General features: G+C 43.2%; 2 protein-coding genes across 4 annotated transcripts in view; one reads left to right on the top strand and one right to left on the bottom strand.

Annotated features, from left to right (window-relative positions):
- Positions 1–17,397, bottom strand: part of LOC110491857 (serine/threonine-protein kinase 38) — a 20,635-nt gene extending 3,238 nt beyond the window's left edge. The window contains exons 1-13 of one of the 2 annotated variants that reach the window (XM_036946750.1): positions 17,266–17,397; positions 12,361–12,497; positions 5,274–5,325; positions 5,070–5,192; positions 4,890–4,973; positions 3,185–3,308; positions 2,521–2,675; positions 2,232–2,343; positions 1,558–1,619; positions 1,171–1,288; positions 804–1,023; positions 510–604; positions 1–239 (exon numbers count right to left, since the gene is read on the bottom strand). The exon at positions 1–239 is cut by the window's left edge and continues 3,238 nt beyond it. In XM_036946750.1, coding sequence (XP_036802645.1) covers positions 100–239; positions 510–604; positions 804–1,023; positions 1,171–1,288; positions 1,558–1,619; positions 2,232–2,343; positions 2,521–2,675; positions 3,185–3,308; positions 4,890–4,973; positions 5,070–5,192; positions 5,274–5,325; positions 12,361–12,497; positions 17,266–17,340 — 1,497 coding nt within the window. In that variant the 5' untranslated portion in view covers positions 17,341–17,397 and the 3' untranslated portion in view covers positions 1–99. The remainder of the gene's footprint in view (positions 240–509; positions 605–803; positions 1,024–1,170; positions 1,289–1,557; positions 1,620–2,231; positions 2,344–2,520; positions 2,676–3,184; positions 3,309–4,889; positions 4,974–5,069; positions 5,193–5,273; positions 5,326–12,360; positions 12,498–17,265) is intronic. The other variant, XM_036946751.1, reaches the window with a different exon arrangement.
- A 14,026-nt stretch (positions 17,398–31,423) lies between these two features.
- Positions 31,424–56,753, top strand: LOC110491856 (choline/ethanolaminephosphotransferase 1). Of its 2 annotated transcripts, XM_021565669.2 has the most exons (9): positions 31,424–31,716; positions 32,241–32,774; positions 40,132–40,279; positions 48,502–48,643; positions 50,398–50,482; positions 50,852–50,983; positions 54,635–54,793; positions 55,080–55,205; positions 55,534–56,753. In XM_021565669.2, exons 2-9 carry the CDS (start codon positions 32,355–32,357, stop codon positions 55,675–55,677), a joined length of 1,356 nt encoding a protein of 451 aa, XP_021421344.1. In that variant the 5' UTR covers positions 31,424–31,716; positions 32,241–32,354; the 3' UTR covers positions 55,678–56,753. The 2 variants fall into 2 exon arrangements, with proteins under 2 accessions (XP_021421344.1, XP_036802644.1); XM_036946749.1 differs by lacking the exon at positions 54,635–54,793.
- The last annotated feature ends 2,909 nt before the right edge of the window (positions 56,754–59,662 follow it).

The following is a 59,662-nucleotide window of genomic DNA, read 5'->3' as shown; positions in this document are numbered from 1 at the left end:
GGAGTTTGGGAGAGGAGTGGACGTTGGGATCCATGGGGAATCCCATTTGAATGCCAGTCTGAGGGGCAGGTAGAGTGAGTGAGGAAACAAAGGAAGGATTCATCTCTTCCCCGTCTTCATGTAGGAGGGGATAGCCCCTCGGGCTGTGAGGCCTTCAAAGCGCTTGTAGGTGTAGTTGATGAAGACCCAGTCCTTGTTCTTGAGGTCTGCCTCAGAATGGTTGGACACCACAGGGGCAGCTGAGGCAGAAAAATACAGGGATTATTTCACACAGGGCAATAGAGGTAAACAAAGGAGCCCAAATGTGAGAATCCTGTTTCAAGGTGGCATTAGTTGACCAGGGCCATGTTTAATTGGCACCAAATAGAAGAAAACAGACTTAACCTGGGAGTGACTAACTGGTGTAATATGAAACATCTTTGTTTTTCATTGTGTGCCCTAATGAACACTACTACCCTGTTGAATTATGACTACTAGACCACTAATGTTGGTGACAATGAGAAACGTACCTGTTGGCTGGAGGATATCAGAGTCTGGGAACTCGTCAAAGTTGGATGTGTCGTCGATGCTTTTGATCTCAATGGGAATGGCAGCGGGTCGCTCTCTGTAATAAAAATGAAACCCTGTTTTTACAATGTCACTGTTCCCATTTCTGAATGCACCATTAACTGATACAATCAGCTACATCCTCAAAAAAATGCTAGCCAGGAGATTTGGGATATTGACAAATAACCAGCAATTAAGGGAAAATATTTTTGTTTTTAAACGTCAGAAAAGTGAACTATTCTTTTAAGCCCTCGTACCTGATGTGGTCGTAGTCCACCCCCTCGAAGAAGGCGTTGCCCTTAATGTCCTCCACTCCAGTGGCTCCGATCCTGTGCTCCTCCTCACAGCAGAACCTGAGGATGAGGTCCTTAGCTTTCTCCGAAATGGGCACTTCAGGGGGAAAAGTCAGTGTTTCTTGCCAGTTCATCACCTTCCTGTAGGTCTCCTGGGGGGTCTCTGAGCAGAACGGGGGATAGCCTGGAAAACAACTCACATGGGATCAACAAGCCAGACATGGACAAATACGTAGTAATGGCACCATTCTGTGACATTGATGCAAGATGATTGAAAGCCAATCAATGCTTCTTCAGAGGCCCCAAGCAGAAGTTGTTGACAGGATCTCACCTATCAGCATCTCATACATGATGACTCCAAGGCTCCACCAATCACAGAGCTTGTTGTATCCGTTCTGCATGAAGACTTCAGGGGCGATGTAGTCAGGGGTGCCCACAGTAGAGAAGGCCTGGGGGGGGGGGGGGGGGGGGGGGGCGCGAGAGAAAGATCATGCAATGTGACTACAAGACTACACCAATACAAATGTGGTCGTGTTTGAGATCGACTGCATTCCAGTCGGTGACTGCAGAGGGACAGATCTACAAATCACCCGGCACCCTAAATAACTTCATTGTATATGTGGATTAGTCTGCCCAAAATGGATGCTCTCGAACACGGCCCACGCCTACTTGTAGAATACACTGTATGTTGCTCTCCCATCTAGCTTCATTTTCTCACCAGCTGTCTCCGGTTCCTCTTCCACGTCTCTGCTTTCCTCTTTGAGTTCATGTTATTGAATGCTGTACAGAAAAATAAACAGTTTTAGAAAATTACACGAGAATGTAATACTTGTTAAACCCCATAACCGCGCAGGTTAAGCATCTGAAACCCTTTCAGACTCTCCGTTATGAAACAAATAGCCATTTAAGATCTGTTGATTGACATTTTAGTCGCACCAACGCAGAGAGATTCTACATTTAAAAAATAATCCCTAATTAGGGAATTTGAAGATTGGTACATGCAACAACTCAAAACATGAAGCAATCCTAAAAACAAACCATTTTAAGTTATTAATTTTATTTTTGTACAAGCACATTTCAAATCATTACCTAGTTAGTAGAGAAACATTAAAGGCACAATATCTGGGACATTTCCAACTGTTCAATGGTTTTTCTAATTAATAGTATATAAGCTTATGAGCTTTGTACATCAGTTTTACCTCCACCATAACCCAAACATGACTCCATTGTTTATCTTTTGGTTGTCATTTGGGTTTTTGTAAACAATGTGTAGCTCCAAAATATGCTTCCAAATCTCAAGGACTACAAGGTCTGAGAAACTCCAAATTGTGGCTTTATCATCAATACAGGGTGTTAGTATGTAAAGTAATGGATTGATTGGGGATGCCTGACTTTGCTTACTGAAGTCACTGGGGAGGCTATGATTCAGGTTCTTGTAGAACTCGGTACGATGCGCCCTTTTCAGACCTGTGCAAAGACCAAAGTCAGACAGCTTCACATGGCCCTGAAACAATCAAGCAAAAACACATTCAGTACAGGCTTATATTCATTAGTGCTGTGTATTGGAAAAGTTTAGCTCGTTTTATTCATTTTGGTGCCTTGTAAATTCAAACAGAATAACATATCCAAACCACCAGTCTGAGCTCATGTTTGCGTCTCTTGCGTACGTGCTCAAACTCACCCTGGAGTCCAGTAGCAGGTTGTCAGGTTTGATGTCTCTGTGAATGAAGCCCAACTGGTGGATGGAGTCGATGGCTAGCACTGTCTCAGCGATGTAGAACTGACTGGCCTCCTCTGTCAGAGTATCCTTCTTCATTAGCAGGGTCATCATGTCACCTGTAGGGGGCAGTGTCGGGTTACAACATGTACAGTCCCACTGGACTTTGAGGCATATTCAGCGGGACAGAAGTTGTTCGTTCGGTGGCTTTGCAGAGAGAACATTGAGAATAAACAATCATTATGCAGCACATTTATGTTTTTCTGCAATGTTCTGATGGCTGTATCAAGCATCTCAGAGTAGAAGTACTAATCTAGGATCAATTTAGCCTTTTAGACCCTAATGAACATGATACTATTTACAGGAGGGACCCAATCCTAGATCAGCACTTACTCTCTGTCTACATTCACTTGCAAGAGTAGCTGATCTAGCTTCCAACTGGACAATGACTGTCCCTGTAGTGTAGGAGAGTGTTTGGGGTTCAGCTTAGGGTGAGGGGGGTGTAATCAAATCAAATTTATTTATATAGCCCTTCGTACATCAGCTGATATCTCAAAGTGCTGTACAGAAACCCAGCCTAAAACTCCAAACAGCAAGCAATGCAGGTGTAGAAGCATGGGTGTAATACCGCCAGGCAGGAACTCCATGATGAGGTAGAGGTTCATCTTGTCCTGGAAGCTGTAGAACATCTTAACCACCCACAGACTGTCAGCCTCTACCAAGATGTCCCTCTCAGCACGGATGTGGCCCACCTAGAAATATACACATATGGCATGATACATGAACTCAGCAAAAAAAAAAAGTCCCCTTTTCAGGACCCTGTCATTCAAAGATAATTAGTAAAAATCTAAATAACTTTACAGATCTTCATTGTAAAGGGGTTAAACACTGTTTCCCTTGCTTGTTCAATGAACCATAAACAATTAATGAACATGCACCTGTAGAACGGCCATTAAGACACTAACAGCTTACAGACGGTAGGCAATTAAGGTCACAGTTATGAAAACTGAAGACACTAAAGAGGCCTTTCTACTGACTCTAAAAACCCCAAAAGAAATATGCCCAGGGTCCTTGCTCATCTGCGTGAATTGCAATGTCCGTACTGTGAGACACCTAAGACAGAGCTACAGGGAGACAGGACGGACAGCTGATCGTCCTCGCAGTGGCAGACCACGTCTAACAACACCTGCACAGGATCGTTACATCCGAACATCACACCTACCGGACAAATACAAGATGGCAACAACAACTGCCCGAGCTACAACAGGAACGCACAATCCCTCCATCAGTGCTCAGACTGCCCACAATAGGCTGAGAGAGGCTGGACTGAGGGCTTGTAGGCCTGTTGTAAGGCAGGTCCTCACCAGACATCACCGGCAACATCGTCGCCTATGGGCACAAACCCACCGTCACTGGACCAGACAGGACAGGCAAAAAAGGTGCTCTTAACTGACGAATCGAGGTTTTGTCTCACCAGGGGTAATGGTCGGATTCGCGTTTATTGTCGAAGGAATGAGCGTTACACCGAGGCCTGTAATCTGGAGTGGGATTGATTTGGAGGTGGTTGGTACGTCATGGTCAGGGACGGTGTGTCACAGCATCATCGGACTGAGCTGGTTGTCATTGCAGGCAATCTCAACGCTGTGCGTTACAGGGAAGACGTCCTCCTCCCTCATGTGGTACCCTTCCTGCAGGCTCATCCTGACATGACCCTCCAGCACGACAATGCCACCAGCCATACTGCTCGTTCTGTGTGTGATTTCCTGCAAGACAGGAATGTCAGTGTTCTGCCATGGCCAGCAAAGAGCCCGGATCTCAATCCCATTGAGCACGTCTGGGACCTGTTGGATCGGAGGGTGAGGGCTAGGGCCATTCCCCCCAGAAATGTCCGGGAACTTGTAGGTGCCTTGGTGGAAGAGTGGGGTAACATCTCACAGCAAGAACTGGCAAATCTGGTGCAGTCCATGAGGAGGAGATGCACTGCAGTACTTAATGCAGCTGGTGGCCAAACCAGATACTGACTGTTAATTTAGATTTTTTTATCCCCCTTTGTTCAGGGACACATTATTCCATTTCTGTTAGTCACGTCTGTGGAACTTGTTCCGTTTATGTCTCAGTTGTGTTCATAGAAATATTAACACATGTTAAGTTTGCTGAAAATAATCGCAGTTGACAGCGAGAGGACGTTTCTTCTTTTTGCTGAGTTTACATTTATAGATTGCATGGCAGGTACTACTTTTGTATCCAAGACACTGCTTTGGATTTGTGAGAATGAACATGACTGGCCATTATGTACTGGCAAACATACCCTCCTACCCTTCCCTCCTCCTCACCTGCTCCTTCTCCAGCATGTCGGCCTTGCGGAGGATCTTCATAGCGTACACGTGACCTGTGTCCTTCTTCTGCACCAGACGCACCTTGGGACCAAAATGTGTCAATAATTTATTGAATAATAAGTTGAAAGTCTGCAAGGCTATGTAAGAGAGGTGTTTAAGAAAAGGGGTGATGCCTACCTCTCCGAAAGCTCCTCGGCCAATCACCTTGAGGGACTCGAAGTCCTCCAGCCCCAGGCGGGTTCGTTTGAGACGCAGGAACTCAGTCTCTTTCCTGGCGTGCTGGGAGCGCCGGATACGCTTCTGCACAGGTAGAGGAGGCAATGGTTAGTGCGCACAACTGCACGTGTCAAAAAGGTAGCGTGTGTTAGTCTTCAATGTCACCTCTTCATCAGCCAAGCCCTCTTGATCCATCACCTTTTCCAACTTCTGCTGCCTGCAACAGAAATGGAGAAAAATATTAAATTATGGCTGTCCCCGATTAAAGATTTGTCGACCAAAATTAATCTCTATTTTCGACCAGTTGATTGTTCAACATTTTTTTAAACGTGTAATATTTCCAAAAATAGACACACCTGTTTTAATAAAATTAACTATATGCATTGAGCTTGTCTGATGCTTTAAGCGCACCGTTGGATGAAATAAGACGCAAATGACTCGAAAGAGCCAGAGCAGAAGAAATACAAAAAAACCTGATCACATTCCTCCTGCTTTAAGCTTACGGTTTGATGTCTCGAGGGCACCAGAGATCTAGATAAGTTTTTTTTCTTCTGGTTAACCTAACTTAACCTTTCTCCTCCAGCTGGCTTTCTCAGATTGACATTACTCTCCTGAAGTTGCTGTTAATAGGCTACACGAGGAGTCAAACTTTTTCATGTGGAATGACCATTTATCTTACAATTTCTACCAATCTGCATGCCCTTTTATAGTTTTCATATGCACATTTTTGTGAAACAGATTCATTTTGTTTATCATAACATCTTTGAATCTCAAAATCATTCTCATGTGGTTAATCGAAATTAAAATAAAACCTAAAAAGAAGAAAGAGGTAACTTCTATTGCCAACCATGTAAAAATTGCCTACATAAAGCAATTAAATAACATTGTAGCCTGCAGGTAGAAAATATTGCTCCGTTCATCTTTCCCTCGACCCTGACTAGTCTCCCAGTCCCTGCCGTTGAAAAACATCCCCACAGCATGATACCACCACCATGCTTCACAGTAGGGATGGTGCCAGGTTTCCGCCACACTTGACACTCTGGCTAAAGAGTTCAATCTTGGTTTCATCAGACCAGAGAATCTTGTTTCTCAAGGTCAGAGTCTCTGATCCACCTCTACGCAGACGACACCATTCTGTATACTTCTGGCCCTTCTTTGGACACTGTGTTAACAACCCTCCAGGCAAGCTTCAATGCCGTACAACTCTCCTTCCGTGGCCTCCAATTGCTCTTAAATACAAGTAAAACTAAATGCATGCTCTTCAACCGATCGCTGCCTGCACCTGCCCGCCTGTCCAACATCACTACTCTGGACGGCTCTGACTTAGAATACGTGGACAACTACAAATACCTAGGTGTCTGGTTAGACTGTAAACTCTTCTTCCAGACCCACATCAAACATCTCCAATCCAAAGTTAAATCTAGAATTGGCTTCCTATTTCGCAACAAAGCATGCTGCCAAACATACCCTTGTAAAACTGACCATCCTACCAATCCTCGACTACGGCGATGTCATTTACAAAATAGCCTCCAATACCTTACTCAACAAATTGGATGCAGTCTATCACAGTGCAATCAGTTTTGTCACAAAAGCCCCATATACTACCCACCATTGCGACATGTACGCTCTCGCTGGCTGGCCCTCGCTTCATATTCGTCGCCAAACCCACTGGCTCCATGTCATCTACAAGACCCTGCTAGGTAAAGTTATCTCAGCTCGCTGGTCACCATAGCATCACCCACCTGTAGCACGTGCTCCAGCAGGTACATCTCTCTGGTCACCCCCAAAACTAATTCTTTCTTTGGTAGCCTCTCCTTCCAGTTCTCTGCTGCCAATGACTGGAACGAACTACAAAAATCTCTGAAACTGGAAACACTTCTCCCTCACTAGCTTTAAGCACCAACTGTCAGAGCAGCTCACAGATTACTGCACCTGTACATAGCCCACCTATAATTTAGTCCAAACAACTACCTCTTTCCCTACTGTATTTATTTTATTTATTTATTTATTTAGCTCCTTTGCACCCCATTATTTTTACTTGCACATTCTTCCACTGCTAATCTACCATTCCAGTGTTTTACTTGCTATATTGTATTTACTTTGCCACCATGGCCTTTTTTTTTGCCTTTACCTCTCTTATCTCACCTCATTTGCTCACATCGTATATAGACTTGTTTATACTGTATTATTGACTGTATGTTTGTTTTACTCCATGTGTAACTCTGTGCTTTGCTTTATCTTGGCCAGGTCGCAATTGTAAATGAGAACTTGTTCTCAACTTGCCTACCTGGTTAAATAAAGGTGAAATAAAAATAAATTTACGTGCCTTTTGACAAACTTCAAGCGAGCTGTCATGTGCCTTTTAAAGAGGAGTGGCTTCTGTCTGGCCACTACCATAAACACTTGATTGGTGGAGTGCTGCAGAGATGGTTGTCCTTCTGGATGGTTCTCCCACCACAGAGGAACTCTGGAGCTGTCAGAGTGACCATTGTAATTCCTGGTCACCTCCCTGACCAAGGCCCTTCTCCCCCGATTGCTCAGTTTGGCAGGGCGTCCAGCTCCAGCAAGAGTCTTGGTGGTTCCAAACGTCTTCCATTTAAGAATGATGGAGGCCACTGTGTTCTTGGGGACCTTCAATGCTGCAGAAATGTTTTGGTACCCTTCCACAGATCTGTGCTTCGGAGCTCTACGGACAATTACTTCGACCTGATGGCTTCTGCAGGAAATGCAGAAGTATTTTCTGTTTCGCTATGATCAGGTTGCCAAAATAAATTATGGATACAACCTTGAAACCACTGATCATGACAATGGAGTGAAAGGGTTATATCCTGCCTGTTTGGCCCTGTCCAGGGGTATCGTCGGATGGGGCCACAGTATCTCCCGACCCCTTCTGTCTCAGCCTCTACTATTCATGCTGCAATAGTTTGTGTCGGGGGGCTAGGGTTAGTCTGTTATATCTGGAGTATTTCTCCTATCTTATCTGGTGTCCTGTGTGAATTTAAGTATGCGCTCTCTAATTCTCTCTTTTGGAGGACCTGTTCCCTAGGACCACGCCTCAGGACTACCTAGCCTGATGACTCCTTGCTGTCCCCAGTCCACCTGGTCGTGCTGCTGCTACAGTTTCAAATGTTCTGCCTGCGACTATGGTACCCTGATCTGTTCACAGGACAGGTGCTACCTGCCCCCAGACCTGCTGTTTTCAACTCTCTAGAGACAGCAGGAGCGGTAGAGATACTCAATGATCGGCTATGAAAAGCCAACTGACATTTACTCCTGAGGTGCCTGTTGCACCCACTACAACCACTGATTATTATTATTATTATTATTATTATTATTATTTGACCCTGCTGGTCATCTATGAATATTTGAACATCTTGGCCATGTTCTGTTATAATCTCCACCCGGCACAGCCAGAAGAGGCCACCCCTCATAGCCTGGTTCCTCTCTAGTTTCTTCCTAGGTTCTGGCCTTTCTAGTGAGTTTTTCCTAGCCACCGTGCTTCTACACATTCATTGCTTGTTGCTTGGGGTTTTAGGCTGGGTTTCTGTACAGCACTTTGACATCTGCTGATAAAAAAGTTCAATTGTAGAATTTATTTCCTTCTTAATGTGTTAGAGCCAATCAGTTGTGTTGTGACAAGGTAGGGTTGGTTAAAGACCAAGTGCATATTTTTATGGGCTCCCGCGTGGCGCTGCGGTCTAAGGCACTGCATCTCAGTGCTAGAGGTGTCACTACAGACGCTGGTTCGATTCCAGGCTGTACCACAACCGGCCATCGTAAATAAGAATTTGTTCTTAACTGACTTTAGTTAAAGGTAACATAAAAAATGGCAAGAACATCTCAAATAAGCAAAGAGAGATTAATCCAGAAAACTTCAATAACTTTCAGCGTTTCTTCAAATCCAGTCGCAAAAAGCATGAAGCGCTATGATGAAACTGGCGCTCATGAGGACCGCCACAGGAAAGGAAGACCCAGAGTTAGGTCTGCTGCAGGATAAGTTCGTTAGTTACCAGCCTCAGATATTGCAGCCCAAATAAATGCTTCAGAGTTCAAGTAACAGACATCTCAACAACTGTTCAGAGGAGACTGTGAATTAGGCCTTCATGGTCGAATTACTGCAAAGAAACCACTACTAAAGGACACCAATAAGAAGAGACTTGCTTGGGCCAAGAAACACGAGCAATGGACATTGGACCGGGGGAAATCTGTCCATTGGTCTGAGGAATCCAATTTTGAGATTTCTGGTTCCAACACCCGTGTCTTTGTGAGATGCAGAGTTGGTGAAAATATGATCTCCGCATGTGTGGCTCCCACCGTGAAGCATGGGGAAAGTGTGATGGTGCTTTGCTGGTGACACTGTCTGATTTAGAATTCCAGGCACACTTAACCAGCATGACTATCTATCACAGCATTCTGCAACGATACGCCATCCCATTTGGTTTGCTCTAAGAGGGACAATCATTTGATTTTCAACAGGACAATGACCAAACACACCTCAAGGCTGTGTAAGGGCTCTTTGACCAAGGAGAGTGATGAGTGCTACATCAGATGACCTGGCCCCCACAAATCACCCAATCTCAACTCAATTGAGATGGTTTGGGATGAGTTGGACTGCAGAGTGAAGGAAAAGCAGACAACAAGTGCTAAGCATATGCAGGAATTTCTTCAAGACTATTGGAAAAGCATTCCAACTGAAGCTGGTTGAGAGAATGCCAAGAGTGTGCAAAGTTGTCATCAAGGCAAAGGGTGGCTACTTTGAAGAATCTCATATATAAAATATATTTTGATTTGTTAAACACTTTTTTGGTTACTACATGATTTCATAGTTTATGTCTTCACTATTATTCAACAATGTAGAAAATAGGAAAAATAAAGAAAAACCCTGGAATGAGTATGTGTGTCCAAACTTGACTGGTACTGTATTTAATACATTTGCAAACATTTCTAAAAACCTGTTTTTACAGTGTGTGGATTGAGTTTGTTAAATATATTTTTTGAATCCATTTTAGAATAAGGCCATAACGTGTGGATGAAAGGTGGATAAAAGGTGTCCACATCACCAACAAACTATCATGGTCCAAACACACCAAGACAGTTGTGAAGAGTGCACGACAACACCTTTTCCCCCCTCAGGAGACTGAAAAGATTTAGCATGGGTCCTCAGATACTCAAAAGGGTCTACAGCTGCACCATCGAGAGCATCCTGACCGGTTGCATCACCGCCTGGTATGGCAACTACTTTGCATCTGACCGTAAGACGCCACAGAAGGTAGTGCGAATGGCCCAGTACATCACTGGGGCCAAGCATCCTGCAATCCAGGACCTATATACTTGGCGGTGTCAGAAGAAAGCACAAAAAACTGTCACAGACTCCAGTTACCCAAGTCATAGACTTCTCTCTGCTACCGCACCGCACTGCAAGCGGTACCAGAGTGCCAAATCTAAGCTCAAAAGGCTCCTTAACAGCTTCTACCCCCAAGCCATAAGACTGCTGACAATTAATCAAATGGCCACCCGGACAACTTACATAAACCCCCCATTTGTTTTAACACTGCTGCTACTGGCTGTTTTTATCTATGCAGTCACTTTACCCCAACCTACATGTACAAATTACCTCGACTAACCTGTACCCCTGCACATTTACTCGATACCGGTACCCCCTGTATATAGCCTCGTTATTGTTATTTTATTGTTACTTTTTGATTTCTCTTTACTTTAGTTAATGTGGTAAATATTTTCTTAACTCTTTCTTGAACTGCATTGTTGGAGTTGCATCTCTAGGGGCGCTATTTCATTTTTGGATAAAAAACGTTCCCGTTTTAAGCGCGATATTTTGTCACGAAAAGATGCTCGACTATGCATATTCTTGACAGTTTTGGAAAGAAAACACTCTGAAGTTTCAGAATCTGCAAAGATTTTGTCTGTAAGTGCCCCAGAACTCATTCTACAGGCGAAAACAAGATGATACGTCAAACAGGAAATGAGCAGAATTTCTGAAGCTCTGTTTTCTAATGTCTCCTTATATGGCTGTGAATGCGACAGGAATAAGCTTAGACCTTCTGCCGTTTCCCCAAGATGTCGGCAGCATTGTGACGTATTTGTAGGCATATCATTGGAAGATTGGCCATAAGAGACTACCATTTCCAGGGGTCCGCCCGGTGTCCTTTGTCTAAATTTGTGCGTAATCTTCAGGTGCGGGCATTTTCTCCTGGGATTCAGGAGAGAAAGCACACTTCCACGAACGATATATCATCGAAGAGATATGTGAAAAACACCTTGAGGATTGATTCTAAACAACGTTTGCCATGTTTTCAGTCGATATTATGGAGTTAATTTGGAAAAAAGTTCGCGTTTTGAGGACTGAATTTTCGGGGGTTTTTTGGTAGCCAAATGTGATGTACAAAACGGAGCTATTTCTAATACACAAAGAATCTTTTTGGAAGAACTGAGCATCTGCTATCTAACTGAGAGTCTCCTCATTGAAAACATCAGAAGTTCTTCAAAGGTAAATTATTTTATTTGAAGGCTTTTATGTTTTTGTTGAAATGTTGCGTGCTGGATGCTAACGCTAATGCTAACGCTAAATGCTACGCTAGCTAGCTACTTTTACACAAATGATTGTTTTCCTATGGTTGAGAAGCATATTTTGAAAATCTGAGATGACAGTGTTGTTTACAAAAGGCTAAGCTTGAGAGATGGCATATTTATTTCATTTCATTTGCGATTTTCATGAATAGTTAACGTTGCGTTATGGTAATGAGCTTGAGTCTGTATTCACGATCCCGGATCCGGGATGGGGAGATCAGAAAGGTTAAGGGCTTGTAAGTAAGAATGTAACGGTAAGGTTGTATTCAGCACATGTGACAAATAAAGTTTGATTTGAAACAGTGAGGGACAGTCTTTACTCCAATAAGAATGCTTGTTTTTGTTTTCAGTATCACTACGCTTTATTACATTGTGGAATAATGAATGAATTTGGACTATTGTGTGTTTGTCTATTACATGAAATCCAAATAAAAATCTATTTAAATTACAGGTTGTAATGCAACAAAATAGGAAAAAACACCAATGGGGATCAATACTTTTACAAGGCAATGTTAGGCACAAATACCAAAGTTTGCAACACCCACCTTGAATGACATAACGCATAAGAATGTAGCAATAGAGAACAGAGGAGTTGTAAACAATGTGTCAGTGGAAGGCAGTTGGCTGAGCCCAGACGGATGTGTGCGTGTGTAGTAGGAGGCCCTACCTCATCTCTCTCTCCTCATGTTGAGCGATGAGGTTGCTGTAGAAGTTCTCCAGGGTCACCTTGGCCATGGTCACACGTTCCTTGGTGTGATTACTCATCGAGGAGCAGGAACTCTGGCCCGTCATTGCCATGGTTACCTGAGAGATGCATTGAAAGGGGGAGGGTGCAATTAAGCAACCTGTATATCCTCTTGAAAGAACTATAGGCCTACACTATCATAATTAACGTCAAGTCCAAACCAAATGCAGATGTATTCAACTTTTCACCCGTCTTGTAATTGTGCTGTTTTCACAAAGGCCTATACCCTTGCAAACACTTTCACAGACTCTTCTTTTATTTGCTTTTAACTTTCCCTACAACCTTTTCCAAGTGCTGAACCGCTCTCTTTCTAAAATAAGGGGGCAAGAGAAGAGGGGTTAAAGACAATTGTCCTCTTTCAGTCACAGTACAGTAACTCAATGTCCAGTCAGCCTCAGCATATTTTGCATGGCTGAGCAACAGGGACCCTTGAGGTGGCAGGAGGAGGGAGGCAAGTGGAAAGAGTCTACCGTTTGGCTAAGAGCTCCAAGCACCGACAAGGCCCTTGATTTTTGTATTGCCGATGCTAAGTCAGGGTAATTCAATTATCCGCCGGACATTCAGATGGGCAATGAATAAGGAGGTCGTTAAAAGGAAAGGCTGGTGCTCAATGAGTCATGGAAGCCGCCGTGTTTGCAGTGCTATGATAGAGGCTGGTCAATAATACTGTGACAGAGCAGTTAAATGGTGTGGAAATCAATTTTGTGCACCCAATGCTGATGGGAGCATTACTCTGAACCAGAGAGGGGTAGTGTGTGCATCATCATAAACTGTGCAGACAAATACATCACCTCTAATGTCCAAGACATGCAAACACTTCAAGCACACCTTCTCACAATGTATACCTTTATTTATTTAACTAGGCAAGTCAGTTAAGAACAAATTCTAATTGACAAAAAACGGCCTACCCCAGCCAAACCCTGACGATGCTGGGATAATTGCACGCTGCCCTATTGGACTCCCATTCACGGCCTGTTGTGACACAGCCTGGAATCGAACCAGGGTCGGTAGTGAGCACTGAGAAGCAGTGCCTTAGACCACTGCACCACTTGGGAGCCCCAAAAACCACTTTACATTTTTTTTTTGCATAAGTAAAGAGGTTTTCTGAAGTTGCTAGATACACTACATGGCCAAAAGTACATGGATACATGCTCGTCGAACATCTCATTCCAAAATAATGGGCATTAATATGGAGCTGGTCGCCCCTTTGCTGCTATAACAGCCTCCATTCTTCTGGGAAGGCCTTCCACTACATGTTGGAACATTGCTGCGGGGACTTGCTTCCATTCAGTCACAAGAGTATTAGTGAGGTCGGGCACTGATGTTGAGCGATTAGGCCTGGCTCGTAGTCTGCGTTCCAATTAATCCCAAAGGTGTTCCATGAGGTTGAGGCTCTGTGCAGGCCAGTCAAGTTCTTCCACACCAATCTCGACAAACCATTTTAGTATGGACCTTGCTTTGTGTACGGGGGAATTATCATTCTGAGACAGGAAAGAGCTTTCCCCAAACTGTTGCCAGCCACAAAGATGGAAGCACAGAATCGTCTAGAGTGTCATTGTATGCTGTAGCGTTACGATTTCCCTTCACTGGAACTAAGGGGCCTAGCCCGAACCATGGAAAACAGCCAAAGACCATTATTCCTACGCTACCAAACTTTACATTTGGCACTATGCAGTCGGGCAGGTAGCATTCTCCTGGCATCCGCCAAATCCAGATGTCTCTCAGGCTGTCAAATGGTGAAGCATGACTCATCACTCCAGAGAACGTTTCCACTGCTCCAGAGTCAAATGGCGGCGAGTTTTACACCACTCCAGCCGACGCTTGGCATTGCGCATGGTAACTTTATATTACGTTCCAGGCATTTTTTTCTAGTCCCACATAAAAACACCTATTCAAAGTCTTCACTGTCACTCAGAAACAATATATCTTCACCGGCTTCGAGGGCATTATCACTTTTATACACCAACATAACCAAATAATGATTTAGATAAACATTATTTTAATTAATTTATTCATACTATTTCATCCTTCCACAAGATGTAGTCCCGACAAGTCTAGGGTTGCGCCCCAGCCCGGCTGATCGTTCTATCAATTGTTGCCAGAGACGCGACCCAGTCGTTCAGTCTTTTTGTTCTGTATCTATTCCCAGTCGTTCGTTCTAAATGTTCCATTGCCATACTGGCTGGCAACGTTCTTATCCTTTGCTTGCTAGCTAGCCAACTACGGCTAAATTAGTCATGTCAAAAAGTGCAGCCAGAAAAACGGCAAAGCATTTGTTTAGAGCTTCCAGTTCCTTGGTGTGCAGATCCCCAACAAGCGATCATGGTCGAAACACACTAAGACAGTCATGAAAAGGGCACGACAAAGCCTATTCCTCCTCAGGAAACTGAGAAGATTTGGCATGGGTCCTCAGATCCTCAAAAGGTTTGACAGCTGCACCAGAGAGCACCCTGACTGGTTGCATCCCTGCCTGGTATGGCAACTGCTCGGCCTCCGACCGCAAGGCACTACAGAGGGTAGTGTGTACGGTCCAGTACATCACCGGGGCCAAGCATCCTGCCATCCAGAGGAAGCTTGTCAGAGAAGGCCCTAAAAATTGTCAAACTCCAGCCACCCTAGCCATGGACTGTTCTCTCTGCTACCGCATGGCAAGGATACTGTAGGCCTAGTTATCATGTTTCACATTGTATTTATTAACTACAAAACTGTATTTTTAACCCTCCTGCTGTGTTCTGGTCAAATTGGACCGATTTACAAGTTCTCTCTGAAAAATGTTGTTCATTTAGGTTCCATGACTTTGTCCACACAGGGCATCTGAACAAACAAAATACATTGATGATTTTCATTACATTTTTGGGTGTTTTATTTAACTTTGTACACCTGTGGTGTTCCCGGTCAAAAATTACTGGTCATTAGAAAATAATGGGTGAGACTACAAATGAGTGTATAAAATTGAGTTCAGGCACATGCCCATTCATCAGATGGACACACTTCCTCTCCCAGACCCCCACATGCATGTGTCTTGAGCACACACCTCACTCCCCTTCATGGCTTCCATGGCAACCCCCACTGAAACCTTTCCCCAATGGGAACCACACCTGTTGGCATTCTCACAAACAATCGCAACATTGTTTCAATAATATATGGAACTTTTGTGTAGCCTCCGACACATTGGTGCGGCTGGCTTCCGGGTTGGATGCGCGCTGTGTTAAGAAGCAGTACGGCTGGTTGGGTTGTGTATCGGAGGACGCATGACATTCAGCCTTCGTCTCTCCCGAGCCCGTACGGGAGTTGTAGCAATGAGACAAGATAGTAGCTACTACAACAATTGGATACCACGAAATTGGGGAGAAAAAGGGGTGTGTATGTATATGTATATATATATATATATATTTCATCTGAGTATTTGTTATAGTCCAAATAATTAATACATAACGCATTTGTTTTACTCAAAAACTAGTTGTATGAGTTCAGGTCAATGAGGCCTACAGGCCATAAATTGAAGTTCAAAACGAATGAATGTTCACAAGAACTTAAGTTGATAAAAAGATCTAACACAACATTAGGTGATAATATGTGGATTTATAGTCAGCTATAATGGAGCGGTCATTTTGGACTGGGAACACAGAATGAATTGACGTGAAAGGAACACAACAGGAGGGTCATTTCTGGTGTCGCTTTGCACACACGCTTGTTAGCTAGCTCAAAAGACATTCCAAGTTCCTTCATAGAAGTCGCTCCTCCTAGGTATAATTCTGTGGAAATTATTCAGATAATCATGTCATAACAAGATGTCCAGCACTTCAAGCCTCCTTATCCCTCTCTCGACATCTCTCCACCCGCAAAATTCCAGTCGCATCTTGCGCCATAGGGTACACTTCTTTGTCCATCAGGCATGTAAACAACTAGCTTGCCTGCTCTATTCGCTTTAGTACTTTAATGAGCTAGAACTGTTCATTTCACAGGTTAAAAAAATAACGATATACACGGGTACTTTCGGGGGATCGAACCGGTAAAGAACTTTATTTTGCTGGTCGGAACGAAACGATGGGAAAATAATTTCGGTTCCAACCCCTTCCCGTAGATAGCTAAATCAAATATGACTATAAAGTAAAATGCCAAGTAGCTAACGTTAGCCAACCTAATTTAAACGTGTTTACACAAGCGTGTCAAACTAGTTAGCTAACTTATCAAGAGTCCATCCAGTGCACCATCACATCAAATAATATATTTGCACACGTTTGTATCGAACTAGCTAACGTTAGTAACACAGGCTACACAGCTTGTGGTAAAGTCAAGAGAGCTTGTTCGCTAGCTTAACTAACCTTTGCTAGCCTAGTTGTTTACTGTCGGGTAAGATACTGGGACTAGCGTTAGCTGTGTAGCCTGTGTTACTTGTGGTAAAGTCAAGAGAGCTTGTTCGCTAGCTTAACTAACCTTAGCTTGCCTAGTTGTTTACTGTCGGGTAAAATTACGTTAATTCGGAAAACACAACTAGCTCTCTTCAGTACCTTAGCTAGCTGATGTTAATGCTGATGTTAACTTTCAAATATACTCAATTATGGACCAAATAAACGGTTAAAAAAATATCTAGCCACATAGCTTCAACAAAGTAGATAGCTAGCCAACTTGGTTTAGCCGAGTTAGCTTAGCTTGCTCATGCTGTGCTAAACGTGAAACGTTAGCTAACCAACGATGCTTGGCTGGCACGATACCATGAGACAACTAGAAGATGGTGGGGAACATGTTAACCATAACATATTATTTCACTAAACTAGGTAGGTACGTGTAATAGTCTTAAATAAATAAGCATTTCATTATAACTACCTCCGCAGGAACGACCTCTCTCCCTGCTCCGCTGTTTGTGGTTCTTCTTCGATCGGGTTTAACGGCGGTTGGCATCCAACGTTAACGGTGCATTACCGCCACCAGCTGGACGGGGTATTGAATAAGAAACAAAAAAAAACATTGCGGGAACTGGGGGAAAACTTCATCCTTGAAAATAAAACACGTCAACTAAGAAAACCCATCGTGCTTCTGCAATCAATGTCCACTTAATTAAGCAATACGGCGCGAGGGAGTGTGGTATATGGATAATAAACCACGGCTAAGGGCTGTTCTTATGCACAATGCATCCTGTGACGTTCTGCATTAGCATCGCACAGCCCCCGTGATATGCAACTTTTCAGGGAAGTTACGAACAAATATACACAGGCAGTTAGGAAAGCTAAGGCTAGCTTTTTCAAACAGAAATTTGCATCCTGTAGTACTAACTCAAAAAAGTTCTGGGGGGACACTGTAAAGTCCATGGAGAATAAGAGCACCTCCTCCCAGCTGCCCACTGCTCGGAAACACTGTCACCTCTGATAAATTCACTATAATTGAGAATTTCAATAAGCATTTCTCTACGGCTGGCCATGCTTTACACCTGCCTTCCCCGGTCAACTGCCGGCACCCTCCACAGCAACCCGCTAAAGCCCCCACCATTTCTCATTTACTCAAATCCAGATAGCTGATGTTCTGAAAGAGCTGCAAAATCTGGACCCCTACAAATCAGCCGGGCTAGACAATCTGGACCCTCTCTTTCTAAAATTATCTGCCGAAATTGTTGCAACCCCTATTACTAGCCTGTTCAACCTCTCTTTCTTATCGTCTGAGATTCCCAAAGATTGGAAAGCTGTCGCGGTCATCCCCCTCTTCAAAGGGGGAGACACTCTAGACCCAAACTGCTACAGACCTATATCTATCCTACCCTGTCTTTCTAAGGTCTTCGAAAGCCAAGTTAAACAGATTACCGACCATTTTGAACCCCACTGTACCTTCTCCGCTATGCAATCTGGTTTCAGAGCTGGTCATGGGTGCACCTCAGCCACGCTCAAGGTCCTAAATGACATCATAACCGCATTCGATAAGAGACATTACTGTGCAGCTGTCTTCATCGACCTGGCCAAGGCTTTCGACTCTGTCAATCACCACATTCTTATTATCAGACTCGACAGCCTTGGTTTCTCAAATGGTTGCCTCGCCTGGTTTACCAACTACTTCTCTGATAGAGTTCAGTGTGTCAAATCGGAGGGCCTGTTGTCCGGACCTCTGGCAGTCTCTGGGGGTGCCACAGGGTTAAATTCCAGTGTTTTAATTCCTATATTGTAATTACTTCACCACTATGGCCTATTTATTGCCTTAACTCCCTTATCTTACCTCATTTGCACTCACTGTATATAGACTCTTTGTTTTATTTTGTTCTACTGTATTATTGACTATGTTTTGTTTATTCCATGTGTAACTCTGTGTTGTTGTATGTGTCGAATTGCTATGCTTTATCTTAGCCAGGTCGCAGTTGCAAATGAGAACTTGCTCTCAAGTAGCCTACCTGGTTAAATAAAGGGGAAATAAAATAAAATTAAAATTGCGGAGTGACTGGACACAGCCCTTAGCCGTGGTATATTGGCCATATACCATAAACCCCAGAGGTGCCTTATCGCTATTATAAACTGGTTATTAACGTAATTAGAGCAGTAAAAATACATGTTTTGTCATACCTGTGGTATACGGTCTGATATATAATGGCTGTCAGCCAGTCAACATTTAGGGCTCCAACCACCCAGTTTATAATACAAAATATATCCCTACACAGGCTCAGGGGCCTGTGATGGCGGTACATTCACCGACAATAATTCTTGCATGGCCTCGGCTGTGAAATCACGAAGGCCCAAAAAACGTTTAGCGGCATTCATTAATGATTCCAATTTTCTTAGACTTCTTCTCTGCTTGTGCTGTACAGTTTATGACCATTGCAAAAAATCATACAAAGTCCACCTTTTTAACATGTAGTATTTCACTATCCCTCAGCTGATCCCTTCACTGGTCGTGGTGGCTCTACTACCATTGCTTCTTCCCCGCCACTCGTTCCATCCCATCTTCTCACTGACTCCAGATAGGAGAAACACTGGACACTTCTTACCCTTGCCAACTAATTCTCCTTCACCCTAACAGGGCAGTCTAGGAATTCAGGTGCATGTTCACCTCCACAGTTGCAACAGTTCACTTCATCTGGCATACGACACTCTTCCCTTCTGCACACACTTGACAAAATCTTCTACATTTACTGCATGGCACTGAAGGGGCTTGTGCATGAAAGCTCTTACAGGGTATCTCATGAATCCTAACTTTATATGAGAAGGGAGAGACTCTTCATCAAAGAACAGTAGCATGGATGAAGTGAATTTCTTTCCTCCGTCCACCATACAGGTCAGTCAGCATGCACCAACCACTCCATCGATGTCTTCAGTAATATCCTCAGTCTTTCTTTCTTGCGCCACCCCAGAAATAACCCACTTGATTGGTGCCTGGCTACGAAAATCCATGCAGGAAATGTTCCACTTCGATATATTTTTTAGTCTTAAAACATGCTTCTTTCCTCCAAGACATTCCAGATTTTCTTTGAGACGTTAAACTGATTTTTGAAGTAGCATTGATCCAAAACCCTCACTCTGACTAGTGATTTGAGTGGCTTGCTTGTGGGCGTGCTAGGCAGCAGTTTGTTTGTTTGGAGAGATTCCTGAGTTTCAACATGGGATTCTGAGTTGGATGACCATTCAAAACGATTTTTCCCAGTCTGAGCTAGGTTTCCCGAGTTCCCAAGCACTAAAGTCAGATATCTGAGAGTTCCTAGTTCTACGTTGTTTTGAAAGCACATTATCCTAGGACATGGGTACTCAACTCTTACACTACAAGGTCCGGAGCCTTCTGGTTTTCTGTTCTACCTGATAATTAATTGCACACACCTGGTGTCCCAGGTCTAAATCAATCCCTGATTAGAGGGAAACAATGAAAACATGCAGTGGAACTGGCTTTGATGTCCAGAGTTGAGTTTGAGGCTCCTAGGGTTTTCAGCGGTTAGCAGACGGTTGGCTGCATGTGAACTACAATTCTGAAGCTGGGTTTTAACGTTTAGAAACTTCAATAATCATCGCTTGCAAAACTGTTTTAGAAACATATGCTGATATGCCCCATCTTTCATATCAGCAAGTAATAATTGTTCAAATAAAAAATATCACTTACTGTTGCAGTTTGCACAGATCCATACACTCAAATCAAAATCCAATCAAATTTATCACAAAGTGCTTATACAGAATCTCAGCCTAAAACCCTTAACAGCAAGCAAAACAGATGTAGAAGCGCAGTGGGTAGGAAAAACTCCCTAGAAAGGTAGGAACCTAGGAAAAAAGTGAGAGTTGCCAGGCTCTGGGGGGTGGCCAGTCGGCTGTGCCAGTTGGAGATTATAAGAGTACATGGCCATTGATTCAAGATTGTTCTTCAAGATGTTCAAATGTTCATAGATGACCAGCATGGTCAAATAGTAATCACAGTGGTTGCAGAGTGTGCAACAGGTCAGTACATCTGGAGTAAATGTCAGTTGGCACTGAGAGGTCGAGACAGCAGGTGCTGGACAAGGTATCGCATCCGGTAAACAGGTCAGGGTTCCATAGCCGCAGGCAGAACTGTTGAAACTGGAGCAGCAGCATGACCAGGTGGACTGGGGACAGCCAGGAGTCATCAGGCCAGGTAGTCCTGAGGCATAGCCCTAGCGCTCAGGTCCTCTGGGAGGGGAGGACGAGAGAGAGAGAATTAGAGGGAATATACTTAAATTCACACAGGACACCAGATAAGACAGGAGAAATACACCAGATATAACAGACTGACCACAGCTCCCTGGGCACATAAACTACTGCAGCATAGGTACTGGAAGCTGAGACAGGGAGGGTCGGGGGACACTGTGGCCCCGTCTGACGATACCCCCGGAGAGGGCCAACCAGGCAGGATATAACCCCACCCACCTGCCAAAGCACAGGCCCCACACCACTAGAGGGATATCAACAGACCACCAACTTACTACTCTGAGACAAGGCTGAGTATAGCCCACAAAGATCTCCACAGCACAAGCCTGAGGGGGCACAAAACCGGACAGGAAGATCACGTCATTGACTCAAGCGATGCACCCCTCCTAGGGATGGCATGGAAGAGCACTACTAAGCCAGTGACTCAGACCCCGTAATATGGTCAGACGCAGAGAATCGCAGTGGAGAGAGGGGAGCCGGCCAGAGACAGCAAGGGTGGTTCGTCACGCCATTGTCTTGCCGTTCACCCTTGCACCTCTGGGCCAGACTACACTCAGTCATAGGACCTAGTAAAGAGATGAGTCTTCAATAAAGACTTAAATGTCGAGACCGAGTCTGCATCTCTCACATGGATTGGCAGACCGTTCTATAAAAATGAATCTCTATAGAAGAAAGCCTTGCCTCCAGCAGTTGGCGTAGAAATTCTAGGAACAATAAGGAGGCCTACCTCGCGACCGTAGCGTACGTGTAGGTATGTACGGTAGGACCAAATCTGAGAGACAGGTAGCAAGCCCATGTAATGCTTTGTAGGTTAGAAGTAAAACCTTGAAATCAGCCCTAGCCTTAACATGAAGCCAGTGTAGAGACCGCTCTACTTTTTTCCATTAGGCTGTTTATTTGCAGACACTGTAGTAAACTACAGTCTAATCATATGTAAGTTCATTTCATATTTATGTAGCTACAGGGCAGCTTAAAGCGAGTCTTGAATCTGGGAATAATGGTAATTTAAATTATTGAACCATTGATTATTTTCTTGAATAATCTAATGTATAAATGTACACCAAGGTAATTCTTTGTCATGCCTCATTTTAGGAGGATCAGATGGTGACAGTGGCCTCAGCAGGGTCAGACAGCCAGGGAAGACCAGTCTGTGACAGAGTTGAGGTGAATTATTGCAGATACAACACTTTATTCTCTCTGTGCAGTAAACACTGAACAAGCCAGATGCTATTTTAAGGCAGTCTGACAAACTTCGAAAGTTGATTTCCAAACTGTATCAAGGGTTGATAGAGGCTTTTCCCGATGACTAAATGTGAGGAAGACCTGGGAGAAGCTATTGATGATGATGATGAATGGATACAGGTGTGTTTGAATGCCCAGTCATGTTCATATAATCTCAGACATAAATTACTGCAGTTTATGTCCATTCATAGAACATACTATTTGCCATTGAAATTGAAATACATGCACTCAGAAATGTCTTCCTCTGCTGGAGTTGTAAAAACACAAACGGGGACAAATGTTATGGTCTTGTGAAGTCTGCCTGAATTCTGGAAAAGTGTATGTTCTTTTATCTCAGTATGTCTACAGATTCTCCCTTCTCCCTGTTTTCGTTTGCTTGGAAATATTGATACTGGAGACTGTTATCTTAAGAAACTTTGTAAACAAGCATTTATAGTGGCTAAGAAATGCTTTGCTGTTATTTGGTTGGTTATAGTCCCACAATGTCAAGTTATGATACATTATATTTGATTTATTACAAGATTAAGAGTATACTGGGCTACTTTCATAAGGTCTGGATTCCTTATATGGAATACAGTAGGAATAAAGGTATTGAAAACATGCATACGTCACGGAAGACACCTATTTAGGCAATCCCTAGCTGCTAGGCTGGCCCTGGGGGGTCTGCTGTCCTGTGGGTTGTAACTCTGGCCTTGGCCTAACACACCCTAAACCAATAAATGACTGTTTCACTAAGATCCTAAAGCTGAGTGGGGTGTGTTGGGGAGCTACGGGGTGGTGGACCCCTAGGGACAGGACGGGGCAACCCAGCTATATTGTGGGAAAGTAAAAAGAGCAATACAGTACTATTAGGCCTATGAGATTAATTATATAGAGGATTTGCTGTTTCTGTGTGATAATGTATATTTGAGGTGTATGTGGTTTATTTTGTGGGGGGTTTTGGTTTCCAAACCTTTCCCCTTGGGAATAAAAACAATAAAGGTGGGAACTGGGAAAGATATTGTGTTAGGAGAGCGTTGAGTTATATACTAGACCGGTGAGGGTCGGGCATGCAAGCAGCTCGGGCTGGCTGGTCACTCTGGCTGAAATGTTATATAGAGGAGGTCTGTCACGCCCTGACCATAGAGAGCCCTCTGGGTTCTATAATTTCTCCGTAATTAATATTACCTGATTGAGCTAATCATGTAAATATAATTAACTAGAGAGTCTCACCTGAAAGTTGTACATTCTTGGTTATCTTCACGAAGCCTGGCTCACAAGTTGAATCAGCAATACCAAATTGGGTTTAATTATTTATTTACTAAACACCTAACTAATCACACATAATTAAATCATAACTTGATTACAAATTACGTCATAAAGGAAAATGTCCCTAGCGGGCGGAACAGATATGACAGCTTGTTTCACAAAAGAAAAGGGGTGTAACGATCTGGGTGTAGTGGGTGCAAAGTCAGGCGCAGGAAACAGAGAGTTCAAGGTAGTGCTTTTTAATGCACACATGGCGAACATAGGCCACCCCACGAAACACTGGACGCTCACAAAAACAAATGCCCAAACACGGGGACTAAAACAGTCCTGCAAAACCCACGAACAGGAAAAAACACGTTCGTCTCAAACATGCACAAATGTCACACAAACAATCCAGCACAAAGAACAGGCGGGCCGGCTGGCTAATAAAGCCCAACTAATCACCACAATACATAACAGGTGTAACCAATAAACAGACAAGGAGGGGGAGGAAAGAATCAGTGGCAGCTAGTAGACCGCCGGAGCGCCACCCGAACCGGAAGGGAAGCCACCTTCGGTAGGAGTCGTTACAAGGGGCTGGGTTGGAGTGAAAGAGCGGGAAGACTGAGGAACAAAGGGAAGAAGCTGTGCTATCGTAAATACAGTATCTTATGCATTCTAAATTACTGCCCATTTGGAAAAGGAAAATGCAATAAATATTTACTCTGAGCTGCACTTCGGTAGGTTGGTGATAGATGGAAGGCCGTGTTGCCCAACCGAGTCCTTTGAAGAATGTCTCTGGTGGTCAATTGGATACGTTGTAGTAAAGTCGTTGTGTGGTAGACGGGATACTCTGTCTGTTCCTTCCTAACCCTCGTTTGCATCTGCTGTTTGTAACTCAACGGCTAGGAGGTATCACTTCTGTAGGGAGAAAGGTTAGTTGAGGAGTGGCGTAGTGAGTTTTGGGCCATCTCTGCCCAGGGTACGAACTTCGATCAGACACTATATCTTCAGGCACCCCATAGTGCCAGAAAACGTGTGTAAACAGGGCCTCCGCAGTTTGTAAGGCCGTAGGGAGACCGGGCAAAGGGAGGAGACGACAGGACTTAGAAAAACGATCCACAATGACCAGGATCGTGGTGTTACCCTGTGAAGGTGGAAGATCAGTTAAAAAAGGTGCGACCACGGCCATTGTGGAACGGGTAAGGGTTGTAACTTACCTCTGTGCAGGTGTCTAGGAGCATTGCACTGGGCACACACTGAGCAGGAGGAAACATAAATCCTCACGTCCTTAGCTAAAGTGGGCCACCAGGTACCTCCCATCAAGACAGCGCACCCTCCGACCTATCCCAGGATGACCAGAGGAGGGTGATGTGTGGGCCCAATAGATCAGTCGGTCGCGGACAGCCCAGCTAGACACTGGGAGGGAGAGGGCTCTGCACGTGACGCCCGCTTAATGTCCACGTCCAGCTTCCACACTACTGGCGCCACCAAACAAGAAGCTGGGAGTATGAGAGTGGGATCCATGGACCGCTCCTCTGTGTCATACAGCCGGGACAGTGCGTCTGCCTTAACGTTCTGGGAGCCTGGTCTGTAAGAGATGCTAAACACAAAATGGGTGAAAAACTTGGCCCATCTTGCCTGACGAGGATTTAGTCTCCTCGCCGCCCGGATGTACTCCAGATTGTGATGGTCAGTCCAGATGAGAAAAGGGTGTTTAACCCCCTCAAGTTAATGTCTCTACGCCTTTAAGGCTTTTACGACAGCCAACAGCTCCTGGTCCCCCACATCATAGTTTCGCTCCGCCGGGCTGAGCTTCTTTGAAAAGAAGGCACAGGGGCGTAGCTTCAGTGGCGTACCCGAGCGCTGAGAGAGCACTGCTCCTATCCCAGCTTCGGATGCGTCCACTTCCACTATGAACGGTAAAGAGGGATCCGGATGAGCCAACACAGGAACCGAGGTAAACAGAGCCTTCAGGTGCCTAAAAGCCCTGTTCGCCTTAGCTGACCACTGCAAGTGCACCGGGCCCCCCTTTAGCAGTGAGGTAATGGGAGCAGCGACCTGACCAAAACCCTGTATAAACCTCCGGTAGTAGTTGGCAAACCCTAAGAATCGCTGCGCCTCCTTTACCGTGGCGGGAGTAGGCCAATTACACACGGCTGCAATGCGGTCGCTCTCCATCTCCACTCCTGATGTGGAAATCCGATGCCCTAGGAAGGAGACGGACTGTTGGAAGAACAAGCATTTCTCAGCCTTGACATATAGATCATGCTCCAACAGGCGACCAAGCACTTTGTGCACCAGGGACACATGCTCGGCGCGTGTAGCGGTATATCAGGATGTCATCGATATACACCCCTGCCCGTGCAGGTCTCTGAAAATCTCGTCTACAAATGATTGGAAAACTGATGGAGCATTCATCAACCCATATGGCATGACGCGATACCCATAATGCCCTGAGGTGGTGCTAAATGCCGTCTTCCACTCGTCTCCCTTCCTAATACGCACCAGATTGTACGCACTCCTGAGATCCAGTTTAGTGAAGAAGCGCGCCCCGTGCATTGATTCAATCGTCGTAGTGATAATACCTCACCGTGATTTTTTATTTATTTTAAATTTTAGCCCTTTTTCTCCCCAATTTCGTGGTATCCAATTGTTTAGTAGCTACTATCTTGTCTCATCGCTACAACTCCCGTATGGGCTCGGGAGAGACAAAGGTAGAAAGTCATGCGTCCTCCGATAAAGAACCCAACCAAGCCGCACTGCTTCTTAACACAGCGCCATCCAACCCGCACCAATGTGTCGGAGGAAACACTGTGCACCTGGCAACCTTGGTTAGCGCGCACTGCGCCCGGCCCGCCACAGTTGCTGGTGCGCGATGAGACAAGGATTTCCCTACCGGCCAAACCGTCCCTAACCCGGACGACGCTAGGCCAATTGTACGTCGCCCCACGGACCTCCAGGTCGCAGCCGGTTACGACAGAGCCTGGGCGCGAACCCAGAGTCTCTGGTGGCACAGCTGGCGCTGCAGTACAGCGCCCTTAACCACTGCGCCACCCGGGAGGCCCTACCGTGATTTTATTGAGACCTCGATAATCAATGCACGGGCGCAAACCGCCATCCTTCTTCTTCACAAAAAAGAAACTTGAGGAGACGGGTGAAATGGAGGGCTGAATGTACCCCTGACGCAGGGATTCAGAGACATATGTCTCCATAGCCACCGTCTCCACTTGCGACAGGGGACACATGTGACTCCTGGGAAGTGCAGCGTCTACCAGGAGATCTATTGCACAATCCCCTCCGTCGATGGGGTGGTAATTGAGTCGCCTTCTTTTTACAGAAGGCAAGAGCCAAATCGGCATATTCTGGGGGAATGCGCACGGTGGAGACCTGGTCTGGACTTTCCACCGTAGTAGCACCAACAGAAACCCCTACACACCTGGTGGTCCCCAGCCCGGTACCACCAGTACCGGCACCACACAACAGATCTACAGTGCACCTCGCCAGTCCAGAACGTCCGGCAACAGTACCCAGTCCAGTGCGTCCGGCAACAGTACCCAGTCCAGAGCGTCCGGCAACAGTACCAGTCCAGAGCGTCCGGCGATAGTCTACAGGCCGGAACCTCCTACGACAAGCCGCAGACCGGAACCTCCTACGACGGGCCGCAGACCGGAACCTCCTACGACGGGCCGCAGACCGGAACCTCCTACGACGTGTCGCAGACCGGAACCTCCTACGACGTGCCGCTGACCGAGACCTACCACGACGGGCCACAGTCCGGAACCTACCACGACGGGTCACAGTCCGGAACCTACCACAACGGGTCACAGTCCGGAACCTACCATGACGGGTCACAGTCCGGATCCGCCAGAGTCTCCCTCCAGTCCGGATCCGCCAGAGTCTCCCTCCAGTCCGGATCCGCCACTCACTCCAGACTCGAACATCACTACAGTGGCGTCCTCTAGTCCGGGGTCGGCGGTGAGGGTTCCCGCTCCAGAGACATCACGTAAGTGGGCCGAGTCAGAAGTGGAGCGGGGTCCACGTCCCTCACCAGAACCACCACCGCGGAGTTATGCTCACCCAGACCCTCCCATATAGGCTTAGTTGTGCGGCCGGGAGTCCGCACCTTTGGGGGGGGGGGGGGTACTGTCACGCCCTGATCTTAGTATTCTTTGTTTTCTTTATTATTTTGGTTAGGTCAGGGTGTGACAAGGGTGATTTATGTGTTTTGGGCTTGTCTAGGGGTTTTGTATGCTTATGGGGCTGTTTACTAGTCTAGGTGTTATGTATGTCTATGGTTGCATAGATTGGTTCTCAATTAGAGGCAGCTGTTTATCATTGTCTCTGATAAGGAACCATATTTAGGAAGCCATATTCCTTAGGTTCTCTGTGGGTTATTGTCTATGTCTAGTTGCCTGTGTCTGCACTATTATATTATAGCGTCACGTTGGTTTTGTTGTTTGTTTAGTGTTTTCTTCATTAAATAAGTATGTATTCACATCACGCTGCGCCTTGGTCTCCTCGATATAATGAACGTGACAATGTGCAAATGAGGTAGGATGGAGGTAAGGCAATAAATAGGCCATGGTGGCGATGTAATTACAATATAGCAATTAAACACTGGAATGGTAGATGTGCAGAATATGAATGTGCAAATAAAGATAAAGAGAACTGGAAGGTAAGGCGGCCAAAGGAGGAATTGGCTTTGGGGGTGACCTGTGACATATACCTGCTGGAGCGAGTGATACGGGTGGGTGCTGCTATGGTGACCAGTGAGCTGAGATAAGGTGGGGCTTTACCTAGCAAAGACTTATAGATGACCTTGAGCCAGTGGGTTCGGCAACGAATATGAAGCAAGGGCCAGCCAACGAGAGCATACAGGTCGCAGTGGTGGGTAGTACATGGGGCTTTGGTGACAAAACGGATGGCACTGTGATAGAGACTGCATCCAATTTGCTGAGTAGAGTGTTGGAGGCTATTTTGAAAATGACATCACCGAAGTCAAGGATCGGTAGGATAGTCAGTTTTATGAGGGTATGCTTGGCAGCATGAGTGAAGGATGCTTTGTTGCAACATTTTGGAATGGAGATGCTTTAATGTGAGTCTGGAAGGAGAGTTTACAGTCTAACCAGACACTTAGGTATTTGTAGTTGTCCACATATTCTATGTCCAAAGTACATAGACAGGCAGGCAGGTGTGGGCAGCGATCGGTTGAAGAGCATGTATTTAGTTTTACTTGCATTTAAGAGCAGTTGGAGGCCACAGAAGGAGAGTTGTACGGCATTGAAGCTCATCTGGAGGTTAGTTAACAGTGTCCAAAGAAGGGTCAGAAGTATACAGAATGGTGTCGTCTGCGTAGAGATGGATCAGAGAATCACCAGCAGCAAGAGTGACATCATTGATGTATGCAGAGAAAAGAGTCCGCCCGAGATTTGAACCCTGTGGCACCTCCATAGAGACTGCCAGAGGTCCGGACAACAGGCCCTCCAATTTGACACACTGAACTCTGTCTGAGAAGTAGTTGGTGAACCAGGCGAGGGAGTCATTTGAGAAACCAAGGCTGTTGAGTCTGCCGATAAGGATGTGGTGATTGACAGAGTCGAAAGACTTGGCCAGGTCGATGAATACAGCTGAACAGTAATGTCTCTTATCAATGGTGTTATGATATCGTTTAGGACCTTGAGCGTGGCTGAGGTGCACCCATGACCAGCTTGGAAACCAGATTGCATAGCGGAGAAGATACGGTGGGATTCGAAATGGTCGGTGATGTGTTCGTTAACTTGGCTTTTGAAGACCTTAGAAAGGCAGAGTAGGACAGATATAAGTCTGGGTCCGGAGTGTCTCCCTCTTTGAAGAGGGGATGACCGCGGCAGCTTTCCAATCTTTGGGGATCTCGGACGATACGAAAGAGACATTGAACAGGCTAGTAACAGGGTTTGCAACTATTGCGACGGATAATTTTAGAAAGAGAGGGTCCAGATTGTCTAGCCTGGATGATTTGTTGGGGTCCAGATTTTGCAGCTTTCTGAACATCAGCTATCTGGATATGGGTGAAGGAGAAATTGGGGAGGCTTGGGCAAGTTGCTGTGGGGGGTGCAGGGCTGTTGACCGGGTAGGGGTAGCCAGGTGGAAAGCATGGCCAGCCGTAGAAAAATGCTTATTGAAATTCTCAATTATCGTGGATTTATTGGTGGTGACACTGTTTCCTAGCTTCAGTGTGGTGGGCAGCTGGGAGGAGGTGTTCTTATTCTCCATGGACTTTAGTGTCCCAAAACGTTTTGGAGTTAGTGCTACAGGATGCAAATTTATGTTTGAAGAAGCTAGCCTTTGCTTTCCTAACTGCCTGTGTATGTTGGTTCCTAACTTCCCTGAAAAGTTTAATATCGTGGGGGCTATTCAATGCAGTACGCCACAGGATGTTTTTGTGCTGGTCAAGGGCAGTCAGGTTGGGAGTGAACCAAGGGCTATATCTGTTCCTGGTTCTACATTTTTTGAATGGGGCATGCTTATTTAAGATGGTGAGGAAAGCACTTTTACAGAATAACCAGGCATCCTCTACTGACGGAATAAGGTCAATATCCTTTCATTATACCCGGGCCAGGTCGATTAGAAAGGCCTGCTCGCTGAAGTGCTTTAGGGAGTGTTTGACAGTGATGAGGGGTGGTCGTTTGACTGCAGACTCATTATGGATGCAGGCAATGAGGCAGTGATCGCTGAGATCCTGGTTGAAGACAGCAGAGGTGTATTTGGAGGGCAGGTTGGTTAGAATGATATGTATGAGGGTGCCCGTGTTTACGGATTTGGGGTTGTACCTGGTAGGTTCATTGATAATTTGTGTGAGATTGAAGGCATCTAACTTAGATTGTAGGACGGCCGGGTTTTGTGTCATCTGTAGCCTAATAAACTGCATGCTTTCCTGATGAGTCGTAGTGTGAGGACTAATTTTATTTGAAAATGCTGCTTAAAGTGAAGCCTTGTGCATTTTTGTTTAATGAGTATACCCCAGTGTATAAAGTTTGTTATTTTGTAGATTTGTTTTGTAAGTTATGTTTGTATATTGTATTATAATTGTTCTTAATAAATTTTTTAAAAGATGGTTATATCGATATTAGCGGATAAAAGCGTTTCCACCGACATTTATCGGATTATTAATTTTATCAAGACATAAAGATCCCATCCTATGGAACGCTGTTTGGGTCTTTGCATGTCAAAAAACTATACACTTCAAATAACACTATTTGACACGTTAAATAAGATCTTAATTTGACACGTCAAATAACAGTTCTATTACAGAACGTGTTCTGACTGGTTCTGACTGGTACAATAAATGTGGCTCAAATCACAGGGGTTTCTGAGTCCCGCAATAAGAGGGGCGGCAGGTTGCCTAGTGGTTATAATGTCATGCCATATTGGATTTGTAACTGTAAGGTTGCAAGATCGAATCCCCGAGCTGGCAGCCCCTGAACAAGGCAGTTAACCCTGAATACGAACTTGCCTAGAGCTACGATGCTGATGTTCTCTGTGTGTCTGACACCCCATGCCATTGATCCACAATCCATAAGGCTGTACAGTGAAATAAGTACGCTCCAATGCAATTCTAATACACCCAGGGTGATTTTAACACATTATTGTCTTCTGTTGAATTTATATAAGAACATTCCAACCTCGTTTAGCATGATCTATTCCAATATGGCATGACATTTTTTATCTGACGTACTTTACTCGCATAAGACATTCGACATGTACATTACTCGCATAAAAAGTTGGTTATTGACGTTTATATATATATATATATATATATATATATATATGATTTTATATTTATTTATTTAGACCGGATAAGGCTTTTGATGCACCCGTAGCTAAGATTCCTCCCACTCCCCTTAGTGAAACGTTTTCCAAGTGAAAGGCCTATTGTGCGACGGAAGTGGGATATCCCTATTCCCTGTCAAATATCGCTCCGCTTTTCTTAAATATCTCTCCGCTATAACCACAAGAACAGCTCATAGCTCGTTGGGAACTAGACTCATTTGTGCGGGGATTAGACTCCTGCGGCTAGTCCATACACTTGTTAGTTACATATAAACTGACAAAAGAGTCCGAGGTTGCCGCATAGTTAAATTAGCACACTAGCTCTCAGGCAGACCACGATAGAGGCCATCGCTTCCGCATAGAATCAAGCATCAAGGTAAGAGATTTCCGAAGGACGACTGTTTGTCAACTTGTCTCAGCTTTTCATGATCATGATTGTATGGTGTTGACAATCTATTATATGTTTAGTTAGCTACATATATTGATAGCTAGCTAGCTAGCTAGCTGACCAGTTGATTTTGTTGCTAACTACTATGATTGCATAGGGCAACATGAGATGAACTTCCTAGCTATATAACATTGCTTTTGAATGGCTTTTTTGTAGACATGATTTGGTTACTATTCACTATAGGTAGACTTAAAAATGTCTGCCTTAAGTATATATATACCCTTCAATGCCCTAGCTATAATGCAAGCCTTGCATTTATTTACTCTGTCTCACTGACTGCTGTTTGCAATATCAGCACAATCTATCAGGAAAATTGTGATATGCATGTATGGTTTAGCAGTTCGTTTTTTTACCAGCCCTCCCTCTGCAGCTTGTGCCCAGCATGTTGCCATAGTCAAATTGTGCTCACCAAAACATACTGTCGAGTAAAAATAACTCTCTCTCCTCATAAGGGCCAAGCCCAGGAAAACTGTTGTTACCCCACTGTGGATTCCCTGAATAGTACCAGGGTGGAGGCAGTCGTAGGCAGAGTGGGTGCCACGTGAAGTGTGGTTTCGGCTTCCTCCATGAGTAACAACGCTGGTCAAAGAGCTCCACGGACCCGGGCGGCGAAGGAAGCCCAGGGGGCAGGGGGGACAACGACATGGATCCCTCAGGACCAGAGAATGGACCCATCCTACAGGCCAACCACCACTGCAGGCCCAACCACAACATGCAGTGGTGGAGGGAGCTCCTGTGTCCTGAGTAAGCTGATCCAGCTGCCGGCTCCACCGCTGTCGCGTCACCAGCTGAAGAAGTTGGAGGAGCACAGGTATAGCAGTGCAGGCCACTCCCTTCTGGAGCCCTTCATGCAGCACTACTGGGAGTGGCTAGTGGCGCGTGTGCCGGCATGGATAGCCCCCAACCTCATCACTATCGTGGGCTTGGCCACAAACATCCTCACCACATTGGTGTTGGTGTACTACTGCCCCACTGCCACTGAACAGGTAGGTGCAGGGGCACCGCTGGGAATTCTAGGCCACGGGGGAGAATTTAACGTTGGGGCCCTTTCACACACTGTCTATCACGTGACCCACCCTCCTACTGAGCACCCACATATTAATTATTGAACAGTTATTGCTACTAAGTAATAACCATGGAATAGTAGGTCAATGTTTGTTGTCACAGCTGTACGACTAATGTACACTACTGACAGGACATTGAGAAAATACGAGAGCCTTCAGAATTTCTTGATTGAAAAGTATTGATTGTCAGATATAGCCTACCCATTTGGAGCCAAAGTCTAGATATGATTGTTTTGCCAATGTTTACTGCACTTTTTTCTAGATAAGTATGCTACATAGCCTAATACTATCCACATTGTCTGTATGTGAGAACTGTATTCTAAACCAGTTTACAGTAGCAGTCTTTGATGAACACTGTTGTGGTAAACCACCAGAATGTCACAACCCGCAACTTAAATGTCACTCCCTTGGCTGTGTCTGAAAATGTTACTAGCTGTCAAATCCTCCCTCCATTCTAGTTTCCTCAATTTCTCTCAAAGCTCATTAGAGGAGGAGGTCAAAGGAAGGGACCTTAGATCCTCTACTCCAATGCGATTTCAGAAGAATTTGAGGAAACGAGGCAAGGATTGGACACTAGCTCGTAAAATTTGTCACTAGCTATACCGAACAAAACATAAATGGAACAATTTCAAAGTTCATATAAGGAAGTCAGTCCATTTTTAAATAAATTCATTAGGCCTTAATCTATGGATTTCACATGACTGGTAATACAAATACCCCCCCAAAAAATAGGTAGGGGCGTGGATCTGAAAACCAGTCAGTATCTGGTGTGACCACCAGACCGCCTCATACAGCACGACATCTCCTTAGCATAGAGTTTATCAGACTGTTGATTGTGGCCTGTGGAATTCTGTGCCACTCCTCTTCAATGGCTGTGCAAAGATGCTGGATATTGGTGGAAACTGGAACACACTGTTTGTACACGTCGATGGGTGACATGTCTGAGTATGCAGGCCATGGAAGAACTGGGACATTTTCAATTTCCAAGAATATGCGTCATGGGGCTGTGCATTATGCTGAAACATGAGGTTATGGTGGCGGATGAATGGCACGACAATGGGTCTCAGGATCTGGTCATGGAATTTCTATGTATTCAAATTGCCATCGTTAAAATGCAATTGTGTTTGTTGTCCGTAGCTTATGCCTGCTCATACCATACCCCCACCACCACAGGGCACTTTGTTCACAACGTTGACATCAGCAAACCGCTCGCCTGCACGACGCCATGCACGCCATCTGCCCGGTACAGTTGAAACTTTGATTCATCCGTGAAGAGCACACTTCTCCAATGTGCCAGTGGCCATGGAAGGTGAGCATTTGCCCACTGAAGTCGGTTACGACCCCGAACTGAAGTCAGGTCTAACATGGGTTTGAATGAGAAGAATAGGAATACAGTGGTTGCTATGCTATACTAAACAAAACTATAAACTCAACATCTAAAGTGTTGGTCCCATGTTTCATGAGCTGAAATAAAAGATCCCAGAAATGTTCCATACACAAAAATCCTCTCTCAAATTTTGAGTACAAATTTGTATACATTCCTGTTAGTGATAATTTCTCCTTTGCCAAGATAATCCTGATAAGTGTGGCATATCATGAAGCTGATTAAACAGAATGATCATTACACAGGTGCACCTTGTGCTGAGGACAATAAAAGGCCACTCTAAAATGTGCAGTTTTGTCACAACACAATGCCAAAGATATCTCAAGTTTTGAGGGAGTGTGCAATTGGCATTCTGACTGCAGGAATGTCCACCAGAGCTGTTACCAGAAAATGTAATGTACATTTCTCTACCATAAGCCGCTTCCAACAGCATTTTAGAGAATTTAGCAGTACGTCCAACCGGCTTCACAACCGCAGACCATGTGTAACCACACCAGCCCAGGGCCTCCACATCCGGCTCTTTCACCTGCGGGATCATCTGAGACCAGCCATCCAGACAGCTGATGAAACTGAGGAGTATTTCTGTAATAAAGCTCTTTTGTGTGGAAAAACTCATTCTGATTGGCTGGGCCTGCCTCCCCTGTGGGTGGCCTGGCTCCAAAGTGGGTGGGTCTATGCCCCCACAAGCCCACCCATGGCTGCATCCTGGCCAAATCATGTTAAATCCATAGATTAGGGCCTCATTTATTTAAATTGTCTGATGTCTTTGAAATTGTTAATTGTTGCATTTTTTAAATATCTTTGTTCAGTATAAATGGTCCTGCTCCTTGGTCAATTAAGCTACAACATCAACTTTAAAACGTTCAGCCGAGCCTAACTTAAAATTCTCTAAAACCTTTATGAACTATATATATATTTTTAAATTGGCATACATTTTTGCATAAATCACCAACTGTCAAGTGTCAGTTCTGCAGAGGTGAGGATGGAGTCAGGCGCAGGTCACAGAACTGAGTAAAACAACGTACTTCACTCGGAAAAATAAATCAGCCAAAATAAATCCACGCAGGGAATAACAAACCCTAACACAAAAGACTAACACAAAACCAGGAACAATCATGCACAAAACATAATGAGAACCAGAGGGTTAAATAGGGAAATAATAATAACGTAATCGGAACCAGGTGTGTACAATCAAGACATAATAAATGGAGGAAGAAACGTGGATCTGTGGCAGCTAGAAAGCCGGTGACGACGACCTCCAAACGTCGACCAAACAAGGAGAGGCACCAACTTCGGCGGAAGTCGTGACACCAACAGTAACTCTTGAACTGTTCAAGCTCGAGTTTGCCAAACCAACTTTCACATGTTCAGACTATCCCATCTTATCAATCGATATTTCACAAGCAAGCAAGCGTACCACATTTCCTTTAGGAAATTTACTTTTCTACTTGTATTATTATATTTATTCCGCCCGCTCTAGAGCTTAAACAATTTAAATTATTTAAACGAAACTAACTTTTCAAATGCCCATACTGCCCCAACTTTGGTTGAAATCGGTGGTTTTACCAATCTAAGTTGGGGCAGTCTGAATGTTTCGACGTTGGTTTAGGAGTTGATAGCTTAAAAATGGTGACGGAGGAGATTGGTAAAACCACAAAATTCAACCAATCCCCTCTGTCACCATTTTTAAGCTATCAACTCCAAATCAACGTTGAAACGTTCAGACTGCCCCAATTTAGATTGCTTGTCAAAGGATTTTTGATGCTGTGTATACTTTTTGAACTACAACTATTTAAAATATGAATAATTGAACATGGGTTTGAATGAGAACAATAGGAATACTGAGAATCCTGTTCCTTGGCCAATTAAGCTACAAGACTAACTTTAAAATATTCAGGCTATCTAGAAGATAGCGAAGGAGTCAGGCGCAGGACACAGGTAAGAGTAAAAAAAACACTGTATTTACTCAATCTAAGAACGTAACAAAAATCTCGTTATCAACCAAGGACAAAACAGGATAGAACTCCAACACACGAAAGACAATCACACACAAAACAGAAAGGGAAACCAGAGGGTTAAATAAGGAACATAATCATGAGATGGGAACCAGGTGTGTAAACAGACAAAACAAAAGGACAAATGAAACATGGATCGGTGGTGGCTAGAAAGCCGGTGACGTTGAACTCCGCCCGAACAAGGATAGGGAACAACTTCGGTGGAAGTCGTGACACTATCCTAACTTCAAAGTCTTTTAAAATCTTTATAAACTAGCAATTTGCATACATTTGCATAAACTAACTCTTGATCTGTTAAAGCTAGACACACCATATTAACTTTCCCATGTTCAGGCTATTCTATCTATCTACAGTGCCTTGCGAAAGTATTCGGCCCCCTTGAACTTTGCGACCTTTTGCCACATTTCAGGCTTCAAACATAAAGATATACAACTGTATTTTTTTGTGAAGAATCAACAACAAGTGGGACACAATCATGAAGTGGAACAACATTTATTGGATATTTCAAACTTTTTTAACAAATCAAAAACTGAAAAATTGAGCTTACCTATCGTATGAATATCATTTTCTGACTCAAATAGGATTCCCTAAAGATTGCTTTGATGTCCAAAAGATTTCAAATCAATATTACGTATATTTGAAAATATCTACATTGGTCAATCCTAAATAGATTTAGATTTATTTATTTGTAATAATTACAACAATACTGAATGAACACTTATTTTAATTTAATATAATACATCAATAAAATAAATGTTGCTTCAAATAAATAATGAAACATGTTCAATTTGGTGTAAATAATGCAAAAAGTGTTGGAGAAGAAAGTGAAAGTGCAATATGTGCCATGTAAGAAAGCTAACGTTTAAGTTCCTTGCTCAGAGCATGAGAACATATGAAAGCTGGTGGTTCCTTTTAACATGAGTCTTCAACATTCCCAGGTAAGAAGTTTTAGGTTGTAGTTATTATAGGAATTATAGGACTATTTCTCTATACGATTTGTATTTCATTAACCTTTGACTATTGGATGTTCTTATAGGCACGTTAGTATTGCCAGTAACAGTATAGCTTCCGTCCCTCTACTTGCTCCTCCCTGGGCTCGAACCAGGAACACATCGACAACAGCCACCATCGAAGCAGCGTTACCCATGCAGAGCAAGGAGAACAACTACTCCAAGTCTCAGTTTATTCTTTCAGGAACCGTTCCGTATTTTATCTAACGGATGGCATCCCTAAGTCTAAATATTGCTGTTACATTGCACAACCTTCAATGTTATGTCATAATTACGTACAATTCTGGCAAATTAGTTAACAATGAGCCAGGCGGCCCAAACTGTTGCAAATACCCTGACTCTGCGTGCAATGAACGCAAGAGAAGTGACACAATTTCACCTGGTTAATATTGCCTGCTAACCTGGATTTCTTTTAGCTAAATATGCAGGTTTAAAAATGTAATTCTGTGTATTGATTTTAAGAAAGGCATTGATGTTTATGGTTAGGTCCACATTGGAGCAACGACAGTCCTTTTTCGCGAATGCGCACCGCATTGATTATATGCAACGCAGGACACGCTAGACAAACTAGTAATATCATCAACCATGTGTAGTTATAACTAGTGATTATGATTGATTGATTGTTTTTTATAAGATAAGTTTAATGCTAGCTAGCAACTTAGCTTGGCTTCTTACTGCATTCGCGTAACAGGCAGGCTCCTCGTGAGGCAGGTGGTTAAGAGCGTTGGACTAGTTAACCATAAGGTTGCAAGATTGAATCCCTGAGCTGACAAGGTTAATCTGTCGTTCTGCCCCTGAACAAGGCAGTTAACCCACCATTCCTAGGCCGTCATTGAAAATAAGAATGTGTTCTTAACTGACTTGGCAAGTTAAAAAAAGGTGTAAAAAAAATAAATGCAAAATCAGCGTCCAAAAAAAACTATTTCTGATTGTTATGAAAACTTGAAATCGGCCCTAATTAATCGGCCATTCCGATTTAATCGGTCAACCTCTAGTTCGAGCTAGGCTCCTTTAGTTCCAGTGAAGGGAAATCGTAACGCTACAGCATACAATGACATTCTAGACGATTCTGTGCTTCTTACGTTGTGGCAACAGTTTGGGGAAAGCCCTTTCTTGTTTCAATATGACAATGACCCCATGCACAAAGCGAGGTCCATACAGAAATGGTTTGTCGAGATCGGTGTGGAAGAAATTGACTGACCTGCACAGAGCCCTGACCTCAACCCCATCGAACACCTTTGGGATGAATTGGAACGCCGACTGCGAGCCAGGCCTAATCACCCTACATCACTGCCCGACCAAACTAATGCTCTTGTGGCTGATGTCCCCACAGCAATGTTCCAACATCTTGTGGAAAGCCTTCCCAGAGGAATGGAGGCTGTTATGGCAGCAAAGGGGCATTAATATATAGAGTTGGTCCCACATGATTTTGGAATGAGATGCTCGACGAGCAGGTGTTCACATACTTTTGATCATGTAGTGTAAATCGTTTTATTGTGAGGCACAGCTGAGTGGGCATAATAATGTGGTTTTTTTGTTCTTTCTTTTTTTTAACTGGACCGATGATCTGCATCTGATTGTCAATCTGAGTGGACGGAGGGAGCAGCTCCCAACATTTTTGTTGTTTTAAAGCGACTGAGATTCTGTATGAAAAGCGCCATATAAAATGTGTCTATTGTTCAGTATACATCACCATGAAGAGAATTGCATTCATATTTATGCATTTCTGTAGAGTACAGATCAGGGACCATGATGTCATTCTGTTACCATGACTCTGTTGCCAGAGGTTAATCCACTTCACTTGCTGTAGTTTTCAAACTCAAGGTGTCATATCATAGCTGACACCCCATTCTTTCTGCAGACAATTTGAATAATATTTCAGAGTAGATATTTTGGAAAACATGGTCACATAAACGGAGGGAAATTTTAACATCATTCTGTTACCAAACTTTATATTCTTTGGTTTGAAATGGGTTTTTGTCAAATTTATATTGGAAATTTAAAAAAAGTTGTGTTTGTGCATTGATTGTATGGTTTGTTTTACCTTAACAATCAATGTTTTTTGTTTGGTATACTTTTAAAGTGAAAAATCAGAGTTTCTGCGTCATTTTGTTACCTTGGAGTTACCCAAATACTGCAAGTTTTGCATTTGACACATTCTTCTAGAATATTAAGATTTATTATGTAGTATAATATGGTGGTATCTATCCCAACAATGGGCTTTGCATAGGCGTTTTGAGAACACACACTACTGTAAGCCTCATTTGAAGCAACAAAAATGAAATTGTTCAAGCTTAACTTGTGATAACTATACAACAGAACAGATGAACAGGAATGACATTTACTCTCACGAGTGGTTAAAAATAACTATCTGAACGCCACGTGCCCACTAAACTACCCCTCCAGTCTTTTGATCTGACCCGCTGGGTAATACAGTATCTCAATAACCCAGCACCAACAACACAACCATGCTCTTTTTAAAGAAAACAGCCCAACTAAGTGACATCAAATAGCACCTTGGTTGAACCCATAGCAACCCCACATACTTGTCTTTTCCCACTAGCACTGATTTTGCTGATAGCTGCTTTTTTTAAATTAAAGTGTTTTACTTGCAATAAATGGGATATGTGGTTGTCTTACCAACCTTAGTTGAGTGCATTGAATGTAAGTCACTCTGGATAAGAGCATCTGCTAAGTGCCAAATGTAATCATATTACTCCAATATGGAAATGACATTCATGAAGGCTGAACCCATGCTTTTCTGTGAATGTCGACGAGCACTAGACTAATAATATTATTGTGAAAGTTTCTGATGCCATAGAGAGCTTCCTCATTTATGATGTTGAATGTTTGTGCCCTTTCCCTTTCAGGCACCTCTGTGGGCATACCTGTCTTGTGCAGTGGGTCTCTTCATCTACCAATCACTGGACGCCATCGATGGGAAGCAGGCACGGCGCACCAATAACAGCACCCCACTGGGAGAGCTCTTTGACCATGGTTGTGACTCCCTCTCGACAGGTGTGTGTGTGTGTGTGTGTGTGTGTGTGTGTGTGTGTGTGTGTGTGTGTGTGCTGGAGCGTGTGTATACAGTCTCAAACAAACATACAGAACACACTCAGACTAAAAGGACAGTACAAAATGCTCTCAGACACCTACAAACACGCGCTCTAAGACGGAGATGTAGACATAACACACTTGCAGACATAAACAACATACACTTACAGTTGAAGTCGGAAGTTTACATACACTTAGGTTGGAGTCATTAAAACTAGTTTTTCAACCACTCCACAAATTTCTTGTTAACAAACTATAGTTTTGGCAAGTTGGTTAGGACATCTACTTTGTGCATGACACAAGTAATTTTTTTTCCAACAATTGTTTACATACAGATTTCACTTATAATTCACTATCACAATTCCAGTGGGTCAGAACTTTACATACACTAAGTTGACTGTGCCTTTAAACAGCTTGGGAAACTTCAGAAAATGATGTCATGGTTTTAGAAGTTTCTGATAGGCTAATTGACATCATTTGAGTCAATTGGAGGTGTACCTGTGGATGAATTTCAGGGCCTAACTTCAAACTCAGTGCCTCTTTGCTTGACATGGGGAAAATCAAAAGAAATCAACCAAGACCTCAGAAAGAAATTGTAGACCTCCACAAGTCTGGTTCATCCGTGGGAGCAATTTCCAAAAGCCCGAAGGTACCACGTTCAATACAAACTGTACAAACAACAATGCAAGTATAAACACCATGGGACCACGCAGCCGTCATACCGCTCAGGAAGGAGATGCGTTCTGTCTCCTAGAGATGAACGTACTTTGGTGCGAAAAGTGCAAATCAATCCCAGAACAACAGCAAAGGACCTTGTGAAGATGCTGGAGGAAACGGGTAAAGTATCTATATCCACAGTAAAACGAGTCCTATATCGACATAAAATGAAAGGCTGCTCAGCAAGGAAGAAGCCACTGCTCCAAAACCGCCATAAAAAGCCAGACAACGGTTTGCAACTGCACATGGGGACAAAGATCGTACTTTTTGGAGAAATGTCCTCTGGTATGATGAAACAAAAATAGAACTGTTTGGCTGTAATGACCATCCTTATGTTTGGAGGAAAAAGAGGAACGCTTGCAATCCAAAGAACACCATCCCAACCGGGAAGCACGGGGGTGGCAGCATCATGTTGTGGGGGTGCTTTGTTGCGGGAGGGACTGGTGGACTTCACAAAATAGATGGCATCATGATGACAGAAAATTATGTGGATATATTGAAGCAACATCTAAAGACATCAGTCAGGCAGGAAGTTAAAGCTTGGTCGCAAATGGGTCTTCCAAATGGACAATGACCCCAAGCATACTTCCAAAGTTGTGGCAAAATGGCTTAAGGACAACAAAGTCAAGGTATTGGAGTGGCCATCGCAAAGCCCTGACCTCAATCCCATAAAACATTTGTGGGCAGAACTGAAAAAGCGTGTGTGAGCAAGGAGGCCTACAAACCTGACTCAGTTACACCAGCTCTGTCAGGAGGAATGGGCCAAAATTCACTCAACTTATTTTGGGAAGCTTGTGGAAGGCTACCGGAAACGTTTGATCAAAGTTAAACAATTTAAAGGCAATGCTACCAAATACTAATTGAGTGTATGTAGACTTCTGACTCACTGGGAACGTGACGAAAGAAATAAAAGCTGAAATAAATCATTCTCTCTACTATTATTCTGACATTTCACATTCTTAAAAAAAAGTGGTGATCCTAACTGACCTTAAAACAGGGAATTTTTACTAGGATTAAATGTCAGGAATTGTGAAAAACTGAGTTTAAATGTAAAAACTTCCGACTTCAACTGTACGTTCATAAACGGAATAATTTGCATTAGGGCTGTCCCCGGAAAAAAATATTGATAGACCGAAAGTCGTATGGTCTTTTGACCAAATGTTTGCTAAATCTTTAAGTGTATTTTTCCATATATAGATTTAATGTGATTTAATAAAATCAACTATGTGCAATGAGCTTGTTTGATGCTTTAAGCTTACGATTTGATGTCTCGAGGGCACCAGAGATCTAGATAACCAGAAGATAACCTTAACCTAACCCAACCATTCTCCTCCAGCTGGCTTTCACAGGTTCTGCCATTTCTCTCCTGAAGTTGTTGTTAATAGGCTACACGAGGAGTCAAACTTTCTCATGTGGAATGACCATTTATCTTACAATTTCTACCAATCTGCATGCCCTTTTATAGTTTTCATATGCACATTTTCATGAAACAGTTTCATTTAATTCATAATAATGTCTTCATATCTCAGTCATTGTTGTGGTTAATACAACTGATATCCAAATCTAAAAGAAAATTATACAAACGTAAAAAGTAACTTATTGCCAACTATGTAAAAATAGTCTACATAAAGCCAACAAACAATGCAGCTTGCAGGTAGAACATTTCCAGATTTAAAAAATATATATAAATATCCTATAAATCACATTGGCTACACATGGCCTGTCTACATTGAACTTGAAACATTGTATCAACTTGGATCTGGCCCAAAGCTTGTGCTAGCAAACTTGCAACATTGTATAGAATATTCTGTGCCCTCAGTTTCCTGCACCAGCTCAGGACAGACACAGCTGTAATGCTATTTGTGCAAGGGATAAGAAGCAGTGCTTGACTTGAACAGGAGCTCACCGGAGCTGACTACCAACACCTCAAATGTTCTCCTGCTTGAGCTCCTGTTCCTCTTATAGAATATTAGCTCAAAAGTATTGTGGAGCTCCTGCACCTACATATAAACAGTACCAACACCCAAAATGAGGACCGGAACCTATTTCAGTCCAAGTCAAGCACTGATAAGAAGCCTATTTTATATATCCACTGTATCGGAGCATGACATTCATTTTCCCTTTCACGCTGAGTGGTTATTGAAAGTGAGAGAGATGGAAAGATTTTTCAAATACATTGAGGAGCAATTGGGATTCTCAATGGATGTAAAAACAGACTTTGTTTGCTTGAAGAAAACAACATTACTTTGAGATGCTCCACGGGTCATTAGTGGTGGTGCATTAAGCCAATCAGAAATACTATCAGATCCCCAAATGGGCACATTTATTACGTCCTTACTCAACATCGACAGGAGCGCTCAAAACAAAAGACAATGACTAAATTTGACAGAACTCGTAAATGGAATTAAATAAACCGTAACTTTTTTTCTCAAAGTGTAGCATAGGTTGTGCACTCTGCAAACAATGTGTCCACTCTGACAGTGAGAACAGGAAGACTGGAATAATATTGAATCCATTAAAATAAATGACCGTAACCAAAGTAACAAACATTGTAGATCAGAAATGATAGGAATTGATGGTAAATGTACTACTGGTGAAATGTAATGGGGAATTGATATACACTAACAATCAAACGCAAACAATTCACAAAATGAAGTTATGACACAATGAATGTGCACAAATTGGTGGGAGAGAGCGCATTCTGGGTGAATGGTCAATCCGCCGTCTGCGTTGTCCATACAACATTTCGGGTGATATGGCCTCAGCAGATGTCAGGGCATTCATACTTCTTGTGCTTCGCGGAGCAATGCAGAGCTGTTGTCAAGGAAGTGAGTTTGTGTTTAAACAGTGTGTCCAAATGTTTGGCTGGTAATGTGTAGTGTGTGTGTGTGTGTGTGTGTGTGGAATATAGTAAAAATGAAGAAAAACCCTTGAATAAGTAGGTGTTATATTACATTACATACTACCGGTCAAAAGTTTTAGAACACATACTCATTCAAGGGTTTTTCTTCATTTTACTATTTTCTTCATTGTTGAATAATAGTGAAGACATCAAAACTATGAAATAACGCATATGTAATCTTGTAGTAACCAAAAACGTGTTAAACAAATCAAAATATATTTTATATTTAAATAGCCACCCTTTGCCTTGATGACAGCTTTGCATGCTCTTGGTATTCTCTCAACCAGCTTCACCTGGAATGCTTTTCCAACAGTCTTGAAGGAGTTCCCACATATGCTGAGCACTTGTTGGTTTGGAATAAGTCGGACCGCAGAAGCAGCCATCTCAATTTGATTGAGATCGGGGATTGTGGAGGCCAGGTCATCCGATGCAGCACTCCATCACTCTCCTTCTTGGTAAAATAGCCCTTACACCGCCTGAAGGTGTGTTGGGGTTTCATTGTCCTGTTGAAAAACAAATGATAGTGTGACAAAGCACAAACCAGATGGGATGGCCTATCGCTGCAGAATGTAATGATAGCCATGCTGGATAAGTGTGCCTTGAATTCTAAATAAATCACAGACCGTGTCACCAGCAAAGCACCCCCACCCCACATCACACCTCCTCCTCCATGCTTTACGGTTGGAAATAAACATGCGGAGATCATCTGTTCACCCACACCACGTCTCACAAAGACACGGCGGTTGGAACCAAAAATCTACAATTTGGACTCCAAACCAAATGACACATTTCCACCGGTTTAATGTCCATTGCTCATGTTTCCTGGCCCAAGTAAATATCTTCTTCTTATTGGTGTCCTTTAGTACCCTTTTCTTTGCAGAAATTCGACCATGGACTTATTCACGCAGTCTCCTCTGAATAGTTCATGTTAAGATGTTTTACTTTTATTTGGGCTGCATGTGTCCGTTAGCATTTATTTGGGCTGCAATTTCTGAGGCTGGTAACTAATGAACTTATCTCTGCAGCAGATATATCTCTAGGTCTTCCATTCCTGTGGCAGTCTTCATGAGAGCCAGTTTCATCATAGCGCTTAATGTTTTTTGCGACTGCACTTGAAGAAACTATCAAAGTCCTTGAAATGTTCTGTGTTGACTGACCTTCATGTCTTAAAGTAATGATGGACTGTCATTTCTCATTTGAGCTGTTCTTGCCATAATATGGACTTGGTCTTTTACCAAATAGGGCTATCTTCTGTATACCCCCCTACCTTGTCACAACACAACTGATTGGCGCAAACACACTAAGAAGGAAAGAAATTACACATGGACTTTTAAGAAGGCACACCTGTTAATTGAAATGCATTCCAGGTGTCTGAAGCTGGTTGAGAGAATGCCAAGAGTGTGCAAAGCTGTAATCAAGGCAAAGGGTGGCTATTTTAAGAATATCAAATATAAAATATATTTTGATTTGTTTAACACCTTTTTGGTTACTACATGATTCCATATGTTATTTCATAGTTTTGATGTCTTCACTATTATTCTACAATGTAGAAATTAGTACAAATAAATTAACTCTTGAATGAGTAGGTATTCTAAGACTTTTGACCGTGTGTGTGTATAATTTGTTCCTGCTCGACTAAAACAATCTCAGTTGACCAACAGCCTAGCGACCAAACAATTGACCAGTATACTAATTGGGGTACAAATCATCCTTCTCCATGACCACTATCTTTGTGTACCGTCTTCTTAAAGCTAATGAATCATTCCTGTCGGAACTATCTGAACTACTTACTATTGCTGTCCCACTTACCCGCTAGAACTCCCGTCAGTGGCCACACCTCAGACTCAGCTGTGGTTACACAGGGTGTCCCCCAAGGGCTCTGTGCTGGGTCCCTTACTATTCAACATTTACATCCTCCCCTTTGGTCAGATCCTCCATCACTTCAACCTTGACTTCCACTGCTATGCTGATGACACAAAGATCTACCTCGGCACAAAATCCCTCAACCCACCTCTGACCCATATTATTGATTCTTGCCTCTCTGCAATAAAAACATGGATACAACAAAACTCCCTCAAGCTCAGTGATAAAACAGAACTCCTTTTCATAGGCACCAAACCCACCCTTACCAAAGTTGGCATCCTCACCATTGACGACACTACTGTCTTTCCCACAAACTCTGCATCATTCTGGAATCCACCCTCTCCTTTGAGCACCACATAAAACAGACGGTCAAATCCTCATTCTTCCACCTCCGCAACATTGCCAGATTAAGGTCCTATCTCTCCCGTCCTCTCCGCTGAAACCCTCATACATGCATCTCTTCCAGTCTTAACTATTGCAACTCACTACTCTCCGGCATCAACTCAACTCCCGCCATAAGCTCCAAATAGTTCAAAACTCTGCAACCCGACTTCTCACCCACACCGTGGGTCCTGTGCAGCACATCAGCCTTGTAATCCGTGAACTCCACTGTCTCCCTGTCTCCCAACGCATTGATTACAAGATACTCCTTCTAACCTACAAAGCCCTTCACCACCTCTGTTAGGTTCTCATTTTTCGGAGTAAATAACTCATGGACACTAGAGAAGCTTAACCAAGTTTAATTCTTCCCAAAGGGTTGTTACAGCTGTAATTCAGGCAAAACATGTTCTCACCATCACAAGTGTGTACAGTATATATACTCTACTTTAGACACCCCTCCATCTCTCCAATCCTTACATCTTATGGTTCGACAGGAAGAGAGTAACAGGATAATAAAACCATTATTGCTCCCTTCAAGGGATCTGACCTGACCTCCTGATCTCAACCCCTCCTTCGCCTAATCCACAGATGTCCTATCGTATCACCTATCGCACTCCCGTGACCCTCTCCCTCTCTCCCAGCACATTCCACAGCCACTCTGTCTTTCTACAGATCTCACTCCTTTATATACAATGCGTCTGATCTGTCATGTCTTTAATATCTCAATGTTAAAAGTTTACCCAGAATCCAACACCTCTCAGACCTTCTCCCCTGCAACCCACACATGCATTTCACCTTGTCGTCCTCAGGTCGAAGCTCCAGAGCTTCGGCGAGTCCATCACCATTTTTCAGTCCCTCCTAAAGCCCCACCACATACAGGCAAAGTATATTAAGCACCACCTAACAAAAAACCCTCACCCTATCCATTACCCTAAAACATGTTTGTATCTTACCCCTTACCCTATCTGGGTTTGTATACAAACCCCTACCCTCCCCATACACTGTTACATCACACTCTTTCCCTTCCTTGAGCCCACCCCTCTCTTTGTTTTTGTTTTGACTACTGTTTATTTGTTGTTTAATTTCTACAATTGTAAAGTGACTTTTGGGTCCTTGAAAAGGGACCCAAAAGTCAAATTTAAATAAGTCCCATTTATTATTATACTGAACTAAAGTATAAACGCAACATGCAGCAATTTCAAAGATTTTACTGAGTTAGTTCATATAAGGAAATCAGTCAATTGAAATTAAATCTAATCTAAACCCTAATCTATGGATTTCACATGACTGGGAATACAGATATGCATCTGTTGGTCACATATACCTTTAAAAAAATGAGCCTCACAATTGGCCTCAGGATCTCGTCACGGTATCTCTGGGCATTCAAATTGCCAATGATAAAATGCAGTTGTGTTCATTGTCCATAGCTTATGTTTGCCCATACCGTAACCCCACCGCCACCATGGGGCACTCTGTTCACAACATTGACATCAGCAAACTGCTGTGAGGCCAGTTGGACGTACTACGGAATTCTCTAAAACGATGTTAGAGGTGGCGTATGGTAGAGAAATTAACATTCAATTATCTGGCAACAGCTGTGGTGGACATTCCTGCAGTCAGCATGCCAATTGCACACTCCCTCAACTTGACTGACATCTGTGGCATTGTGTTGTGTGACACAACTGCACATTTTAGTGGACTTTTATTGTCCCCAGCATAAGGTGCACCTGTGTAATGATCATGCTGTTTAATCAGCTTCTTGATATGCCACACCTATTAGGTGTATGATTTATCTTGGCAAAGAAGAAATGCTCACAAACAGGGATGTAAACAAATGTGTGTACAAAATTATAGAGAATACACTTCCTTGCATCTGCAAAATTTCTGGGATCTTAAATTTCAGCTCATGAAACATGGGACCAACACTACATGCTGCATTTATATTTTTGTTCAGTGTAGTATTATATATTTTTCTTGTGTAATTGAACTTCTCTCTCTCTGTCACTCTCTCTTTCCCTCTCTGCATCCATTGATGTCACTGGTACTTGACCCACAGTAAAATACATTTTTCTTACCCATGTTCATTTCCACACGCAATTAAGCACAGTAAGGATAATAGCCTGGTGCCAGATATATTTGTGCTCTTGCCAACCCCATTGATTGCTGTCATTGTCAAGCCAAACTTGTGCCATTACAATGAGTGAGAAGGAGTTGGCATGATGGCACAAACAGACACTCAGGCTGGAGGATACCTGCCTCTTTGGAATTTTTCTGTCACTCACTCATTTTCTCTCTCGGACTTCCTTCTCTGCCCCTCCCTCAGTGTTTGTGGTCCTGGGTACCTGTATCGCCGTCCAGCTTGGCACTAACCCCGACTGGATGTTCTTCTGCTGCTTTGCCGGCATGTTCATGTTCTACTGTGCCCACTGGCAGACCTACGTATCAGGCACCCTGCGCTTTGGCATGTGAGTGAGTGGGGGAGGCAATAACAAGGCAGGAGGACAAGAGCATCATGCCTGATGTTCCAGGGTGCCGTGTTCATAAAGCGTCTCAGCGTAGGAGTGTTGATCTAGGATCAGGTCCCCCTTCTTATTCTTTCTGAACAAAAAGGCAAAACTGATCCTATATCAGTACTCTGAGACGCTTTATGAACACGGGTCCTGAAAAGTTTGAATAAAATGGCTATGTCATTGCACTCTTTAATATTTGTCTAGTATGTATGCAACCATGGGAACATTTAGTAACCACATGCTGTTTTGTCATAGGCCTACATGTAGGGAGATGGGAGATGTTTTTCATAGACACTGGGCTTAAAACCTGGCTATCTAGCCATGTCACAGAGCTTCCTTGTCTTTTTCCTGGTGGGCAGATTTGATGTCAGAGTATCTGATCGTGTAGCTATGTTAGACGTGCACAGCCACGTTTGGGCCCGGGTTCTGGAACTTAACGGTAAAACGAGAGCATAATCCGCGTGACTTCCCTGTTGAAGATAACCTTTGTGTCCAATCAGGCCCCACTTCCTGCACAGACTGCCCCCATCGCCAAAACCAACCATTCCTGGACAACTTTCTTATAGACCCTGTTTCATTTGTTCTCACATCGCTTTGATACTGTCATTTGGTATTTGATAGAGGTGGCTAAATTTGATTAGATGTGAGCTATCCTAGATTACGTTAATCTCTGTTGACCACTGGAATAATGTTAGGAAGCAGAGAGATGATGGAATTCACATAACCTGAATTATAAGATTTATAATTTACGACAAATTTTGGGCCCACCACCACCACCATTGGTGCAAAGCTTTAAGATCAATGGCTATATTTCGACCTCAAACTAAACATGTTTATTCTGATTGTTTTTAACAATGATAGGTCTGTCATGACAGCTTGTTCACCCAGTACATTTCTGCACCAGCAGCCGTGTTGACGTAGACACCAGGACATTAGCAGCTGATTTAGATTTTGATGGAACTTCACATATCAACATTGGCTAATCCGATTGGCTTTCGGGAACAACCACAAGGACAAGCGATGAATGTCCTTGGAGTATGGTTGATTTTATATGATGTAAGCCCTTCACAGAGTAAGTAAGCGCTAAGTAGGTTGTCAGACAGAACAACTAAAAAAAACTTTAACAGATCAGGTTCCTCCCAGCCTTTCAAGGGAAATGTTCTCCTCACTCTACACACACACACACATTCACAATAGAGGTCGACCGATTAATCGGAATGGCCGATTAATTAGGGGCGATTTCAAGTTTTCATAACAATCGGAAATCGGTATTTTTGGGCGCCGATTTCCGATTATTTAAAAATATATATATATTTTTTAATTTTTTATACCTTTTATTTATCTAGGCAAGTCAGTTAAGAACACATTCTTATTTTCAATACCTGCCTAGGAACTGTGGGTTAACTGCCTTGTTCAGGGGCAGAACGACAGATTTTCACCTTGTCAGGGGTTCCAATTTTGCAACCGCACAGTTAACTAGTCCAACGCTCTAACCATCCGATTAATCGGTATCGGCTTTTTTGGTACTCCAATAATCGGTATCGGCGTTGAAAAATCATTATCGGTTGACCTCTAATTCACAACCAAGAGGAATGGGTACAGTTTGTGCAGGACCTGCTAGGGGGTGCTATGTGCATGTTGTTTTTCATGAGTGACATGTGAAATCACTAATGGTTGCTCATGATTCCTCTGTCTCTCTGCCCGTTCAGCATTGATGTGACTGAAGTGCAGTTCTTCATTATAATCATGTATTTACTGGCTGCCATCGGAGGATCAGCTTTTTGGCAGTTCTTGGTAATGCATTTAACCCATTTGATTCAGCAAATTATGGCCTGTTTCTACTGCTTGGATTTGAAAAATGCTAAAATGCTAATATTTACATGCATTGTAGTTTGATGCATTTGATCTGGCATGTTGGTTGAAGTGTTCAGACTCACGTCCTGGTTCATGATTGTGTGAATACTTCAGAAATGCATCCTTTCCTTCTTTCCTGGAGGTAAGCACACATCTAATAAGTGATTGGATAGGTGAAAGCCAGGTTACCACCCTATTACTTTCACCAATCCAACACATTCTGATCTGTCTTTACTTAAAGGATGGTAGGAAGGATGCATTTCAAAAGTATTGGAACAGGGCTCTTACTAATCTCCCTAACACACACAGATCCCTGGGGTGAACATCCAGATTAAGATCATTCCAGCCATCCTCACTGTGGCAGGAGCCATCTTTTCCTGCACCAACTACTTCCGGGTCATATTCACGGGAGGTGTAGGAAAGAACGGATCCACCATAGCGGTAAGTAAGACGTGATCCATCCTTGCTGATGAGGATCCAGTTGAATTGTATGGCTGAGTTACAGTCTAGGAAGGAAGGTTTACAGTCCTGCTGCTCATTGTATTGGTTATTTCAACAGGTATGATATGGGTGACACTTACAGAAGGTTGGTGGTACCTTAATTGGGAGAACATGGCTCATTGTAATGGCTGGAGCAGAAGATGTGGAATGGTATCAAACACGTGTTTGATGCCATTTCATTTGCTTGGTTCCAGCCATTCTTATGAGCCATCCTCCCCTTGGCAGCCTCCTGTGGCGGCAGGTAGCCTAGCGGGTAGAGGCAAATCCCAGGTCTGATGGGAAAAATCTGGTGGGTAGTGAGCTGGCAAATGGAGGGTTGCACGTATCAAATCCTAGATGTTATTGCCTACTATTGTACCCTTGAGCAAGGCCACCCCCCCCCACACCAAATGTGCCCATGGATTGGCTTCATGGGAACTTCTTACGCTCCCACAACAGCTCAATAGGGTTGAGATCCGGTGACTGTGCCGGCCACTCCATTATAGACAGAATACCAGCTGGCTGCTTCTTCCCTAAATAGTTATTGCATTGTTTGGAGCTGTGCTTTGGGTCATTGTCTTGTAGGAGGAATTTGACTCCAATCAAGCGCCGTCCACAGGGCGTATGGCGTATGGCGTTGCAAAATGGAGTGATAGACTTCCTTCTTTAAGATCCCATTTACCCTGTACAAATCTCCCACTTTACCACCACCAAAGCACCCCCAGACTATCACATTGCCTCCAACATGCTTGACAAATGACATCAAGCACTCCCCCAGCATCTTTTCATTTTTTCTGCATCTCACGAATGGTCTTTGTGATCCGAACACCTCAAACTGAGGTCCATAAGTTTTGTCCATAAGTTTTTTCCAATCTTCATCTTTTGCCCATCTTAATCTTTTCTTTTTATTGGCCAGTCTGAGATATGGCTTTTTCTTTGCAACTCTGCCTAGAAGGCCAGCATCCCGGAGTCACCTCTTCACTGTTGATATTGAGACTGGTGTTTCGCGGGTACTATTTAATTAAGCTGCCAGTTGAGGACTTGTGAGGCATCTGTTTCTCAATCCAGACACTCTAATGTACTTGTCCTTTTGCTCAGTTGTGCACCGGGGCCTCCCACTCCTTTTTCTATTCTGGTTAGAGCCAGTTAGTAATGTTCTGTGAAGGGAGTAGTACACAGCGTTGTACGAGATCTTCAGTTTCTTGGCAATTTCTCGTATGGAATAGCCTTCATTTCTCAGAAAAATAATAGACTGACGAGTTTCAGGAGAAAGTTCTTTGTTTCTGGCCATTTTGAGCCTGTAATCGAACCCACAAATGCTGATGCTCCAGATACTCAACTAGTCTAAAGAAGGCCAGTTGTATTGCTTCTTTAATAAGAACAACAGTTTTCAACTGTGCTAAGGAAAGAGTTTCCTAATGATCAATTAGCCTTTTAAAATGATAAACTTGGATTAGCTAACACAATGTGCCATTGGAACACAGGAATAATGGTTGCTGATAATGGGCCTCTGTACGCCTATGTAGATATTCCATTTAAAAAATCAGTCGTTTCCAGCTACAATAGTCACTTACAACATTAACAATGTCTACACTGTATTTCTGATCAATTTGATGTTATTTTAATGGCCAAATCTGTGCTTTTCTTTCAAAAACAAGGACATTTCTAAGTGACTCCAAACTTTTGAACTGTAGTGTATATCGTACAGTGGCTTAATTAAAAAAAAACATCAACAGCATTAGTTTTTTTTGTAGCCAGTCTTTTCTAATGTTTAAAAGGCGACTGCACTTCCTGATTTGGCGTCGTTTTAGATTAGTTTTTTAAAGAAACGCTAGCGGCCATGGCTGAATTCAAACGCGAGTTGGTTTCTGGGTGTGGTTTGATGTGGGTGTCGTGTGTGTGTGTGTGTGTGTGTGTGTGTGTGTGTGTGTGTGTGTTCGCAGGTGGGAAGAGTTAGCCAAATGATTTCGCCAATTAGCTTTAGCTGACTAGTGTGCGACCATGGAAAGGTTGGGGATCGTGGGGAACATAAATAAATTACACAATGTAAATGAAACAAATTGTTTTCATGTTGCACATTTAAATTATTTCAATATTTGTATATACATTTCATAGTTTTGAGGTTAAGCCATTGAAATGTTGAGCTAATGACATTTTAAAATATTGTCCCATGTACATTATTGATTGTCCCTAACTAGCCCCATTGGGATATCTAATGTCACACCAAATTGACCATGGGCATAACGATCAGGTTGCTTGCAGCTATGTTCCTAATTGATGATTACTTGGGTGATGCCATCTGTGGGCATGTGGATATGATTAAAATAAACCCAACCCAAGGAAAACTATTACGGTTCCCTTCATTCCATGACAGAGCCATGACTACATGGAACTCGCTGCCACTCCAGGTAACTCAAGCTAGCAATAAAAACAGATTCAAAAACCAGATGAAATAACACCTTATGCCACAACGGGGACTGTGAAGAGACAGACATATTGTGTTAAGTAAGTGGCCTGACAAGAATGGCTCATAGGTGAGGAGCCATCTCCTGTTTCTAAAGTGTGAGGCAGAAACAGGAGATTACGTAGATAAAGTATTATGGTGTATCGAACTGAGCAGGTAGCATACTTTTTGAAGGGATTTGTTTGACAATCGTATGAAAACACACCACCCATGATATGAGCAACTGCCTGCGCAGACCGCAAAAACAACAGTAAACAGCATAAGATGTTAACATGCCACAGTATCCCATTTTAGATCAGCATATCCCAGGCATCTTACCTGGGTTTCTTATAACTGGGATACAAGCCTTTTCGGTTGTTGTAAATGGGATATGATATGAATATCTCAAATAATAACAGGATATTGGTGTGGATTTAACTGGTGACATCAATAAGGGATAATAGCTTTCACCTGGATTTAGCTGGTCAGTCTGTCATGGAAAGAGGTGTTCCTAATGTTTTGTACACGCTGTGTATATTATGTATTTACATTTTTTTGTTTCCTGTTTGGACCCCAGGAAGAGTATTTGGGAATCCTAATAAATACTAAATAAAAAATCATTTTGGATGATTGACTTATATCAAAATTATTCTATTTACACTTTTGTAGTCATTTTTAACACTAGAATACATTTGTCTGACTCATATCGATGCAGCATAGGGCATTTTCAAAACAAGATGTTGCTTTATTTGATCTTTCATTTAACTAGGCAAGTCAGTTAAGAACAAATTCTTATTTTCAATGCCGGCCTAGGAACAGTGGGTTAACTTGTTCAGGGGCAGAACAACAGATTTTTACGTCAGCGCGGGGATTCGATCTTGCAACCTTCCAGTTACTAGTCCAATGCTCTAACCACTAGGCTACCTGCCACCCAGCTTTCTAGTGGCAGTCGCTCTTTAAATACCATTTTTCATTTCTTTGCCTCCATAAAATGGTGACAGTGGATGCCTATCATGCCTGGACTTTTTTCATTTGTTTCAGCCAAGCCACTGACTGCTCTGCAGACCTTTACCGTGCAGTTTATTGATCACTTTAGAGAAGGACAAGAATGGTGGAATTTTCAGCTAGGTACAGTGATTGTGACATCCATGTCCCGTCGTCTTCCTCAGGGAACGAGTGTCCTGTCACCGTTCTTCCACATAGGGTCAGTTATCACTCTGGCTATTATGATCTACAAGAAGTCTGCGTCCCAGCTGTTTGAGAAGCACCCCTGTCTGTACGTCCTGGCCTTTGGGTTTGTGTCGGCCAAGATCACCAACAAGCTAGTGGTGAGGAAGCAGATGGTCTGAAACATTAAACACTGAAAGGGCCTGGTTACTTTCCAAATCCACACTAGTATACCACTTGGAATACATGTCCAATCTTTTGCTTCATTCTAAATAGTATGTTGGTGTGGATGTTGGAACTTTGGCCTAATGTGCCCTGTTTTAGTTGTGTTAACTTAGGGTTAAAGCTCAAATCTAGGATTCCTTATTCAGCATACCAACTCTAGTCTTGTTTTTCCTTGTTTAACTTAACACTGCCCAATCTTATTTATATATATTTGTTTTACAGGTGGCTCATATGACCAAAAGTGAGATGTCTCTCCATGACTTGGCTTACCTGGGGCCAGGGCTGCTCTTCTTGGACCAGTATTTTAACAGCATCATAGACGAGTACTTGGTCCTCTGGGTGGCACTAGTAAGGCTACACCTCAATCGGTTCATCCATGTACACATACCAAGCCAATTGAAACCTAAATGAAAGTTAGGATTTCCCCTTTTAACTTATTTTGCAGTACAATGTAGATGCCTAGCTTAGAATTGTGCCATTTTTTTTTTCTTTTTTTTTGGACCCCAGGAGAAGTAGCGCCTGCCTTGGCAGCAGCTAATGGGATCCTAATCAAATACCTTTTCAAGGGGAATTTATTCAAAAGATGATTGACCATATAATAAACACAACCAGTTTTGTATATAGGGAGCCTTAAATTGACTATTTGACATCCACCCTCTGTCTTGTTTCTCTCCAGTTCCTGTCCATCTTTGACCTGGTGCGCTACTGCGTCAGCGTATGCAACCAGATCGCCTCTCACCTGCACATCTTTGTGTTCAAGATCAAACCCCCCAACCTGCGGCCCGTTGCTGCCTCCCAGTCAGGCAAAGATGTGTGGTGACACTTGTGTCCCTGGTCTGGTGACACTGTCCGTACGGAGATGAAGTTGGTGGGTGTACCTCTACCGCCTCCCCCTTGTCACCACAGGATTCCCATTGGATGAGACAAATTGGAGGCGGTCTCTCTACGAATGTATTAGCCAATGAAATTATGAATACATTGAGGGTGGTGGAAATAATTTATTTCAATCTATTTGTTGTGCAATAATGCTCAGTTTTTGCCGATGTTGTGTTGTTTTGGTGTTAAAGGTTCATAACCGAAGAGAAAGGGGTTTTGTTAGTTTGTCGTAAAAGAGCACCCCGTTATTTGGTAACAAACTAATTGAGAATTAGTTGTCTAACCAAACTTTATGGATAGAGGTTAATGTTGCTTACTATAACCGTGCTGCCACTATCTGTGTATTAGCTATTTTTTAAACTGAAATAAATGTTATCCATGGGAAGGAGCAGGTTATACCTAACCAAGTAATATTATAATATTATATTTATCTACAGGAAAAACACCTACAGTTTATTAATGTGTCAGAGCAGTAGGACTGAATTTAAATGTCTCTGTTCTTTCAGTATTGGTACTAGTTTAGCTCCTCTACATACAACTACTTGTTCCACTCCAGAGAAAACATTAGTCCTCTGTTCAAGGTGTAGTTCTGTGTACTGCATTCTGAGGTCTCGTCATTAACCAAGTATTAAACGTTAGAACTATATCCGTACGGATGGACGCAGTACCCGTCCGTGTTCAAACATAAGGAATGTTTTTTTTTTCTGCAAAAGTTAAGGAATGCCTCTTACCTTATATCAAACAGTGACACACAGAGTATTCAAATGTCTGCAGCTAATGTCTCATAACAAGAGTAGAACTTGTCATTGTTCTCGTGTGTATCATATGCATGGGATGGGCATTACAACCCACTGTAGTGGTCACAGCCAATATCTCTGTAACTGATGGGGTTCAACCAATCGAAACATCCATTCAAACGTACATTTTTCCCCCCCCCTTGGATTGTTTGTCATTTCTGATGCAGAGATTTTGAAAATAAAATGCGAAGGATGAATCAGTCGTTGGCCGTTAAAAAAAAAATGCTTCTGTCATTATTATTTTTTTGTTTGGTCAAAATTGTTACTTTGTCAAAGAAAATACATTTTTGAATAAACAAGCTTATGTAAAATAAAGATTTGCTATATTTATAAAAGATCTAGAGTCTATTGGAAGACCGCATAATTGGAGAAAAAAAACTCAAGAGTGGGGAGAGAATGATGTTTCAGAGGGACAAACACACACGTTCACTCTAGCCCCAGTTTTCCTAGTTCTAACATGCATCCTTCGTGCGGATATTGTCCTGATGTCCGTTCGTACTTTTAAGATTGGATCACAATGAGTCTTGTCTACACACCCATCTAAGAATGTGGACAAGATCAGGACAAAGGACATGTTAGAACCAGGTATAAACAGGGCTTCTCTCAGGTGGCATATCATGAAGCGTATTAAACAGCATGATCATTACACAGGTGCACCTTGTGCCAGGGACAATAAAAGGCCACTAAAATGTGAAGTTTTGTCACACAACACAAAGCCACAGATGTCTCAAGTTGAGGGAGTGTACAATTGGAATGCTGACTGCAGGAATGTCCACCAGAGCTGTTGCCAGATAATTTGATGTTCATTTCTCTACCATAAGCTGCCTCCAACGTTGTTTTATAGAATTTGGTAGTACGTCCAACCAGCCTCACAACAGCAGATCTTGTGTAACCTCGCAAGCCCAGGACCTCCATATCCGGCTTCTTCACCTGCAGGATCATCTGAGACCACCCACCCGGACAGCTGATGAAACTCAGAAGTATTTCTGTCTGTAATAAAGCCCTTCTGTGGGGAAAAACTCAATCTGGTCCTGCCTCCCCAGTGGGTGGGCCTAGCTCCCAAGTGGGTAGGCCTATGCCCTCCGAGGCCCACCCATGGCTGCGCCCCTGCCCAGTGCTGTGAAATCCATAGATTAGGGCCTAGTGAAAATATTTAAATTGACTGATTTCCATATATGAACCGTAACTTAGTAAAAACGTTGAAATTGTTGCATGTTGCGTTTATATTTTTGTTCAGTATATATACACACACAAGTATGTGGACACTCCTTCAATTTAGTGGATTCGGCTATTTCAGGTACACCTGTTCCTGACTGGGGCATAAAATCGAGCATAGCCGTGTGCTATGTGCCATAGCCGTGTGACAAACATTGGCCGTAGAATGGCCTTACTGAAGAGGTCAGTGACTTTCAATGAGGCACCGTCATAGGATGCCACCTTTCCAACAAGTCAGCTAGTCAAAGTTCTACCCTGCTAGAGCTGTCCCGGGTCAACTGTAAGTGCTGTTATTGTGAAATGGAAACGTTTAGGAGCAACAATGGCTCAGAAACAAAGTGGCAGGCCACACAAGTTCACAGAACGGGACCACCTAGTGCTGAAGCGCATAAAAATCATCTCTCCTCGGTTGCAACACTCACGACTGAGTTCCAAACTGTCTCTGGAAGCAACGTCAGCACAGTAACTGTTTGTCGGGAGCTTCATAAAATGGGTTTCCAGCTAACCATGCGCAATGCCAATCGTCAGCTGGAGTGGTGTAAATCTCGCCACAATTGGACTCTGGATAAGTGGAAATTAATTCTCTGGAATGATGAATCACGCTTCACCATCTGGCAGTCTGGGAATCTGGAGTTAGCAGATGCCAGGAAAACGCTACATGCCCCAATGCATAGTACCAACAAACTCCTTTGGGATGAATTGGAACACCAACTACGAGCCAGGCCTAATCGCCCAATATCAGTGCCCAACCTCACTAATGCTATTGTGGCTGAATGGAAGCAAGTCCCCTCAGCAATGTTCCAACATCTAGTGGAAAGTCTTCCCAGAACAGTGAAGGTTGTTATAGCAGCAAATGGGGGGTCCAACTCCATGTTAATGACCATGATTTTGGAATGAGATGTTCGACGAGCAGGTGTCCACATACTTTTGGTCAGGTAGTGTATCATTCACACTGATATAGGGGCAAGACCTGCTCTTAATTGCATTATGACTGAACATGCCAAATGTTGTCAATAAGCAAGACATGTTTTTTTCACCTTTATTTAACTAAGCAAGTCAGTTTTAAGAACAAATTCTTATTTACAATTACGGGAACATTGGGTTAACTGCCTTGTTCAGGGGCAGAACGACAGAAATTTACCTTGTCAGCTCGGGGATTCGATCTAGCACCTTTCGGATACTGGCCCAACGCTCTAACCACTAGGCTACCTGCCGCCCCCACATTCATAACTGATAAAGCCTAAAAAGAGAGCAAATAACTTGAATCAAATTCTAAAACATCTTGTTTTAAATAGGCTATACAGGCACCATAATTGCTACCCGTAATATGCAGTCATTTCAAGATGCAGTAATCTCAATGCTTTCCACTCAAGCACGAGTGGTCTTTCTACAGATTTAAGAAGGCTGTGGTTAAACGCTTAGTGTTATTTGAGTACACAACAGGAAACACTGCTGAGCATATCTTCCTTTTTAGAAAATACAAAACTGGCGCACGCATGCAGCAGGCACACACACACTCCATATCAGTTATAATAATTGAGTGGTCTTACTAAAAGTATGAAGCGGTCTATACTCCCAATCAGACTACTAGAATTTAGTGCCTGAAGTGTGGTGTTAAAGTGGGTGACAGTTTGCAGGACTGATAGTTTGTTTAGTCTGTGACCTAGTTCAACACACTGCTTGAACACAGACTTGATTCTATTCCCGGTTGAAAACTTCGTCATGGTGGAGTGTGGCTTTGAATGTCAGCCAAGGAAATTACTCTGCTAAGTACAAATCTAGTGTCATGGATGTTATTTACGAAGCAAAAAGTATCCCGCTGGGCACACTGGTTGAATCAATGTTGTTTCCACGCCATTTCAATAAAAATATGTTGAACTAACGTGGATTAGAAGTTGAATTGATGTGCGTGCCCAG

Source organism: Oncorhynchus mykiss, chromosome 16 (genome assembly GCF_013265735.2).
Source record: "Oncorhynchus mykiss isolate Arlee chromosome 16, USDA_OmykA_1.1, whole genome shotgun sequence".
NCBI classification, from domain to species: domain Eukaryota; kingdom Metazoa; phylum Chordata; class Actinopteri; order Salmoniformes; family Salmonidae; genus Oncorhynchus; species Oncorhynchus mykiss.
Note: the sequence above shows the minus strand (reverse complement) of the source record. Positions and strands in the feature narration are given on the sequence as shown.

Bases quoted from the DNA above. Each gene is read 5' to 3' on its own strand.
- LOC110491856 (XM_021565669.2), top strand. From the start codon at position 32,355: ATGAGTAACAACGCTGGTCAAAGAGCTCCACGGACCCGGGCGGCGAAG. The intron at 32,775-40,131 runs GTAGGTGCAGGG...TTTCCCTTTCAG, and splicing joins GCCCCACTGCCACTGAACAG to GCACCTCTGTGGGCATACCT. The intron at 55,206-55,533 runs GTAAGGCTACAC...GTTTCTCTCCAG, and splicing joins TGGTCCTCTGGGTGGCACTA to TTCCTGTCCATCTTTGACCT.